This window comes from Triticum aestivum, chromosome 3B (genome assembly GCF_018294505.1).
Source record: "Triticum aestivum cultivar Chinese Spring chromosome 3B, IWGSC CS RefSeq v2.1, whole genome shotgun sequence".
NCBI classification, from domain to species: domain Eukaryota; kingdom Viridiplantae; phylum Streptophyta; class Magnoliopsida; order Poales; family Poaceae; genus Triticum; species Triticum aestivum.
This window is the reverse complement of record NC_057801.1, coordinates 645240988-645313076: the sequence shown is the minus strand read 5'-3', so window position 1 is coordinate 645313076 and position 72089 is coordinate 645240988. Positions and strand designations below refer to the sequence as shown.

The following is a 72089-nucleotide window of genomic DNA, read 5'->3' as shown; positions in this document are numbered from 1 at the left end:
TTGTCATCAATTACCAAAACCAAACATGGGGGCACCGCATGTTCATTCAATGACACATGTATCGGACTGGAAGCCCAGACGTATGTGCCAAGAGGGAACGTTCCTATGGCCCGATGAGGACGTCGGTTCCTCTGGGTGGGGGTGTATGTGATAGGTTGACTTAATAGGGATGATAGACTACTCATATCAATAAAGAATTCCAACTTTTTCGGGAGCCCATTCGGAAAGAACTCCAAAGTTAAGCATGCTCGGCTTGGAGTAATTTCAGGATGGGTGACCGACCAAGAAGTTGGTCCCGGGTGCGCACGTGTGAGGATAAAGTGCGCGGGAAAGACTAGTATTGTTTTGTGGGGCCAGTCTAGATCCTGCCAGGAGTAACGACCGCCGACGAGTGTGTCTGGGGCATTACAGGTGGTTTGGGTATTCTCGATCTAGACAAATTTGCCAGGGCTCTCAGGCTGCGTTGGCTGTGGTTTCAATGGACCAATCCACATAAAGCGTGGGTTGGTTTTGACACCCCTTGCGATGACAAAGACCAGGATCTTTTCTACACTATGGGTGACAAAGGGTTGACGAGTTTCTGGTTTGCTCCTTGTTACAAGGGCAAAAGCCGAAAGACATTGCATCGGGCATCTTTGCCATCTCCAAATGAACTAAATCAAGTGTCTCCAAGGCCTTAGCGAACAATGATTGGGTATGTCACATTGACATGCAAGAGGGTCTCACCGTTGACCTCATTCAACAATTTTTCAACTTATGGGTCAAGGTTCAGGAGGTGCAGTTAGTGGTCAAAACTAAGGATATCATTCGATGGAAATTTACTATGGATGGATGCTACTCTGCCGCCACAGCTTACAGAATGCAATTCGCAAGATTGATAAAGTCTGATATGCTAAGGATGGTTTGGAAAATATGGGCTCCACCGAAAATCAGATTCTTCTCATGGCTCATTCCGCTGGATCGAGTGTGGATGGCGGACAGATTATCTCAGAGAGGTTGGCCAAACTATGGTCTTTGTCAGTTGTGCAAAAGAGAATCGGAAATGGGGGCACATCTTATCTTCAAATGTCGCTACTCTGTCAGGATTTAGGGGTGATAATTGCATGGCTAGGGATGCAATCATAGGTTAGCGCCTGAGCCACACTTCCATCGGTGGCAACATGGTGGAATGAACGGGGTGGCCTTTTCGGCGTCAATAGAAAGGCCTACAATTCTTTGAAGATGTTAGTATGCTAGGCACTTTGGAATGAGAGGAATGTGAGAGTGTTTCGCAATAAGGCCTCTTTGCCCACATGTGTCGTTGCGTCGATTAAGACGGAGGCGAGACTATGGGTACTTGCAGAGGGAAAGTTATTGGGTGACATTTTACCGGGAGAGTGATCCCTTGTGTTTTTGTTTGACCTTTGTGGTCATGTAACAAACATACTTTGTTATTCTCTTCTTATTTAATGAGATTAAGCAAAACTTTTGGCTCCGTTTCAAAAAAAAGATTATGCAAGGTAGAAGCGCACGTGCACATGCACGCCACCAGACACACATACACGCCACGAGTGTGCCTCTACCACTTTGCATCCTTGAGTTTTGCTTCTTCTTTTTTTGCCTTTTTGTTGTTGATATGTTCTATTTTAAATACTTGATCACATCCTTTAATAAAAATGGATTTAATTGACTTAGAATGAATCATTAGGGGATACAAACACAATTAGCACATATCCCACCCCTTCATAACAAGGATGCACAATATCAACATCAACACACAGACAAAATCACATCGACAAATAACAAAGTCATACAAGCCTAAGCTATGCTTAGATTGATTAACTTCAAAGCGACCAAAATGATGATCAACAATCTACATTAACAACCGTATATGCATCAATCATCTCTTGACATCATAAGTATAACGAGAAATTTTCTTCAACAACAACGACTTCAGGTGGGAACGACGCTCAAGCATCGTGGTCGCCAAATCCACCCAACGAAGGCTTGATCTTGAGTTTTTACCCTGAAGATTAAGTCCCAGCAAATCGGAGCAATGCCTCAACAAGGTAATGACACATTGCCAGGTATAACCAATTAGGGCCAGACCTCGGGTCAGCCTGGAGCTCGAGATCGATACTTGAGAAGCACCGCCAAATCGAAGTCATCATGTGTTGTCACCACCACTTTCTTATCCCAATAGTTACATGCGCAATACGGTCTTAGACATGAAATGCCACACAAGTGACCATGCTTGCACAAGCAGGCAATCCAGCCACAACAAGATATAGTCGACACCAAAGGCTCGAATAATAAAGGTTGCCGTTGCACATGTGACGGAGATTGACGAGATAGAAAGGTCAATGACAACGCCAAAATCCCAATTGAGGGCTTCGGTAACCCCACACTGTCCTCATGCTCCGTGGTTATGTCTGTGGCGACAGAACATAATAGTCGTTGCCGCCAATTATGAAGATACAAGATCCCCCGTACCGTCACTGCAATTGCGTAGCAGAGCAGGACTAGACATCACCTGCGCGCACGAGCAGAGAACCGCCATATTAGGACATAACAGGCTGATGCTGCCGCCCATATACCTAGAGACATGATTGTGGCCACCGACATCTCGCCACCAGAGACCACTGACCTGGACAGAATATCCACCGCTGCTACTACACAACCATGCCCTCTACATTAAACCACCATTCATAGATTGCATCTCATCATTGAGGGCTACCAGACGAAAGCCCTCCCTACCGCCACCTTCATTGACCAGTGTCAGGGTTTAGGGCGACCACTAGTCTCAAGCAGCGGCAAGGGGAAGCGGGGATGGAGAGGCAGGAGATGGTGGCTTATGTTTCGGTACCTACGACTATCAAAAGGGAGGCACATATTCTATGTGGTGCAAGATTTTCTTGTACTTTGCATTATGTCTGCCACAATAAACATGTTCATTTAATGCCCCGCAGCCATCCAGACCTAGGATGCCCTACTCCTCCCGGTATCGCCCTCCATCGAGCTCATTTGGGATGTCCCCACGCTGCTGGACCTCCATGGTGATATTTGGTCGTCGGTTGTTCTCTCCTTGCTATGGAATATTTGGGATTCCAGAAACAATTTGTCTTTCGCAACGAACTCCACTCCGTAAGGACTAGCGCTAGAAATTTAGCTAGTGACTTCACTCTTTGAACTTTCAGATACGAAAACGTCTCTAAGAAGGATGCCTCCATATCATAGCGTCAATACCTCTCCTCACACTAGCACACAATTGCAAAGCTTGCCATTTGGTCGCCTTTGAATAATGCATTCGATAGGGATCATCTCCCCCTAGTGATTGGTCACAAAAATCAATTCCTTCGGTTAAAATAATTCACACATGTCTGAAAAAGCAAGACATATATTCAACAAAACTGAATCTTGTTACCATTAGTTAGCACTCTCCTCTTTACCTCTTGTGCTTGGTTGAGAGGCCACAAACTCCACCAAGGCCCAATCACAAGCACCCACTTTCTTTTTGCTCATCTTCTCAAGGCCTCCAACGGTGGAGGCGGAATAAACTCCGGCCACTTTTTGTAGCCGCCCGGAATTTGATACTCCCCCGGTCCTCCCCTATATAGGCATGCCTCCTTCCACCTCTCCCCTTCGCCACTTTCCTGCCTTCCTCCATTGCTCGCCGCCCTTAAGCCAGCTCAGGTAGCAACTAGAGCCGACATGATGGCGGAGGCGTGGGTGGACGTGCTGCCGCCGCCGGCGCCCTACTTCGCCGGGCAGCCGTGCTGGGCCGTACAGCAAGAGCGTCGTGGAGGCGGCGCCTGGACACTGGAGGAGAACAAGGTGTTCGAGGAGGCGCTCGCGGCGATCGACCTGGACGCGCCGGACCGGTGGGAGATGGTCGCGCTGATGCTGCCCAGGAAGACGGTCGCCGACGTGGTGAACCACTACCGGGCCCTCGAGAACGACGTCGGGTTCATCGAGGCCGGGCTGGTCCCGTTTCCTCACTACGACAGCTCGTCCCCTTCGTCCGGGTTCACTCTGGACTGGGACGGCGGCGCCGCCGGCGCCGGCGGGTTCAGGCGCGGCTACTGCCTCAAGCGCGGGCGCGCCGACCAGGAGCGGAAGAAGGGCGTCCCGTGGACGGAGGAGGAGCACCGGTAAGCCGCCATCTTCATGATCTTCTTCTTGTGCTTGGATTGTTGCTTGTTGTTGGTGGAAATCTGATCGTGTTCGTGCGCTGCGTGCAGGCTGTTCTTGAAGGGGCTGAAGAAGTACGGGAGAGGCGACTGGAGGAACATCTCGCGGAACTACGTGACGAGCCGCACGCCGACGCAGGTGGCCAGCCACGCCCAGAAGTACTTCATCCGGCTCACCTCCGGCGGCAAGGACAACAAGCGCCGCTCCAGCATCCACGACATCACCACCGTCAACGTGCCCGACGACGACGACCGCGGCAGCCCCTCGGGGTCCCCGCCGTCCGCGCTCACCACCGTCGACACGAAGCCCTCGCCGTCGTACGGCGGGCAACGGCACGCCTTCATGCCGCCGACGCTGCCAGCGGGGACGCTCGGCGGCGGCCACCCCTATGGCAACGTGAAGCTCGAGCACCAGAGCTCGTTCATGGACGGCGCGGGCCTCGACCTCGACGACTCGCTCCTCCTGCAGATTCAATGCGGCCAGCTGTGACGGAGCTTTCTCGCCGCGGCGAAGCCCGCACGGAGGACAAAACAGCGGCGGCCACCTATCACCATCATCGCGTCCACGGGCGCGGCCGCACCAGGGACGAGGCAGGCGGACGTGCTCTGCTTGCCTCGAGAGCAGTTTGGTTGCAGAGTCGCTGTGCTTGTGTCTCTCTCGACCGACACTCGGATGATGGAACGCAAGCGAAAACATCTGAGAGCGACACGGCGGTGTTGAGCGTACGTGCAGGTCTGCGTCCATGGAGAAGCTCAAGAACCCATCGATCGTGCCGTCCAGTGTACATAACCCCGCCACAAGTATACGGCCACTGTACCGAAAATCTGAAATAAGCAGTTCATGAAGCTTGTACTCGTTCGCCGTTGTCGCCGGCCGGCGGCTCCGATCAGGAGCTCGCACCGGTGTGAAATTTGGTTAGAGCGCTTCTTTCAGTTTATCGTTGCTAGTTATGCGTGTGAGAAGCTTTCGCGAGATCCGTCGCCATTGCTGCACCGCCTCCGCCTCCCCGTGAGAAGTTTCGATTTGGCTTCGCTCTCTCGCTCGCTCACCTCACCTGAAATCCTCCATGCCATGCCATGTGCTGCCGGCCTAGCCTGGCGACCGGGCTTCTCATTAATGCCGATCGATCTCGTTCCGTCCGTAGTCTCCGCCACAAATATTGAATTCTCATCTTCGCAGGCCCGGGCATAAACTAGTCCGCCTCGTGCTCCTTGCTCCTGCTGCCCGCCCATGCGCAGGTGCCGGGCTCCGTCCGCCCTGGCGATTCCCTCCGCGCCACCTCTGGCTGACTCCCAGTTGGCCAGTTGCTGGGAGAAAGAAAGAAAGGAGAGTATCAATTTGATTCGTCAATCAGGTCGACGAGAAGTGCCTTGCCTTGCCTGATAGTGGCTGGCACGCTGCACGCAGCATCAATATACTGTAGGAGTAATAGGGAGGGGGTGAGTTGGAGGTCCACCCAGCCCGGCCAGCGCGCGAGCAAGCCAAAAGAAAAGCATCACATGCCCCAACAGCAGCGAATCCCATGTCCTTCTCGCTGTCGTCTCCCTTTTCGTCCCCTTCCTTCCCAAAGCAAAAGGAAAGCAAAGCCTCGGCGCCGGCCACGGCCGGCCCTGTACGCTCGCACCATTCTTCATCAGTGGCGGTGGGCGCACGCTGTCGAGGGCACGGGCACGGGCACGGGCACGGCCGCAGCAGTGAGCCTCACTCATTCGTCCACTCATCACCCAGCTTGCGCGCACACACGCCTGGCCCTCACCGTCTCCGGACGTACGTGCAGCATGCAGGTGCCGGCCGGTCCCAGAGCTCCAGTGGCGCACAGTGATTGTCTGTCACACTCTGGAGGCGGTTGCAGCGGGCGCGCTTCGTAGCAGGGCAATGATTCCCAGCAGCTTACTGCCGCACCAGCACCTCCCGGCGCCGACGGAATGCATGGTAAACTGTCGTCGGCAACGGTGGCTGGATCGGGCGGTGCCCGCCCGTTGGCTCGTGGTGGTGGGTGACTCAGCTCTCGTGCGCGGGGAAGATTCAGCTCCGTGACTTGTGTCACGTCGCTCTTTTGGCGGAGCACCTGACGTCCCGACCTGACCACTCCGCTTTCCTCCCCGGCGAATCATTCGCCCTCGCCCATTGCCCGGCCAATTCCATCAGTGCCCCCAGATCGCATTAGCCGGCTATAATAATACGCCGGTGGCCGGCGAATGGGCCGCCTGGTCCGGCCACGACAAAGCCGAAAAAGCGGACCTGAAAACTAAGCAGGACTAACCAAAACCTCATCATCAGCGTCGCAAAGCTCCGCACCACGGCCAGCGAGCTAGCCGTCTCTGAACTGAATCCCACGGGGACGAGGTGGTTGGTGTCCCCTCTGCCGCTAACCATCCGGCTTTGTTTAGCGGCCGGCCGGCCGGCCTTTGCCGCTCTGCCGCCGCCATCATGGCCTGCCCCATGCGACGTCCCTCACACACGCACACCCAATACGACGTCCCTCCCAGTGGCGCGCGCACTGGCACTGGCTCCGGCCACGCGCCGAGGGGCCAAAAGCACCCCGGCGCAGCGCAACTTGCGACTTTGCGAGGCCGTGGGGCTACGCGCAAGATTCATGCAAATCCAACGCGACCACGCACGCAGGGCCGGTGAAGTGGGCGCCCCGTGTGCCGGCCGACCTAGCTCGGTGCATTTCCGTGCTCTCGCTTTCGCTCCCTGCTTTCCCATTTGTTTCCATCTCCCTCCCGAGTTCTTCTCGTCCCGGCGAAGTGGCAGCGGTAGCTAACCACGGGTTAGTTTCGTGCTCTGCTCCTCCAACGGCTTTTGCTCGTGCGGGGTGAAAGTGGCGGCACAGCGGACGGCGTCGCTTTCCGGTCTCTGTGTCCTCCATTTCCACTGGGCGCGGTGGTGACCGCGGAGGTCGACGGCATGGACGCCGCCGCGCTTTCGGGCGTGTCATGTCCGCGTTCCGCCTTTGCGCAAATATTCAGATTCTGCAGCTGCAAATGGGTGATATAATTGAGGAAGAGGTAGAGGTCGAGCGCGGAGATTCCAGATTCCGGTTCGCCTTTGCCGCCCAGGACCACGACGATGTGCATGCCGCAATACCGGCGAAACCTATCATAGTCCAGGAGAAAGAGAAAGCTGTGTGTTGTTAGTGGCCTGTCCATGCTAGAGTCTGCATTTCTGTTATTCTCAACAGCTCTTGCCATCAGCTTTTAACGTTGCCTTTTATACGAATATATGTCGGTAAGAGACGTATGAAGAAAGAAAATACTAGTATGTTTCATGGAAATTCTAATTCACTGTATTCATTCAACTTGACCAATAATAATGTTATTTACGCGATAATTACCAAAGTTAGAGGTAGCGGAAATTCTTTGATTTGTATCACGCACTGTAAATGATAGCTGTATTTTTCTTCAGTGAAGGACAGGGTGCGTGTACCTGTGATCCAACTCTGAAGTGCAAGGGTTAGATCATCCTGAGAAGATCCGACGAACTCCTGCACCTCCGCTGTACTTCACCGGCATGCTCCTCGTGGATTCATTGCCGATGCCTGGGCAGCTCAAGGATTGCATACTTCACATCGGCTACTGTAGTCTGTAGAGTAGCAGAACCATTGAACTGGGCAAGTAGACGGTGCCCGTCAGGAAACCTACTACAATAGTTGTTCAGGAAAAGGGCAATCAGAACACTGTCCATATGTCTCAACATAAAGTTATGGAATAATGGAAGTGCACTGCTCAAGAACAAAGCATAGCAGCCACCAGCTAGTACGTGTGCACAACGTCACAGCGAAATTATTCTACTCAATTATCGCCGTTTCTGAACATGTTCTGTTCATGAACAATGGGTAATCTGTCGTCATATTCAGCATCTCCGTGTACCAATGGCCCAATGCAACTGATCAACTTGCGGGAACAATGCGATAGATAAAGATGCCGAAAATTTGTCATGTCGAAAGAGTAATCAGTCATTCCCACAGCCAGATGTCAGAGTGACAACTCTGCCGCTAAGGACATTTTATATGCTCCAATAATTATCGGGCATTTATTTTCAACAAACCAGGCCTTTAGAAATTACTAAGGCCCTGTTCGTTTAATCCCCTCGCCACAGGGATTGGAGGGGATTGGAGAGGTTTGACAAGGATTTTGACTTGCAAGAGATTTAATCCCCTCCAATCCCTTTCAAACCACTCCAAACCCTGCCTAACCGAACAAGGCCTAAGAGATATGAAACAGAATCAGTCAAACATGCTCGAGGAGCATTAAAAAAGGGAGAACGATTACAAACCAATAGAAAAAGTACAAACCAAGGCACAAGCACTAATAACAGTTTGTGTCTTATAGCACAAACTGAGGCCGGGACAGAGTGTATTCCGAGCATATTTAGGAAAAGAGTGCCATAACACTTTAGTAAAAAAAAGAAAGAAATCAAACTCCCAGATTATGAAATTGGTTGCATTATAGAGAAGGGACCACTTATCACTCCCATCATAGATTTAACTTTATTCACTACACCTGGTTGCCCTTTCAGCTAGCAGAAATGCCAAAGGTTCAACGTTACATCAATTACAAGGATCTAACTTAAAGCAAGATTGGACCACACACCGATCTCTACTATGACACTGACATGTACTCCCTCGGTTCCTAAATATAAGTCTTTGTAGAGATTCCACTATAAACCGCATACGGATGTATATAGATGCATTTTAAGTTTAGATTCATTAATTTTGCTCCGTATGTAGTCCACCTAGTGGAATCTCTACAAAGACTTATATTTAGGAACGGAGGGAGTACAACTTTTTAGGAAGAAACATGCATTGTCCATAGTGTACCTGATATTTTGTAACCTAAATCCAAAAGAGCAAATGCCGTTTTGTATTTATCATCGGCGTTTAGCTTTCTTTTTGGCAAATTTGTTTGCTATGAGAAGAATGTTCAAGTAAGCGAACTATCTCTGAGGCCTACAGAGACTAGAGTGGTAGTGAGAAATGAAAAAGAAAAGGTCGATTTCATACAATTGGTGGCTCCATCTTCCTCTAAAGTTCGCAGTTCCATAACTTCTTTTGTCCCATTGGAATAGATAAGAGCAAAAAGATCGCACTAATAGCTCGCGTTTCTGAATAGCAGATTGACTGAACTCTCGTAGTAAAGCCTTTTTCAGCAGATCAAATATTTGAAGTGACAATCCAGGATTTCCATTCACTCTTTGTCTGCAACTATGCGTAGATAGGCTCAACTGTGGTCAAATATAAGACAGAGCTATGTGGTTCTGTTGAATCAATAGTGGCATGGATATACTCTGCATATCACATCGTTTTTGCATTTCATCAGCTATTATTGCAGGAACAACAGTTCACAGCTACGTGCATCTTTCCTTGTGATTCTCCTCAGCAATTTGCTCATAATAGCGCACTTTACTGAACCTGGAGCTACCATCATGCTAGGATATATATTACTCTACCATGAGGATCTCAAAGTTCGCCGCGTTAATGCTTGAGCAGTGGTATTCACTTGCATTTCGCAACCCATCTATGTTCCTTCCGAACAAAGCCTGATCTGTTGTAATTGCAAGAGGTTATTGGGTGAGACATTGCAGAACTTCGTGTTAGTTTATCTTGTGAGCGTTCTAGTTTTCTACCTGGTTCGGACTTAACGCTCTCAAATCCAAAGCTGTCTATGCCTGATTGCAGATAAACAGTCTCCCTCAAAACTGACAAGAGTAGTACCAAAAGCTCGGAATGAATGCTGTGGGAGTTACAGTATTGTTAACACTATAACTTTATGCAAGAAGTTTCACGTTTACCTTTTTTTCACAGCTCAATCAAAAGAAATATAATGGAACCAGTTTGCTTCATCTTCTGTTTATGCTCAATTTTGATCGCTTCTCGGCGTGTCTGAATTTCATATCCAACAGAACATAAAGGATTATACTTAGAATTTCAAGCATTTATCAGTAAGCATTCAGTTGAATCAGTGTCAAGCAGTAATCCATCATTTGAAACCTCAACTAGCATACAAAACAACTGCTTTGAAAGATATCCGCTGTACATGCTCCTTTACTTACATCTGGCAGAACCAGTAATAGTGGTACGTGAACAGGACAAGGACATATACCACGCTCTGCATTTTAAAGGAAGAAATATCGAGCTATTCTGGTTCGAAAGGAAACACACATGTGGATACTGGAACTTGAAAACATCTAAAAAATATCCCCTTTAGTTAGGCATATCCACCCCACTGGTGATTGTGATTACTGATTACCTTGCAGATTGTAGGTGGGTTTTAAACAAATATTTCTACTTAGTAACACATATTTAACATGCTTTTGCACTTGCAAACTATTAGCTATACAGTGATATCTGTAGGCATTCCTGAAACAAGCAAAACTAGAAGAGAAATCATGCTAAGTACCTTGTGGACAGACATGTCTAGTAGAGATGGATCACCAATGGGCATTGAAATAGTTCAGAACTTCAGATGCAAAGGTCACCCTTGAAATCTCTAGTACAGTCACAAAGTGCAGCACCCCGCGTGCCCACAAAGAATGCAAGGTCTTCCAACGAAACCTTTCAAATTATGCTCAATCAGTCGACTGCCCATCAGTGTGTGTACATTGCTCTGCAAGAACTGCCGAAGAGCGAGTAAGTAGAGAATTGATTCACATGAACATCTAATAAATTTGGAATGCTCATTCCTGACTTAACTGTTGACGACTTGACGCAATGTAGCACCAACAACCAGAGCATATCTTCAATTTTGCAATTCTCGCAGTCTGTCAGCACAAAACCCTGAAAATGAATTCTTCAAATGTTGATAATACACATTCACATGAATATAGCAATGGGCGTGAGACAAATGATCAGGTATTCAGGTCCATGAGATCATATAGATTCTGCATACTACTCCAACTCTATAAGAGCAAGCCGTGTTCCATCCTCATGTTGACCCCATCACGTGCACCAAACATCGCTGGCAAAGTGGCAAGAGAGCTTGGCGCAGTGTCATGCCATCATGCCATGCGCATTCTTGTAGCAAACTGCAGGCGCATTTTATCAAACAGGTTGCGGACAAAGATCTCATCACACAACCCACTGGAGCTCCAGACCGGATCAGGCAAACCCCGACAGTGGCTCCAGACTGTACTGGCCAATGCCTACCGTAGCAGCTAAACGCACAGTAGCAACATGCAGCATATTCACACAAACACCACGATCATGGGCCGTGCCGCGGAGGTCGATCTAGCCGTGGATGGCACGGGACCTGCGCGCGCTGCCTCCCGAGCAAGGGATTGCACACACCTGAGGTACGGGCGGATCACAGATTCACTTTCTCTCGCACACAGCGTTGCAATGGTTTACAAGTTCAGATAGGAATGGAGGAACACTGAAGACGGAGTAGGCAGCCGATCGTGCTCGTGCCGTTGCCATGATCCAGTGGGTGCCTTCCTTTTTTTTAGCAGATGTATCCTTTATTAAAAGCTAATGTTCATGGGCCCTTAGCCTCTTCATTGTGTTGTCGCTTCTCATAATCTCATGGACAAACTTGGGATCTTGAAAGGAGCTCCGCTGGTACTTGATCTCCCGCAAGATAGTAACGTAAGGACAGGGGGCTTCAGAGTCTATATTTACTACAACTTCAAGACAATCTAAAGCCACGCAAAGAGAATCAAGGTGTAAGTCGGTCTCAAGTGCTAATGCCTCATTGCATGCTTGAGCTTCGAGTGTTGCCGGATCAGTGAGCCCTTCAAAGACAACGGCGGAGGCACTCAAGTATTATTGGCCTTTCTTATCTGTACATATCACCGCTGCCGCACCTTGAGAATCAATTTTTAAGTTTTAAAAAATTCAGAAAATAAATACACAAGTACTCATTAGATGTATACTAGGCGCGTAAAAATTCACTATGGAATATGTTTTGATGTGAATAGTACAAAAAAACAAAATCAATGTGCTTTTATAGTGAATAGTACATGTGCTAGGAATACATGATTTTGTAGTTTTTGTGGCATGAAAAAGTATTTCACTATGAAACTTTGCAAAGAAATAGTATACATCCATAGGTACGTCTGTATTTGTTTCCAGAATTTTCTGAAACCTAAAGATATTGGTTTCTGAATTTGTCAAATTTCGGGCTCCCTCAAGTTCGAGCTTCCTTAGCAATTTCCATTACTTTTAGTCCTATTATCATGTTTAATTTACCGCTTTTCTGGATTAAACTTAACGTTAAATTACTCAGTTCCTCAACATCATCCAATTGAACTTCATGCAAAGAAATATATGCTTTTACTACACACACTCAAACGATCATACAATATTGTACTACCTCCATTTCTAAAAGTAAGACGTATTTTGTTTTGTTAGAGCATCTCCACTCGCGCCCCCAACAGCCCCCCCCCCCGGACGCCTTTTTTTCCGCCGGCGCCCAAAAAAATCCCCAGTCGCCCTCCCAGGACACCGAATTCCGTCGGTTCGGCCCATTTTTTGGCCTGGCGATCCCAGGCCGAATCCAGCGCACCGGGGGGCGCTTGGGGGCTCCGGCGGAAGGAAAAGTGCCGCGTGGGCCGCCACTGTCAGGCTAAAAACAACCTTTCCCCGCTCGGATTCGCCCCCACGCGCTGTCGGACGCCACTTGCCCTTTCACCGTCGTTCCGATCCCGGCGCCGCCCACCTGCCCGCAGCCGCTCGTCCGCCGCTAGAAAGGCATATTCCCCGCCGGAAAGAGAGGGTTTCGCCGCGGTAGCCTCCATCCCGCTCCCTGGGCGAGCTTTTCCGGCGATCCGACCACGTAGGTGGGGATACCGGCGGCTGCGCACCCACTGTCAGTGTCGAAACCGGCAGATCTCGGGTAGGGGGGCCCAAGCTGCACGTCTAAGGATCGATGGTAACAATGAACGAAGGGACACGATGTTTTACCCAGGTTCGGGCCCTCTTAAAGGAGGTAAAACCCTACATCCTGCTTGATTGTATTCGATGAGTATAGAGGTTACAAGAGTTGATCTACCTCGAGATCATAATGGCTAAACTGTAACTTGTCTAGCCTATGATTATGATGATAGCCTCTACGGCTAACCCCTCCGGTTTGTATACACACCGGGGGGGGCTAGGGTTTGTACAAAGTCGGTTCATAAGGGAAGGAAACAATACATCCAGACTCTAATCTTCCCATCCACGCACATAGGAATCCTATCCGAACACGGAGGACGGCCTTCAGCTTTATCACGGCCCATTCAGCCTGGCCCTCATCTTGGGCTGGACACCTGAGGACACCTGAAACCAGGACTCCCTTAGTAGCCCCCGAACTTGCCTTCAATGATGATGTAGTATGCGGATTCATGTCTTTGGCTTTGCAAGGCGGGTTCTTCACCATACTCCGGATCGATGATAGTCTGGTATCGGCTTCTGTGTCCAGTCTTTATGATTCCTTCTTGTCGTCGCCTCAATTTCCACGCGTTGAATGAATGCGAACGGTCCATAACTTTTTTACAGTTTAACCCTTTTCCAGGCATGGGTGGCGTCTATATAACGAGGTTAGATCCCCAAACACCACCTCACATCGCCCAAAGAGCACCGGAGCAAACCACGAAAAACTTCAAACCATGGCAAGCGCCCCTGGCTCCTCCTCGCGCCCCATGGCCCTCAAGAGGGGGATTGGCGAAGTTGTTCAGTATCCCACCTTCAGCTGAATCGACTTCAGACGCAAGGATATCCCCCCCCCCCCCCCGCACGAAACTAGTCTCCGTGCGGGCGGGATTAGCTTCTATGGGCGATGATGTGTTAGCAGAGAACTTCCCCAACCCCAGCCAAGAGGAGAGGGTGTGCTTCATTTCGTTCCTTCTGAGGGGCATAGGATTCCCAATCCAACCATTTCTCAGGGGTCTATTGGAATTCTATGGGATCCAGCTGCACAATCTCACGCCAGGTTCTATTCTGCACATCTCTGGTTTTGTCGCTCTCTTCGAATTGTTTTAGGCTGCGAGGCTCATTTCGAACTATGGAGAAAGTTCTTTTGCCTCGTCCCCCGCCATCAAGGCGGAGGGTCTATAATCGAAGTGGGTGGCGCCGAAGTATGGCGCATAGCCGGATCAGGCTACCCTGTCGGGACTCCAAAAAGGGGATCCAAAGAATGGTCTTCGGAATGGTTTCACATCGAGGATGTTCACCTTCCGGACCCAGTTCGGTGCGGACTTCCCGAATTCTCCAGCGCTCCTCTGAAGAAACTACTCAATTGGTGGCCCAAGTCCCCCAAGCAAGAGGACAATGCGGAGGTAATGATACTGATTAGCAAGGTCAGACTACTTGCCCATTCCGGACTCTCCATCGTTGAAGTCATGGCCATCGCGATAAAACGATGCATCCAACCTCTCCGATACAGAGTAGCCCCTTTATGGTGCTATAACAGGGAGCACGACGCGTCTCGTTATAGGCGAGAGGGTCCGAATAACCAAGCCGCTCTGACTGCCATGCTGGCTAACCTTTATATCGCCTGCTTGAATTGCCGGGAAGGCTTTTCAATGTACAATCCCATTGAATGGGTAAGTTGACCATTTATCAGTATTTATTTTTTCTTTATTGTTGGGATGCACTAATCAAACTACTTTGGTTGCCTTAAAGCGGACATGGAGGAAAGTAGTCGAAAACATCTATTGCCCCCCCCCTCAGGCAGAGGACCATGCTCGCAACGAAGACCCCGGATTCCACGAGGATCTAGATATATTTGAAGAATTTGATGATGGAGTCTATTATCAAGCAAGCCTTGACGGCTCGGAGGTAGCCATTATGGCCGACTACCCGGACCTCTACCCTTTCGTTAAGGTAACTGTTCGGAAATCATTGTAAAAGAGAGATACCTCCGCTTGCATCTCACCCACCGCACTGAACCGTGCTTTACAGGATCGGCGCTTAGCGAGCCATACCCAATCACGGGCGGCCAAAAAGAAGACAACGCCATCGCGGGGCAAGCGTGCGAAATGAAAGGAGACCGGGAGCGCCACTGAGCCCCCTCCGTCACCAAAGAGGTATACTCCTCACTTCATGCCTAGGCATAAGGCCGAATTGTCATTTTCCTCCCCCTTCTGTCATCTCAGGAGAGGTACACGGTGAACCATACCAAAGATACGACCAGCCGAGCTGCAGCCAATCCGGCCCTGAACTTGTCAACTAGGACGAGGGATCATACGGAGGCGGTGCCAACTCATCCAACTCATGAAGATGCAGATGATGTACCCATCACCAATTCCGAGATGGAGAGTGTGACGAATCATCAACACATAAAAGAGACCCTGCGCGCCCCGGCTTTCTCTGAGTAGGAATTTACCGCCTTTAGCACCGTGGATGCATATATCTGAGCTGCCCGGGATGGACTTACTAGAGTTACTCGCCTGTTATCAAAGGATATAAGGTGAAAATTTGTGCAAAATTAATAGATATATGCCAGTAGCCCCCGAGACTTAAAGCGGTAGAGACTAACCGATTTTATTGATGTATGACCATAGAAGGTTATATTGATGTGAACAGAACAACAATTATTCTCTGGCTTAAATGAATAATTGTATTGCAATAAACATGATCCAATCATATTCATGCTCAAGGCAAATACCAAGTAACATTTATTTAGGTTCAACACTAATCTCGAAGGTGGAGGGAGTATGTGATGGTGATCTTATCAACCTTGGAATCACTTCCAACCCACATCATCACCTCACCCTTAACTGGTCTCTCTTCATGTTGCAACTCCTGTTTCGAGTTTCTAATCTTAGCAACTGAACTGGTATCAAATACCCAGGGGCTACTATGAACACTATTAAAGTACACATCGATAACATGTATATCAAATGTATGATTGTTCACTTTGCCATCCTTCTTATCCGCCAAGTATTTGGGGCAGTTCCGCTTCCAGTGACCATTTCCTTTGCACTAGAAGCACTCAGTTGCAGTCTTGGGTCTAGCTTTGGGCTTCTTGGTGGGAGCGGCAACTTGTTTGTTGTTCTTCTTGAAGTTCCCTTTCTGTCCCTTGCCCTTTTCTTGAAACTAGTGGTTTTGTTAACCATCAACACTTGATGCTCTTTCTTGATTTCTACCTTCGTCGATTTCAACATCGCGAAGAGCTTGGGAATAGTTTTGTCATCCCTTGCACATTATAGTTCATAACAAAGTTCTAGTAACTTGGTTAGTGACTAGAGAACGCTTGTCAATCACTATCTTATCTGGAAGATTAACTCCCACTTGATTCAAGCGATTGTAGTACCCAGACATTCTGAGCACATACTCACTGGTTGAGCTAGTCTCCTCCATCTTGTAGGCAAAGTACTTGTCAGAGGTCTCATCCTCTCAACACGGGCATGAGCCCGAAATACCAATTTCAGCTCTCGGAACATCTCATATGCTCCATGTCGTTCAAAGCATTTTTTAGTCCCGGTTCTAATCCGTAAAGCATGGCGCACTAAACTATCAAGTAGTCATCATACCGAGCTTGTCAAATGTTCATAACGTCTACATCTTCTCCTGCAATACGTCTGTCACCTAGCGGTGCATCAAGAACATAATTCTTCTATGCAGCAATGAGGATAATCCTCAGATCATGACCCTAGTTTGCATCATTGCTACTATCATCTTTCAACTTATTTTTCTCTAGGAACATATCAAAAATAGGGGAGCTATATCGCGAGCTATTGATCTACAACATAGATTTGCAAATACTATCGGGACAAAGTTCATGATAAATTAAGTTCAATTAATCAAATTACTAATGAACTCCCTCTTAAATGAACATCCCTCAAGTTATCTAAGTGATACGTGATCCAAATCAACTAACCCATGTCCGATCATCATGTGAGATGGGGTAGTCATCAATGGTGAACATCTCTATGTTGATCATATCTACTATATGACTCACGTTCGACCTTTCAGCCACTAGTGTTCCGAGACCATGTCTATATATGCTAGGCTTGTAAAGTTTAACCCAAGTATTCTGCATCTGGAAAACTGTCTTACACCCGTTGTATGTGAACATAGAGTCTATAACATCTGATCATCACGTGGTGTCTCGAAATGATGAAATTTTGCAATGGTGCATACTCAGGGAGAACAAATTTATCTTGAAATTTAGTGAAGGGATCATCTTATAATGCTACCGCCGTTCTAAGAAAAATAAGATGCATAAAGGATAAACATCACATGCAATCAAAATATGTGACATGATATGGCCATCATCATCTTGTGCTTTTGATCTCCATCTCCAAAGCATCGTCATGATCTCCATCATCACCGGCTCGACACCTTGATCTCCATCGTTGCATCATGGTCGTCTCGCCAACTATTGCTTCTACAACTATTGCTAATGCATAGTGATAAAGTAAAGCAATTGCATGCCGCTTGCATTTCATACAATAATGAGACAACCATAAGGCTCCTACCGATTGCCGATAAATTACAAAACATGATCATCTCATACAATAACGTATATCATATCATGTCTTGACCATATCACATCACAACATTCCCTGCAAAAACAAGTTAGACGTCCTCTACTTTGTTGTTGCAAGTTTTGTGGCTGCTACGGGCTTCTAGCAAGAACTGTTCTTACCTACGGCAAAAACCACAACGGTGAATTATCAAGTTTGTTGTTTTAACCTTCTTCAAGGACCGGCCATAGTCAAATTCGATTCAACTAAAGTAGGAGAAACAGATACCCATCGGCCACCTTTATGCAAAACTAGTTGCATGACAGTCGGTGGAACCAGTCTCATATACGTGGACATGTAAGGTTGTTCCGGGCCGCTTCATCCACAATGCCGTCGAATCGAAATAAGACGTTGGTGGTAAGCAGTATGAACATCACCGCCCACAACTTCTTTGTGTTCTACTCGTGCATATCGTCTACGCATAGACCTGGCTCGAATGCCACTGTTCAGAAATATTGCATGGAAAACAAAACAAAAATCTACGCACACGCAAGATCTATCCATGGAGATGCATAGCTACGAGAGGGGAGAGCATCTTCATACCCTTTAAGATCACTAAGCGGAAGCGTTTATCAACGTGGTTGATGTAGTCGTACACCTTCACGATCCGCCCCGATCAAGTACCGAGCGTACAACACCTCTGCGTTCAGCACACGTTCAGCACACGTTCAGCTCGATGACGTCCTCGCCTTCCTGATCCAGCAAGACGGGCAAAGTAGTAGATGAGTTCCGGCAGCAAGACGGGCGTAGTAATAGATGAGTTTCGGCAGCCAGACGCCGGGGTCTCCGGCGTTTTGCCCCTTGGCCTTCGCAAAACCCCTTTTGCATCGACCTAAAGCCCCATGGCCCTTACCCCTTGGCCTAACCATATCATTGTGTATATCAATCTTTACCTCCGGACCCTTCGGAGCTCCTTGTCATGTCTGTGATCTCATCCGGTACTCCGAACAACATTGGGTCACCAACATACATAACTCATATAATATTATATCATCAATGAACGTTAAGCTAGCGGACCCTACGGGTTTGAGAATGACGTAGACATGACTGAGACGCTTCTAGGGTCAATAACCAATAGCGGGACCTAGATGCCCATATTGGTTCCTACATATTCCACGAAGATCTTTATCAGTCGATCCTTGATGACAACATACGTAGTTCCTTTTGTTTGTCGGTATGTTACTTGCCCGAGATTCGATCGTCGGTACCTCCATACATAGTTCAATCTCGTTACCGGAAAGTCTCTTTACTCGTTCCGTAATACATCATCTTGTAACTAACTCCTTAGTCACTTGGCTTGCAAGGCTTCTTATGATGTGTATTACCGAGAGGGCCTAGAGATACCTCTCCAATACTCGGAGTAACAAATCCTAATCTTGATCTATGCCAACTCAACAAACACCTTCGGAGATACCTGTAGAGCATCTTTATAATCACCAGGTTACATTGTGACGTTTGATATCACACAAGGTATTCCTCTGGTATCCGGGAGTTGCATAATCTCATAGTCGAAGGAACATGTATTTGACATGAAGAAGGCAATAGCAATAAACTGAACGATCATTATGCTAAGCTAATGGGTGGGTATTGTCCATCACATCATTATCCTAATGATGTGATCCCGTTATCATATGACAACACGTGTCTATAATATATTATGATAACATCTCCAGAAACATTTTCCACCTATATATAATATATCATAATACTCGATATTCACTGAAACCCTTCTAGTGACCCCGAAATGCTTCCAGGCCCTCTTAGAATTATTCTGAATATTAACAAAACAATTCCACCAATATATCTCATCACTCCTGTCCTACTAACTCTCAGCAGATCATGATTTCTTTAAGCTTGTGACCCTGTAGGTTCAATGTGACAGCCCGCTTTTGCCCTCTCTTTTTTCGGACTTCTTTTGCCTATGCTTTGGACTTGGAGTTTTGAATCAATTCGAATGTACTTGAACACTTGGGCATGTCCTTGATTTTCACCAAGTGACACATCCATCCCTAACCCATCTTTCTTTCTCTGCAAAATCCCAAAAATGACCCAACGAATATTTTTCATAAAGGAAAAATATTCATTTTCTTCTCTGAAATTCACTTCAAAGACATATGCTCCAAAGCAACCCTCATTTTTGTTGCTCCAAAAATCCTGAGAAAATTCCCAAATATTCTTTGAAACCTAGGGCACATCTTTGAGCAAAAATATTGCATAACTTTTGGGGATATTTTTTCTATAGAAATCACTTCTGTTCTGGACAGAATAGGCACTTTACATAGCAAGTATGTTTTTCCTTGATCCAACGAGGCTGATCTTTCTTGAGCTTCATTACCTTCCTAAGAGATTACTAAACCCCAAAGCCCAGCCCTAAACTCTTACTGGATCACTCATAGTTAACCTCACAAGTTACTGTCCAGAAACTTACCATGAAGTAAACCACGCACACACAGCTCCTGGGTTCAACTCAAAGTGTTGGAACCACTCAACCCACCAAGGACTACGCGACAGACATGAAGTTTAAGCTTAGTGCAGCCTGATGTCATAGTTCACACGGTGACCGCGTTCATCCAGGTGTGCCGGCATGCTGCCGACGCGCTTTGCGACGTGCCCGAGCTGCTATTGCGCTCGTGCTCGCTTCCCCGACCGCCGTGCCTTGCCAAACTTCGGCACGATCATCGTCCCGACTCCCTTAACTCCTCCCTAGCGCTCGCCGACTCCGGAGCTCGCGGCAGCGAGCACGGGCACGGCGCGGCCAAGCAAACAATGCTCCCGTGCCACTGTGCTCATCGCCATCCTCGCTCCTACGCTCGTCTCCGCCCTCCCACGGTACCCACGTGAGCTGCGTCGCCTTCTCCCCCTCTCGCTGACGCTGTTCATTGCCGGGCGCTGTGTCCAGAAGCTTTCCGGCGGAGCCTGATCCCCCCTCTCGTTCGCCTATAAATATAGCCCCCTCCCGACTCCTCGAGCATCACCACTCACTCCCTCGACCTCCTCAAACTCATAGATAAGCCGAAGCCCGGTCGGGCAGGCCTCTGGCCGTCGCCCCGACCCGAGCTCGTCGGTGATTCCCTGTAGCCCCTCCACCTCACTCCAGTGCCTCCCGAGCTCAACCCACTCCTCAGGTGGCTTGCTGGTGGTTCACTGGTGTCGTCCGACCCCGTGAGCCCCTGGTGCAGCCCCATGTCACCATCGTCTCCAACTCCGGCGACCTATGTTTCCTGCCGCCGCTGGAGAGGCCTGTTCCAACCCCGTCTGACCACCCCTAGCCAAACTACGGGTACGGGCAGGTGCGCCTCGACCCCCTCTCTCTTTCTATCCCTCTGGTTCTAGCCGTCGGACACTCCTCGCCGGAGAACGTGCCATCGACACATCGCCCGCCTCTGTTCCTCTCTCTCTCTCTCTTCCCCCGACCTGGCTAGTCGGGCCTGCTGTCAGCCTCTCAGCCCGCGCCCGAAGCAATATGAGTGGTGGTGCATTCCTGGAAGTGCGCCATTGATGTCACCCCCTGGTTTTCTTTTTATTCAAATTCAAATCAATTTGACCAAAAAAAATGACCTGCTGTAACTTTTAAACCACAATTCCAAATGAGTTGATTCTTTTTGCATTATGTTCTTACTGAAAAGATCTAGCAGCACACCAAAGATGAGAATTTTCTCTACTTTCTAGATTTTTCTGGTAATTTTCAGAAGTGTTCTTGATGTTTTCTTTTCGTCATTTTAACTGTTTTCAGGAGAAGCTTGTCTTGAAGAGATCCAGGAGGAGTGTGAAGCTCCTTTGAACTAAGGCAAGCCACACCAACATTTTCATGGTGTCTTTGCAATATCCATGATTTCCAACTTGAAAATAAGTTATTTCTTGCATATAATTATTTAATGAATAATGGTTGTGTTAGTTATTTTGTCATGAGTAAAATGCTTAGTTTACATACGTGAGTACTTAGACTAGTGTGACCTGGCATGAGTAATTTGACTATGTGATTTTGCTATGACTATGGTATGACTAGCATCGGTATTATTTTCGTATGTGAATGATGGATTTCATATGGTAAATGATAGACTAAAAATGATGAGTGCTAATAACTAGTGAGAAAGAATTAGTAAAGTCTAGTGATGATTTGTGCAAGAAGAACTTTTGATGAGGTTGCTTTGTTTATTCTAAGTGATATGCCATGCATGTCGTATGGTTGCATGATCATGGCATATAGTGACTCGAGCATTTTTATTTCAAGTTAAACCTAATGTTAATTGAACTTGAACTTAAGTTGATCAGGTCATGGTGCCACTGAATCGAGTTTTCCCAGTGCAACCACATTTGCCTTTATGGGAAGGCCTTTAGTCGGTCCGTTGTCATGCCTCTGGTCGGTGCCTCCAGCGAGGGAAGGTTATTGGCCTGTGGTACCCTGGCCCCGTAAGCAGACATAACCTTGTGTGCCCGTTGTTGTTGTTGTTGCGATGGTACCTTGTCCTTGTTTGCGACCGTTTGAGTTTTGCCACGATGGTGGCCGTTGATGCCTTTGGTAGGCACGGGGCCACCCATGACTTAGCCCAGTGGGGAGTTAGTCGAAGTGGCCGAGAGAGTGTCATGGCAATGGGGGAGTTCCGTCGGAATGTCGTTGGTCCACCCGAATGGGAGTGCGAGGCCATGGGTTCCATGGTGTGGGTATAGTGCGCTACCTCTGCAGAGTGTATTTAATCTATCGATAGCCACGTCCTCGGTTACGGACAGAATTCGTAAGTAGGTCACACCATGGACTAACTTTTATAAAGTAATATTGCACACTAAGTTATTTGCATGGCACTGGTTGAGTGCTGATGATGTCAGTGAGACTGACCGTTGTGGGAACCAAGTGTGGTTTCATTTGTGATCCGTGAATGATCACCGTTTGGTTACGAGGTAACCCATTGAACCAAGTGTGGTTTCGTTTGTGATCCGTGAATGTTCACCGTTTGGTTACAAGGTAACCAGTTGGTAAGAGAGTCCGAGGGACTCGGTGCACAAGTTTGGTTGCATGGCATGAGTAGCATGTTGTTATTTGCATTCAACTTGATTAAATGTCATGATATTGTTGGTCATTATGTTTATGCTTGTTGTGAGCTTGCAAGTACATTCAATGTACTGACCTGGCGTGTTCTGCCAGATTTCAGGAAAGTATAACCGGATCGGAGTGCTGCCGTGTCTAGATCATGTCCACATCGCTGTCCATGTGCTATGGAGTCCCGCTTCGTCGTTGTTTCACTGCCGCGTAGTTGTCGTGAATGAGGCCCCTTTATGTTCAGTAAATAATATGCATATTGTTCAGACGCACCGTGTGTTCCGCTTGGCCTCACTACTTGATGTAATACCGCACTATGTTTCCGCTAGCATGAATAAAGCGGTTGTTTTCTGTACCAAGATGTTGTGTGTTGCCAGAAGACTTGATATCTGGGTTGGCAATGCAAGGTAAACCGGTTGCTCTGAGCCAGGGTGCCACATTCAATAACTCACATAGATGAATGAAACCGTTCGTTCAATTACCGATAGTGGGACCGTGGACGTCCATATTGGTCCTTGTGAGTACACAAATGATATTTGAGTGAACCTTTGGTTATCATGTGATGTTCCCTTTGTTTCGCGATACTCCACAAAACCCGGGATGCATCGGTATCCTCCTGGTCATCACCATGCTCACTATACCAAAATCCTCGTTACTGATTTTGTTCTTCTTTCTCGTTGTTGTGTTCCGGCATCCCCGTGACTAAGTCACCTATTTCTGGCCAGACAATGATTGATGCCTTCACACCAAGAAGGCCCTAAGAATATATCTCCATCGTCGAAGGAGAAAATCCCACTCTCGAGCTATCCGGCCATTTGTCAAACTTTCTGATGAACTTGAAAGTTGTCGTTATGATCATTGTGTTACATGTGACATTTGAGCAACCCCGAAGCCCATCGTATGGTAAGAAATGACCGTTATACTATAATGGTCTAAGGAGCAAAATCACATGTTAACACTCCGTGTTATTTCAATTGAATACAGACGATATTAGTTCAATTCACAACAAAGAAGGTTGGGTCAATTCAATATGATTGTTCTTCCAACATGATAATCTCAAACTTGTTTTAGGACTATCGTATAACACTTTAAACGATATCCTAAGATCCGGAAAACGTGATCACCAACAACACTTGAGCTAGTCCTAGAGGCAGGATTGGGAACCTTTTATTTAACCGTTTATTATTCCACACGTGCATATGAGTTTTCCATTGAATCGCATTCCAGGATCATAGCAATTATAGCATAGAATATAATCTCTATAATTATGAATATGAAAATATAATAATACAAATATTATTGTCTCTAGGGAATATTTCCAACTCTAAGGCTACAAAAAAATTGAATCATAAGATCCTCTGCTATAAATAGTGCATCTTGACACGTCATGGCTTCCAAAGTTTTTGCATCATTTATGCCATGAATTACTAGTGAGGAGCTAACCATGTAGTTTCCTCCATCTTAGCATACAGCCGCCGCCGAACCCCTCACCTAATTTGTTATCATGGCCGCGTCCACATGTATTTTTATAAAGCCTGATGGAGGTGCCTTCAGCCTTTCCACTGCTCTACCCGGGGTTATAGTGGTTCTAGAGCTCCTCGCCTGGTCCATATTCAATTCATCAATAAACCTACATATGAACACATGTGTGGGCTATGGGCTCTGGAAAATTTCATCATGAATTGCCTTTCTCTGTGCCCACCATATGGCCCATAGTGTAACGAAAAATCTCACAAAAGAAGCATACGGTAATGTGTCTATCATTGAGAAAATCCATGGTCTGGCACTTGGTTCAGTTGTCTCGCATAGGTGTTCTGCTAGCTCTCCGTCAACCAAAGCCCACACACATCTAGCCATCAAACACTCTAGCAAAGAGTGTCGCCAAGAATCCTCCGCGCCACACAAACCACATGTGCTCGTAGTTGATATATTCCTATGAGCTCTAACATCTTTCGTGGGGAGAGAATGTTTCTCCAATTGCCATAAGAACATTCTTATTTTACCTGGGACCAGAGTTTTCCACAATAGTTTCCATGAATCCGAGTCACAATCCGTACTACAAGATCTCGAGTGGCCATCGAGCCATGCCCTGAAGGAAATATGCCCTAGAGGCAATAATAAAGTTATTGTTTTATTTCCTCATATCATGATAAATGTTTATTATTCATGCTAGAATTGTATTAACCGGAAACATGATACATGTGTGAATACATAGACAAACATATAGTCACTAGTATGCCTCTACTTGACTAGCTCATTAATCAAAGATGGTTATGTTTCCTAACCATAGACATGTGTTGTCATTTGCTTAATGGGATCACATCATTAGGATAATGATGTGATTGACATGACCCATTCTGTTAGCCTAGCACTTGATCGTTTAGTATATTGCTATTGCTTTCTTCATGACTTATACAAAGTTCCTGCAACTATGAGATTGTGCAACTCCCGTTTACCGGAAGAACACTTTGTGTGCTACCAAACATCACAACGTAACTGGGTGATTATAAAGGTGCTCTACAGGTGTTTCCGAAGGTACATGTTGGGTTGGCATAAATCGAGATTAGGTTTTGTCACTCCGATTGTCGGAGAGGTATCTCTGGGCCCTCTCGGTAATACTCATCACCTAAGCCTTGCAAGCATTATAACTAATGAGTTAGTTATAAGATGATGTGTTACAGAACGAGTAAAGAGACTTGCCGGTAACGAGATTGAACTAGGTATTGGATACCGACGATCAAATCTCGCGCAAGTAACATACCGATGACAAAGGGAACAACGTATGTTGTTATGCGGTTTGACCAATAAAGATCTTCATAGAATATGTAGGAACCAATATGGGCATCCAGGTCTCGCTATTGGTTATTGACCGAGAATGGTTATAGGTCATGTCTACATAGTTCTCGAACCCGTAGGGTCCGCACGCTTAACGTTACGATGACAGTTTTATTATGAGTTTATAAGTTTTGATGTACCGAAGTTTGTTCGGAGTCCCGGATGTGATCATGGACATGACGAGGAGTCTCGAAATGGTCGAGACATAAAGATTGATATATTGGAAGCCTATGTTTGGACATCGGAAAGGTTCCGGGTGAAATCGGGATTTTACCGGAACACCGGGGGGTTACCAGAACCCTCCCGGGGGTTAATGGGCCTTAGTGGGCCATGAGGGAGAAGAGGAGGGCCGGCCAGGGCAGGCCGCGCGCCCCCTCCCCCCTAGTCCGAATAGGACAAGGAAGGGGGGGCGGCGCCCCCCTTTCCTCTTTCCCCTCCCCCTTTCCTTCTCCACCAAGGCAAGAGGGGGGAGTCCTACTCCCGGTGGGAGTAGGACTCCTCCAGGCGCACCCCAAGGGGGCCGGCCGCACCTTCCCCTCCCTCCTTTATATATGGGGGCAAGGGGGCACCCCATAACACAGAAGTTGATCTACGGATCGTTCCTTAGCCGTGTGTGGTGCCCCCCTCCACCATATTCCACCTCGGTCATATCGTCGCGGAGTTTAGGCGAAGCCCTGCGCCGGTAGAGCATCATCATCGTCACCACACCGTCGTGCTGACGGAACTCATCCCCGAAGCTTTGCTGGATCGTAGCCCGGGGATCGTCATTGAGCTGAACGTGTGCTGAACTCGGAGGTGTCGTACGTTCGGTACTTGGATTGGTCGGATCGTGAAGACGTACAACTACATCAACCGTGTTGTCATAACGCTTCCGCTTACGGTCTACGAGGGTACGTGGACAACACTCTCCCCTCTCGTTGCTATGCCATCACCATGATCTTGCGTGTACGTAGGAATTTTTTTTGAAATTACTACGTTCCCCAACAGTGGCATCCGAGCCAGGTTTTATGCGTAGATGTCATATGCATGAGTAGAACACAAGTGAGTTGTGGGCGATACAAGTCATACTGCTTACCAGCATGTCATACTTTGGTTCGGCGGTATTGTGAGATGAAGCGGCCCGGACCGACTTTACGCGTACGCTTACGCGAGACTGGTTTCACCGTTACGAGCACTCGTGCTTAAAGGTGACTGGCGGGTGTCTGTCTCTCTAACTTTAGCTAAATCGAGTGTGGCTACGCCCGGTCCTTGCGAAGGTTAAAACAGCACTAACTTGACGAACTATCGTTGTGGTTTTTGATGCGTAGGTAAGAACGGTTCTTGCTAAGCCCATAGCAGCCACGTAAAATTTGCAACAACAAAGTAGAGGACGTCTAACTTGTTTTTGCAGGGCATGTTATGATGTGATATGGTCAAGACGTGATGCTATATTTTATTGTATGAGATGATCATGTTTTGTAACCGAAGTTATCGGCAACTGGCAGGAGCCATATGGTTGTCGCTTTATTGTATGAAATGCAAACGCCCTGTAATTGCTTTACTTTATCACTAAGCGGCAGCGATAGTCGTAGAAGCAATAGTTGGCGAGACGACAACGATGCTACGATGGAGATCAAGGTGTCGCGCCGGTGACGATGGTGATCATGACGGTGCTTCGGAGATGGAGATCAAAAGCACAAGATGATGATGGCCATATCATATCACTTATATTGATTGCATGTGATGTTTATCCTTTATGCATCTTATCTTGCTTTCATTAACGGTAGAATTTTAAGATGATCTCTCACTAAAATTATCAAGAAGTGTTCTCCCTGAGTATGCACCGTTGCCAAAGTTCGTCGTGCCCAGACACCACGTGATGATCGGGTGTGATAAGCTCTACGTCCATCTACAACGGGTGCAAGCCAGTTTTGCACACGCAGAATACTCAGGTTAAACTAGACGAGCCTAGCATATGCAGATATGGCCTCGGAACACGGAGACCGAAAGGTCGAGCGTGAATCATATAGTAGATATGATCAACATAGTGATATTCACCATTGAAAACTACTCCATCTCACGTGATGATCGGTTATGGTTTAGTTGATTTAGATCACGTGATCACTTAGATGACTAGAGAGATGTATGTCTAAGTGGGAGTTCTTAAGTAATATGATTAATTGAACTTAAATTTATCATGAACTTAGTACCTGATAGTATTTTGCTTATCTATGTTTGTTGTAGATAGATGGCTCGTGTTGTTGTTCCGTTGAATTTTAATGCGTTCCTTGAGAAAGCAAAGTTGAAAGATGATGGTAGCAATTACACGGACTGGGTCCATAACCTAAGGATTATCCTCATTGCTGCACAGAAAAGTTACGTCCTGGAAGCACCGCTGGGTGCCAGGCCTGCTGCTGATGCAACTGACGATGTTAAGAACGTCTGGCAGAGCAAAGCTGATGACTACTCTATAGTTCAGTGTGCCATGCTTTACGGCTTAGAACCGAGTCTTCAACGATGTTTTGAACGTCATGGAGCATATGAGATGTTCCAGGAGTTGAAGTTAATATTTCAAGCAAATGCCCGGATTGAGAGATATGAAGTCTCCAATAACTTCTACAGCTGCAAGATGGAGGAGAATAGTTCTGTCAGTGAGCATATACTCAAAATGTCTGGGTATAATAATCACTTGATTCAACTGGGAGTTAATCTTCTGGATGATAGCGTCATTGACATGATTCTCCAATCACTGCCACCAAGCTACAAGAGCTTTGTGATGAACTATAATATGCAAGGCATGAACAAGACTATTCCCGAGCTCTTCGCAATGCTAAAAGCTGCGGAGGTAGAAATCAAGAAGGAGCATCAAGTGTTGATGGTCAACAAGACCACTAGTTTCAAGAAAAAGGGCAAAGGGAAGAAGAAGGGAAACTTCAAGAAGAACAGCAAGCAAGTTGCTGCTCAAGAGAAGAAACCCAAGTCTGGACCTAAGCCTGAAACTGAGTGCTTCTACTGCAAGCAGACTGGTCACTGGAAGCGGAACTGCCCCAAGTATTTGGCGGATAAGAAGGATGGCAAAGTAAACAAAGGTATATGTGATATACATGTTACTGATGTGTACCTAACTAGAGCTCGTAGTAGCACCTGGGTATTTGATACTGGTTCTGTTGCTAATATTTGCAACTCGAAACAGGGACTACGGACTAAGCGAGCACTGGCCAAGGACAAGGTGACGATGCGCGTGGGAAACGGTTCCAAAGTCGATGTGATCGCGGTCGGCACGCTACCTCTACATCTACCTTCGGGATTAGTTTTAGACCTGAATAAATGTTATTTGGTGCCAGCGTTGAGCATGAACATTATATCTGGATCTTGTTTGATGCGACACGGTTATTCATTTAAATCAGAGAATAATGGTTGTTCTATTTATATGAGTAATATCTTTTATGGTCATGCACCCTTGAAGAGTGGTCTATTTTTATTAAATCTCGATAGTAGTGATACACATATTCATAGTGTTGAAACCAAAAGATGCAGAGTTGACAATGATAGTGCAACTTATTTGTGGCACTGCCGTTTGGGTCATATCGGTGTAAAGCGCATGAAGAAACTCCATACTGATGGACTTTTGGAATCACTTGATTATGAATCACTTGGTACTTGCGAACCGTGCCTTATGGGCAAGATGACTAAAACGCCGTTCTCCAGAACTATGGAGCGAGCAACTGATTTGTTGGAAATCATACATACTGATGTTTGTGGCCCAATGAATGTTGAGGCTCGCGGCGGGTATCGTTATTTTCTCACCTTCACAGATGATTTGAGCAGATATGGGTATATCTACTTGATGAAACACAAGTCTGAAACATTTGAAAAGTTCAAAGAATTTCAGAGTGAAGTGGAAAATCATCATAACAAGAAAATAAAGTTTCTACGATCTGATCGTGGAGGAGAGTATTTGAGTTATGAGTTTGGCCTACACTTGAAACAATGTGGAATAGTTTCGCAACTCACGCCACCTGGAACACCACAACAAAATGGTGTGTCCGAACGTCGTAATCGTACTTTACTTGATATGGTGCGATCTATGATGTCTCTTACTGATTTACCGCTATCGTTTTGGGGTTATGCTTTAGAGACGGCCGCATTCACGTTAAATAGGGCACCATCAAAATCCATTGAGACGACGCCTTATGAACTGTGGTTTGGCAAGAAACCAAAGTTGTCGTTTCTTAAAGTTTGGGGCTGCGATGCTTATGTGAAGAAACTTCAACCAGATAAGCTCGAACCTAAATCGGAGAAATGTGTCTTCATAGGATACCCAAAAGAGACTGTTGGGTACACCTTCTATCACAGATCCGAAGGCAAGACTTTCGTTGCTAAGAATGGATCCTTTCTAGAGAAGGAGTTTCTCTCGAAAGAAGTGAGTGGGAGGAAAGTAGAACTTGATGAGATAACTGTATCTACTCCCTTGTTGGAAAGTAGTTCATCACAAGAACCGGTTCCTGTGACAACTACACCAACTAGTGAGGAAGCTAATGATATTGATCATGAAACTTCAGATCAAGTTTCTACTGAACCTCGTAGGTCTACCAGAGTAAGATCCGCACCAGAGTGGTACGGTAATCCTATTCTGGAAGTCATGTTACTTGACCATGATGAACCTACGAACTATGAGGAAGCGATGATGAGCCCAGATTCCGCAAAATGGCTAGAGGCCGTGAAATCTGAGATGGGATCCATGTATGAAAACAAAGTATGGACTTTGGTTGACTTGCCTGATGATCGGCAAGCCATTGAGAATAAATGGATCTTTAAGAAGAAGACTGACGCTGATGGTAATGTAACTGTCTATAAAGCTCGACTTGTTGCGAAAGGTTTTCGACAAGTTCAACGGGTTGACTACGATGAGACTTTCTCACTCGTAGAGATGCTTAAGTCTGTCCGAATCATGTTAGCTATTGCTGCATTTCATGATTATGAAATTTGGCAAATGGATGCCAAGACTGCATTCTTGAATGGATTTCTAGAAGAAGAGTTGTATATGATGCAGCCGGAAGGTTTTGTTGATCCAAAAGGTGCTGACAAAGTGTGCAAGCTCCAGCGTTCCATTTATGGACTGGTGCAAGCATCTCGGAGTTGGAATAAACGCTTTGATAGTGTGATCAAAGCATATGGTTTTATACGGACTTTTGGAGAAGCCTGTATTTACAAGAAAGTGAGTGGGAGCTCTGTAACATTTCTAATTTTATATGTAGATGACATATGATTAATTGGAAATGATATATAATTTCTGGATAGCATAAAAGAATACTTGAATAAAAGTTTTTCAATGAAAGACCTCGGTGAAGCTGCTTACATATTGGGCATCAAGATCTATAGAGATAGATCAAGACGCTTAATAGGACTTTCACAAAGCACATACCTTGACAAAATTTTGAAAAAGTTCAAAATGGATCAGGCAAAGAAAGGATTCTTACCTGTGCTACAAGGTGTGAAGTTGAGTCAAACTCAATGCCCGACCACAGCAGAAGATAGAGAGAAAATGAAAAATGTTCCCTATGCTTCAGCCATAGGCTCTATCATGTATGCAATGCTGTGTACCAGACCTGACGTATGCTTAGCAATAAGCTTGGCAGGAAGGTACCAAAGTAATCCAGGAGTGGATCACTGGACAGCGGTCAAGAACATCCTGAAATACCTGAAAAGGACTAAGGATATGTTTCTCGTATATGGAGGTGACAAAGAGCTAGTCGTAAACGGTTACGTCGATGCAAGCTTTGACACTGATCCGGACGATTCTAAATCGCAAACCGGATACGTGTTTTTATTAAACGGTGGAGCTGTAAGTTGGTGCAGTTCTAAACAAAGCGTCGTAGCGGGATCTACATGTGAAGCGGAGTACATAGCTGCTTCGGAAGCAGCAAATGAAGGAGTCTGGATGAAGGAGTTCATTTCCGATCTAGGTGTCATACCTAGTGCATCGGGACCAATGAAGATCTTCTGTGACAATACTGGTGCAATTGCCTTGGCAAAGGAATCCAGATTTCACAAGAGGACCAAGCACATCAAGAGACGCTTCAATTCCATTCGGGACCAAGTCCAAGTGGGAGACATAGAGATTTGCAAGATACATACGGATCTGAATGTTGCAGACCCGTTGACTAAGCCTCTCTCACGAGCAAAACATGATCAACACCAAGACTCCATGGCTGTTAGAATCATTACTATGTAATCTAGATTATTGACTCTAGTGCAAGTGGGAGACTGAAGGAAATATGCCCTAGAGGCAATAATAAAGTTATTATTTTATTTCCTCATATCATGATAAATGTTTGTTATTCATGCTAGAATTGTATTAACCGGAAACATGATACATGTGTGAATACATAGACAAACATATAGTCACTAGTATGCCTCTACTTGACTAGCTCATTAATCAAAGATGGTTATGTTTCCTAACCATAGACATGTGTTGTCATTTGATTAATGGGATCACATCATTAGGATAATGATGTGATTGACATGACCCATTCCGTTAGCCTAGCACTTGATCGTTTAGTATATTGCTATTTCTTTCTTCATGACTTATACAAAGTTCCTGCAACTATGAGATTGTGCAACTCCCGTTTACCGGAAGAACACTTTGTGTGCTACCAAACGTCACAACGTAACTGGGTGGTTATAAAGGTGCTCTATAGGTGTTTCCGAAGGTACATGTTGGGTTGGCATAAATCGAGATTAGGTTTTGTCACTCCGATTGTCGGAGAGGTATCTCTGGGCCCTCTCGGTAATACTCATCACCTAAGCCTTGCAAGCATTATAACCAATGAGTTAGTTATAAGATGATGTGTTACAGAATGAGTAAAGAGACTTGCCGGTAACGAGATTGAACTAGGTATTGGATACCGACGATCAAATCTCGGGCAAGTAACATACCGATGACAAAGGGAACAACGTATGTTGTTATGCGGTTTGGCCGATAAAGATCTTCGTAGAATATGTAGGAACCAATATGGGCATCCAGGTCCCGCTATTGGTTATTGACCGAGAATGGTTCTAGGTCATGTCTACATAGTTCTCGAACCCGTAGGGTCCGCACGCTTAACGTTACGATGACAGTTTTATTATGAGTTTATAAGTTTTGATGTACCTAAGTTTGTTCGGAGTCCCGGATGTGATCACGGACATGACGAGGACTCTCGAAATGGTCGAGACATAAAGATTGATATATTGGAAGCCTATGTTTGGACATCGGAAAGGTTCCGGGTGAAATGGGGATTTTACCGGAACACCGGGGGGTTACCGGAACCCTCCCGAGGGTTAATGGGCCTTAGTGGGCCATGAGGGAGAAGAGGAGGGCAGGTCGCGCGCCCCCTCCCCCCCTAGTCCGAATAGGACAAGGAAGGGGGGGCGGCGCCCCCCTTTCCTCTTTCCCCTCCCCCTTTTCCTTCTCCACCAAGGCAAGAGGGGGGAGTCCTACTCCCGGTGGGAGTAGGACTCCTCCAGGCGCACCCCAAGGGGGCCGGCCGCACCTTCCCCTCCCTCCTTTATATACAGGGGCAAGGGGGCACCCCATAACACAGAAGTTGATCTACGGATCGTTCCTTAGCCGTGTGCGGTGCCCCCCTCCACCATATTCCACCTCGGTCATATCGTCGCGGAGTTTAGGCGAAGCCCTGCGCCGGTAGAGCATCATCATCGTCACCACGCCGTCGTGCTGACGGAACTCATCCCCGAAGCTTTGCTGGATCGGAGCCCGGGGATCGTCATCGAGCTGAACGTGTGCTGAACTCGGAGGTGCCGTACGTTCGGTACTTGGATCGGTCGGATCGTGAAGACGTACGACTACATCAACCGCGTTGTCATAACGCTTCCGCTTACGGTCTACGAGGGTACGTGGACAACACTCTCCCCTCTCGTTGCTATGCCATCACCATGATCTTGCGTGTACGTAGGAATTTTTTTGAAATTACTATGTTCCCCAACATGCCCCTCTCCTCATCTTGGTATTTATCATCATTCTATAAGCGAATCTTACAGTGAAAATCTCACTTTTTTCAAAATTCTAAGCCTAAATATCAGTGATGTCTCTTATGCAAAGAGGTATCCCAATGATGGCAGGGATATCAATTGGTAAGCATATTCCTCCACCCTCACATGATCCCATGTAGCAGATGTATGGTCAATAAGGTGTGAGACAAATTCAAGTGGGTTACCAACTCTGCGTCCAGAGGGTCTGATCATTACATCCCTCGGTATCTAGTTGTCCAGCCAAATGTTAGTCATATCGTCATTACCTATTCTTCTTATAAGACCTTGTTTCAATATGTCCTATCCTTCAACTATTGATCTCATTATTTGGCTTGGGTGATTTCCAAACTCGGCATTAAGAATTGAACCATTAGGGAAATAGACACTAAGCAGAATTCTCGCGCTTAGTGATTCAAGAGTTTGCAAGATCCTCCATGCCTGTTTAGCTGACAGTGCTAGGTTGAATAACTCAAAATCCTCCCATACTCTTTGGTTGTGTCATTGCTTCCCACGATACCTAGCTAGGTTGGCACTTCCCATCTTTACTTCCCCACCAGAATTTCCTTATCAAAGTGTTCAAATGTTCGCATAGTCCTCTAGGTAATTTGAATCAAGACATGGAAAAAACAAGAACTACTTGTGCAACTTCTTTAACCAAAACTTCTTTACCTGCAGAAGATATTGTTTTCTCGATCCACCCTTGTACTTTGCTCCACAACTAATATTTCACATACTTGAAGGTCCCATTTTTTAGGACCCCAGCTCAAATGGCATGCCCAAGTATTTTGCACTCAGAGATCCATTTGGTACCTGCAATAGAAGCTTCACCTCTTCCCTTACATTATCCAGACATCCTTTACTAAAGAGGATAGAAGATTTATCATGATTGACTCGTTGTCCTGAAGCCTAGCAATATGTGGTCAACAACTGCTCATTTATTATCCCAGCACTAGCCCTGAAAAATAGCAGTCTGTCATCTGCGAATAATAAACGGTTAGCTGGCGGCGCTAAAAGAGCTACCTGAACGCCATTCAGGTGGATGACTCGTCAATTAATTTTAAAAGGCATGAAAGGCCCTCTACTGCTATCAAGAAAAAGATAAGGGGATATTGTGTCTCCATGTCGAATCACATGAGTTGGTTTGGATTTCTGCAATCTTTTAGCAGTTAACAACACTGAAAAATTGACAGTTCTCACCATGCTCATCAGAATGTTAACCCACTCTCCGTGAATCCCAACGTCAGCATAATTGCTTGCAAATAGTCCCACTCGACTCTATCATATGCTTTCATCATATCCAACTTTAGGGCACAATATCTATTTTTCTTGCCTTTTTTCTTTTCATGAGATGAGGCCTCATTGGCTGATATTATGTTGTTAGTAATAAGTCTACCTGGGACAAAAGCTGACTGTTACTCTGAGATGATGTCAGGTAGCACCAATTTTAGCCTAATGGATATAACCTTGGAAGCAATATTATACAGTACATTGCACAAAGATATAGGCATGAGTTGTGACAATAAAGTGGGGTTTTTTTTACCTTTGGTATAAGAACCAAAATAGTATCATTGATGCTTTTTGCAGACTCGGTCCCCTCAATGATGTGAAGGACTGCCTGAGTGACATATGTGCCACAAGCCTCCCAGTGGCACTGGAAAAAATGTGCAAGGAACCCATCTGATCCCGACGCCTTTGTCGGGAACATCTGGCAGAGTGCCACTTGGACTTCCTCTTACGTATATGTTGCATTTAATAATTCATTCATGGTTAGATTAACTTTAGTTGGAACCACATTCAAAACTTTGTCCATGTCATGCACCCCTTCGGAAGAATAGAACTCACCTTAAAAATAAGTAGTCAACTCCTCCATATCACCTACACCTTTGTTGCTAATCTCTTTAGTGAACTACCTAGCTCCGTAAAAAAGGACCGGGAGCACTAGCGACCAGGAGGGACTCGCGACTCGATCTAGTGCCGCCGCCGGATCCTTCCTCTGTCGCCATCTCACCCGATCTTATCCCCGCTCTTGTGTGGCGCCACCGCACCGCACCGGGGCGTCCCTGCTTCCCTCCTCTGGTCCCCGCCACCATTCACCTCTCCGCCGCCGCCGGCGACGATGCCAGTGCAAAGCCCAAGTGGCTCGGCGGTAGCGGCCTTCTTCTCGCACGTCAACTGCTCAAGATTGTTGCAGCGGTTCCGATCTTGATCTCCTCAGTGGTGATGGTGGACAACGACGGCTGGAGTGTGGCGGCGGGTCTGTAGCCGTAGTAGTGGCGGCCATGTTGCAGCCGCTCAACCTTTGGTTCGGCTTCGTATCACGGTGGCGCTCCTGGTCTTGATATGCATCACACGGGCGCCCAAGGTGGCGACCATGGGCTTAGCGGTGGTGGTCATCTCCTCCATCGGAGGTGGTCGGATCTCAAGATCTGTCATCTAGTCCCGGCTACGAGTCGGGGAGACATAGTTACGAGTGAAAACCGAGACTACGGCGGGCGATGGCAGCGTTCTGCGTCTTTACCTTGATGAAGGCATCATTGTGTAACTACTGTCGACCCACTCGTGCTGCTTCGGGGAAACCCTAGGATCCAGTCTTCCAGATCAGACGATGGCGGCACTGTGGTGTCGTTTCTCTCTTGGGAGGATGGTTTATGGAGCAGCACTGGAAGACAAAGGCAGAAGATGGAGCGGTTTCGTGTTGCACGGAGCTTCGGTGAAGATGTCAAGTCATGCTTGGCCGATAGGTGCTACGTTGTGTCATGCTTGTTCGGTAGGTGCTACACATGACAGATCTTTCAGAGACTTCAAGTTGTGTCGACTGGTGGTACTTGGCTTGGCGTCATGGTGTTGCGGCGTATTGGTGGCGACCGCGACGGGCTCAGCAGTTTGCATGCAGGGAGGTGGTGACGTTGGGTGCCGCGATGGCGTCGACGGATGGTCAGACTGGCAAGGATGATGCATATCTCTTTCTTGAAGATGGGTCAACGGTTCGATGATGATGGCGGCTTCTAAAACATGTGTTGTGGTGTACGCTTTAGGTTTGCTGCACGAGTTGTAGGTTCCGATACGTTATGCGGATGGATCGGCGACGACACCGGTTTTAGATATGGGAAGTAAAAACACTCCACACAGGGACGAAGCTGTTTGGTAGGCATTGGGGTCAATTGACCCCAACGAAATCAGGAAATGCTTCATTAAATTAGTACTAAACACTATCTATTTATTGAAGATGACCCCACTGCCATAGACTTGGCCCCAGCAAACATTTTTTCTAGCTTCGTCCCTAACTCCACATTATCGAGTTTGTAGGTGTGAGTGGTGGCTCGGGGTGGCTCGATGTATATTTTTGTCAGATATTTGTTGAATAATTAATAAAGATAGTTGTATGCATCGATTAATGCAGAGCCCAGGGGTTTTAACCTCCTTTCTAAAAAAAAGTACATCCTTCGTTAAACAGCTATCTAGAAATTGGAAAGTTCCTAGCAGACCTAGCTGAAAGATGCTTTAAGTTTCATGCGATGCTATCCAAACAGTAAATGCACACAACTAAACAGATCAATTCCATCCCGAGCGAGCCCGATTGATCTGTGCGGGCAACCAAACACGCGCCTTGGCAATTTGCTTGCTTTAAACCACGAGCAGGTTTTTGGACTGTTACTTAGCAGGAGATACCCTATGTCGACCGCTTCTTCGCATAGCTCATTCGCTCAGCAAAAGCTGACAGAAACAAATCATTTTTCTTCACCTGGCAGCTAATAAGCGGCAGGCCTCAAATCTAGTACTACGCTTCTTGTTTGCTAGTCTAACAACCCCTCACCAACCAGGTGGATTTTATACTGCATTTTTGTCTGCGTATTACGCAACGTTGTCGCGTTCCTGGTGAGGCAGCACGAATTCCGGGGAGCTCGGCCACTTGTTCCATCATTCGGTAGCCGCCGGGACTACGTACTCAATCCACGTAGCAGAGCTCCGTTGAAATATATTGGCCGACTCTTTCAACGGTTTGAATTTTTAGATAAATTGGTTAAAGCATGAATTCTCAAACAGTTTGATAAATTGGTTAAAGCATGAATTCAATATGACATCGAAACCTAATGTTGAAATATACTCCCTCCGTTCCAAAATAGATACTCAACTTTGTACTAAAGTTAGTACTCCCTCCGTCTCAAAATTCTTGTCTTAAATTTGTCTACATACGGATGTATCTATTCACATTTTAGTGTTAGATACATCCGTATCTAGATAAATCTAAGACAAGAATTTTGGGATGGAGGGAGTACAAAATTGGATCATCTATTTGAAACGGAGGGAGTATTTACATGTCTTTCTTCATCAGTTCGAACTTTTGGACGAATGAATGAAAGAAACTCCGATTCTCCATTGCGAAAGGGAAACGATAGTATAGTGCAGTGGTTTTAGGTTCGAACTTTTGGACGAATGAATGAAAGAAACTCCGATTCTCCATTGCGAAAGGGAAACGATAGTATAGTGCAGTGGTTTTAGGTTCGAACTTTTGGACGAATGAATGAAAGAAACTCCGATTCTCCATTGCGAAAGGGAAACGATAGTATAGTGCAGTGGTTTTAGGTTCGAACTTTTGGACGAATGAATGAAAGAAACTCCGATTCTCCATTGCGAAAGGGAAACGATAGTATAGTGCAGTGGTTTTAGGTTCGAACTTTTGGACGAATGAATGAAAGAAACTCCGATTCTCCATTGCGAAAGGGAAACGATAGTATAGTGCAGTGGTTTTAGGCAGAAGCAAAACCAGCAACCGACCAAGATTTCAGATAAGTCTCAACTCTCAGGATCAAAGCACGGAGCAACTTTAGCATACAACTTCCCAGGATTACATACATAGTAGTACAAGCGACAACAGCAACTTATTGCACTACACCTCAGCTACAGCACTACAGTAGCACTAGCTTATTAGGGCACCAAAGCAGCTAGCTAATGATCTACATCCATACAAATTACTACCATATTCGGACACGATCGTTGCCCAAGGGACGAGGGGCAATAAGGTAAGAGTACCTACGTACACACAACTTGATGTAGTACACTGTATTTACAATCAATCATGCAGCTGGATGCAACGGGGTCACCCAGTCAGGGCAGTCCTGCCTCTGCCCAGCAAGGGAGTAGTAGGCAAGAACCTGGGCCTGCTTATCCACGCAGGGTTCTCCTTCAAGCGTCATGCGGAACAAGCCCTCGGGGCTGGGGGGCGTGAACTCGATGTTCCAGAATCGCCTCGCCATGAGCAGGAGCTCGAGGCCTGCTGGAGAGGCTTTGTAGCCTTGCACCCATATGTACCTGAGCGAGGGCATGTGGAGCACCGCGAGGGACAGGGCTTGCTCGCTGAAGCAGCAGCTCCGAAGCTCAAGCTTCCGCAGGTTGATGCATCCTATCGCAAAGCGGATCAACCCGTGGTCAGATTCACCGACGTTGCCCAGCAGCATGTACTGAATGTTGCCGCTGTACTGCCCGATGTAGTCGAGGCCTATGTCTGAGAGCCCTCCAGGTCTCAGGTAGAGAGCAAATCTCCGGAGCTTGGTGCAACTCCTTAACAGAGCACGAACACCGTTGTCGAGTGGCAGATCAGTTACCTGCTTTTGTCTGTCGAGCAGGACAAGCCGGAAGTCGTAGAGATTTTTGCAGAAGGTCCCAATGGATTCAAGAGCACCGTTGGTGATATCAGATACATAGGCAGCTATGTACTCCAGGTCTCGGCAACCAACAGCTACCGCTGTCAGGCCTAACTGAGAAACTCCTCCTTGCTCTTCTTGTAGACCTGGATCATCATCCCCTCGCTCAATTCGAAGTCTTCGTAGCTTCTTGCATGTATCGCCGACAACCTCCAGCCCTCTGTCTCCTATCACATTCCTCACCTGTTGACAGAATCTACTGTCAGTAAAAATGAGAGTACGACAAATTTCACACCCCCAAAATACATGAGTACGAGAAACATTACCTCAAGAACAAATAGGTTCGGGCATTTTGAGATAAGCTGGCAATGATCCTCAGTGCTGAGGAAAGTGTACTGCAAGTCCAGCTTCTTTAATGAAGCAGAAAAGGGGAAGATAACAGGCATCTCATTTTTCCCCATGAACGTAAGCCCCAAGAAGCATACTCTTGGTGGAAACTTGACTTTTTCATACTTTGTTAGCTCTCCTACCTCATTGAACGATCCTCCAGCAAAATCTTGCAATGCATTGGCTGCTTCGAAAAAACCAATCAGGTCTGAAAGGTCACACTCACTGATCTTTAAAGAAAGTAATGATTTGCAGTTCTTTGCTAGAAGCTCCAGATCAGCCGGCACCACTTTGAGCTCAGTCATGTAGAAGTTCAGTGTCACAAGAACAGAATTGTTGACAGCAAGTTCATGAAGCCATTCACCACCTTCGTCAGTAATCACGCATTCTTCAAGAAATAATGTTCTTAAGGATCTGCCAAGATAATTTAGAATAGCATGTTACTGCAGTGATAGCACGCAATCATGCAGTGACAGTAAAATCACTTTGAATTAATGTACCACAGTCGAATGTCTTGCTAAAGGAGCACAAAAATAGTTGTAAGCTAAGGAAGAATGGAAAGTGAGATGAAAAGTGGATTACTGGTGAACCAGGAAACCTATAAAGACACGTCTCAAACTTCATGAACATGCCCCGATGTCCCCATGTTCTGTCCCCTTTCATTAATAGTGGGGCAGCGGAACAGCCATTGAAGTCAAGTCAGTTTTTTTTTCAATTCATGGTTGCATACGAGGCATTTCCAGGCACAAAGGAGGACACTGTACATGCATTTTTACCTAAAGCACTACAGATCCTTTGTAGCATGCTAACCTTTAGTCTCCCAGCTCCATATGTGAACTAGACAAGCTCACACAAATCATACTTGCATTCTAAGGGAAAATAATTTCCCTCACACAACTTCGTAGTTGCAGAATTCAGACAAAGCAAAGTTAACACGGACACATGGAAAGGCTTCTGCCAAAAGAGTAAAAAGGAAGGACAAGATGATGCTCGAAAATCGATATGACGGTATGACATAGTGCCACACTAATCTGAACATGATAGAATTGACTGGTAACAGAAACCACCAACTTGCAACATTATTTTGGTTCAAAATACGTCCCATAGGGGCGGATGTAGTCTTGTTCAAGTCCAATCAAAGTAGTACGATAGCACTCCTGGGGAAGATAGATCACCTGACTGGTGCAACCTCAAATTATAGTTTGCTTAAGCCTGACTTGGTTGGGACTTGTGAGCTGTTGTGAGTCAATATTACAAACTAGAGACCGGATCGGTCATGTGCTGGACAGAAACGACAGGTAAACCATAGAACTACACCAAATCTCATATATCTCCCTTCGGCAGTCATTTGCTTATACTGCTCATATCAATTTGTCGTAGAAAACTAGTGCCATGATGTATCATGGCGCCCAAACAAAGTGTGTGGAAGCTAACTTGACACCTTCCCTCACATGACCGTATTTGTTACAGCTCATGATAGAGCAAACAAATATCTAATTATAGAAACTAGCACTTAACTCATCCTTATCCAGTATATACTCCATTTGGCGAAACCAACCAACACACAGACCAGATCAATCCTCATTCATCAATGAGCAGATCAACCGTCACAATTACTGGAACTCACCACCACAAATCAACAGGCAAGAGGGCAAAAAAAAAAAGAGGTGCACGGACGCAGGTGAGTAGAGCTGCTGGACTACCTGCAGGAGCGGGCGACGAGGCGGAGCGCGTCGGTGGAGAAGCCGGAGCACTTGTCGAGCTTGAGCTCCTGCAGCATGTGGCCGCGGGAGCGGATGAGCGTGGCGACGTCGTCGTCGGTGACGGTCATGCGTCGCAGGTGGAGCGCCTTGAGGCACTCGAGCGGCGCGGCGAGCCGTGCGACCCAGGGCGCGGCGTAGGCGCCCCAGTCGTCGGAGATGAGGCCGTACATGGCGGCGCGCGGCCTGCCCTTGAGGGCCAGCGACTCGAGGCGCGGGAAGCGGGCGAGGAGGCGCGAGGGGTCGGCGGCGTAGCAGAAGGCGACGGTGACGTGCTTGCGGGTGAGCGCGTCGATGCGGTGCCAGCGGCGGCAGACGAGCGAGGCGGCCTCCCGGTCGCGCGGGGCGTCGACGTAGCCCATGACGAGGTGCAGCGCCTCGTCGGGCACGCCGAAGCTGAGCGCGCGGCTGAGCCGCCGCGGCTCCGGCACCTCCCCGCCCATCGGGCCGGATCGGATCGGCTAGCGGCCGCCGCGCGGGAGATCTGGGCCGGGCCCGGCGGGGGGCGGGGGCATGGAGGTGGAGGTGGAGACGGAGATTCCTCCTCCCTCCCTCCCTTTCTGCTACGGGGGTGGGCTTTGCGGGAGGACGGGAGAAGTGAAGGGAAGGAAATTATTGGAGGGAGAAGGGAGGGATAGGAGCAGGGGCGGACGTGACATGGGGAGGCAGCAGCTTTTACCTGCGCGGCTCGTCCCGTCCCGTCTGGTGGTGCCGCGCCACGTACGCCCCGCCGGTGGACGAGAGCGATAAATGGCCTCGCCCACCGGGTACAGCCAGCACGGTACCAGTCTACGAGTACGGGCAGCTCCGCTCTGCTCCCTAGCACTGTACGTGCCGCGGCTCAACGCTCATCAGCGTGCCGCCGCCGACGATCACGTACGCCATTTTCACACGATTATTGATTATTGATTCGATTTCACTTGCGCCGGACTTGGGGAGCTGAAAAGACAGTGCTGGCCCAGCGGCTACTTAGTCATCATGTTTAGCGGCAAGTGGATTTATACAACTAGTGGATAAAACACCCTCGATCTTGTGCAAGATCGCGTTGCATAGGCTTGTGGTTGTGGGGTGCATTATTGCGTGCTTGCTCGTTTTGGCTGCCTGCCCATCGGCCTTTTTCTGTATGGGGGTATCTTATTCACTGGGCCACAAAATTGCTCGAAGTATCTACACGGAAATTGGATGTGGCCAGTGTATGCAGAGATTAGCTCCCCCAAAAGAAAAGCTGAGGTTAGCTGGGCATGCAGCCATGCACGTGCACAGATAAAGCAGCGACAATCATAAAAGATGGCAGATGTTAACATGGTGTGTGCCAAACTGCCAATACACCAGAATGTCATCTCTACTCCTAAAGAGGACTTAGGAGTTGGTAGTTTTTCTTCACCGGTTTATTATCGTCTCAATTTTCCGCCTTAACTCCCACCAACCACTGGCACTGAATTTTTCTCTCTTCCATTAAAAATCAAATCTCATTAAAGTGGGAAATTTTGTTCCGTGCTTGCTTTGGCAAGCGCTGATTCAATTCAATCACGTAAATAATAGGTAATTAAGAATTTAGAAATGGCATATATATGTAAGATGACCTTCCTAAAAGACATACAGACGTAAGATTATTCTCAATAACCTTCCAAAACAAAGTTAAATATTTCTCTACAACAAATCGCTAATCCTACGCCCATTTACTATTATTATTATCTCTACTAATTTTTTTGCGGGTATCATTATCTCTACTATTGATTGACAATCACAATTTTCTAATACGGAGTACAACAAAAATAACATATATTTTTTCTTGTGGGCGTACTCATCCGCGCGTCCCTGCGGAGGGACGTCGTGCATGGCACCATGGAGGATGCCGTGGTCGGGCCTAACACCAGCGCGATGCTCGAGAATGCCAGGGGGTGGAGCACAGAGTCGAGGACGTCAGTTGGCGGAAGGCGGTCCGTTGGACCGACAAACTGCCCTTTGCCTCTAGGGGAATCTTTTTCACTGGGCCACAAAATTGCTCAAAATATCTACATGAAAATTGGATGAAGCTAGTCTACGCAGAGCTAGGATTAACTCCTCTAAAAGAAAAGCTAAGGTTAGCTGGGCATGCACATATAAAGCATACACATTCATAAAAGTTGACCGATGTCAGCATGACATGTGCCAATACACTGCAACAGGGCTTCATTGCAAATCTTGTTCGCATGGTCCCCTTGCCCTTGTCTTTGTAATGTTTTTCTGATTGAAAAACATGGGTTGTTTCCTGAAAATTTTCTTGCAGCCAATAAAGTGAGCGAAGCTCAAGATCAGGGTGTGAAAAGTGGCTTGCGCTCAGCTCGTAAGGATCTCGGGCTAGTTTTGAGCTAAATAACATGATTTTTTTTAATAACCTAGGGCAATTTTTTCAAACAAGATAGGCCATAACACAACATAAGAGACCACTATCAAAATATTATTCATATCAAAATGATGCTAATTTTTTTAAGAAATCAATATAGTTTGACTTATTCTCTCTCGACTGAAGCCCAGTACTCCCTCCATTTCTTTTTAGTCTGTATATAAGGTTTGGTCAAAGTCAATCTTTGCATAGTTTGACTATCTTTATGTTAAAAAATATCAACATTCACAATATGAAATCAACATTTTTAGATGCACCATGAATTGTATTTTCATATTATATAGTTTAAGTATGTAGATGTTCATATTTTTTAATATAAATTTGGTCAAACTTTGTGTAGTTTGACTTTGACCAAAACTTATACGCGGAGTAAAAAGAAACGGAGGGAGTATTTAATAGCAACAGATCATGGATGAACTAGGAATACAAGAAAATGAAGGTTTGTCTCCTCTCAAACTTTGACAAAAAAGCACGATATTTGACACACGACTGATCATGTACGCTATTGGAGACTTCGAGCTAGCAAGGAAATGGACCTAGTTTTACCCCCCCTCCCCCTCCTCTCTCCCTCGGTGTCGTCCTGCCGAGGGCGACACAGGGGCGACTAGGGTTCCCGAAGCCGCCACCCATTTCCCCTCTCCCTCCCTTGCAGCCACCCGAGGTGGCGGCGGGGGCTTCGTCATTTTCCCCCACCCCGCACAAAGGACTCTGGAGGCCGGGGCGGCAACCCCGGGCGACAAGGTGGCAATTCCCGATAGGTGTTGGTTAGCTCCCTTAGCTGCTTGGACGACGAAGAGCCGGTGGGCAAAGGTTGCGGGGCAGCATGGTGCTCATCTCCCGATCCAGGTCTGAAGGCCAGGCCGTCCCCTCCTCTGCTCTCTCTCTTTCCCCATCGATTTCGTCTGTTCTGAGGTCTTCGGCCGTCGGATCCGATGCCGGTGGGGTGTGGGTGGTGTAGGTCGAGCCCGGGAGAAACCCTAGGTCAGGTGCTCCAGCACGACGGCGGCGGGGCGCACCTGTGCGTCGCCTTTCTTCTTGGAGACGTCGTTGAGGGCTCCCATCTCCACTCCCAGCCCAGCTTCCCGGGCGAGTGCTCAATTCGCGCCTCTTTGCCTAGGCGACGGTGGTGCTAGGTGCATCATGACCTCCATGGAGGCGCCGTCTGGGGAAGTTTGGTGCTCGATGTTGGGTAACGCAGTAATTTCAAAAAAAACTACGCACACGCAAGATCATGGTGATGCATAGCAACGAGAGGGAGAGTGTGTCCACGTACCCTCGTAGACAGAAAGCGAAAGCGTTAGAACAACGCGATTGATGTAGTCGTACGTCTTCACGGCCCGACCGATCAAGCATCGAAAGCACGGCACCTCCGAGTTCTTGCACATGTTCAGCTCGATGACGTCCCTCGAACTCCGATCCAGCCGAGTGTCGAGGGAGAGTTCCATCAGCACGACGGCATGGTGACGATGATGATGTTCTACCGACGCAGGGCTTCGCCTAAGCACCGCTCTGATATTATCGAGGTGGACTATGGTGGAGGGGGGCACCGCACACGGCTAAGAGATCCAAGGGGTCAATTGTTGTGTCTAGAGGTGCCCCCTGCCCCCGTATATAAAGGAGCAAGGGGAGAGGCGGCCGGCCTAGGAGGAGGGCGCGTCAAGGGGGGAGTCCTACTCCCACCGGAAGTAGGACTCCTCCTTCCCTTGTTGGAGTGGAAGAAGGGAAGGGAGAAGGAGAAGGAAGGAAGGGGGCGCCCCCCCTCCCTAGTCCAATTCGGACTAGTCCAAGGGGAGGGGTGCGGCCACCCTTTGGGGCCTTTCTCTGCGTTCCCGTATGGCCCATTAAGGCCCAATACGAATTCCCGTAACTCTCCGGTACTCCGAAAAATACCCGAATCACTCGGAACCTTCCCGATATCCAAATATAGTCATCCAATATATCGATCTTTACGTCTCGACCATTTCGAGACTCCTCGTCATGTATCCGATCTCATCCAGGACTTCGAACTCCTTCGGTACATCAAAAACACATAAATTCATAATATAACCGTCATCTAACTTTAAGCGTGCGGACCTTACGGGTTCGAGAACAATGTAGACATGACCGAGACACGTCTCCGGTCAATAACCAATAGCGGAACCTGGATGCTCATATTGGCTCCCACATATTCTACGAAGATCTTTATCGGTCAAACTGCATAACAACATACGTTGATCCCTTTGTCATCGGTATGTTACTTGCCCGAGATTCAATCGTCGGTATCTCAATACCTAGTTCAATCTCGTTACCGGCAAGTCTCTTTACTCGTTATGTAATACATCATCTCGCAACTAACTTATTAGTCACATTGCTTGCAAGGCTTATAGTGATGTGCATTACCAAGAGGGCCCAGAGTTACCTCTCCGACAATCGGAGTGACAAATCCTAACCTCGAAATACGTCAACTCAACAAGTACCTTCGGAGACACCTGTAGAGCACCTTTATAATCACCCAGTTACGTTGTGACGTTTGGTTGCATACAAAGTGTTCCTCCGGTAAACGGGAGTTACATAATCTCACAGTCATAGGAACATGTATAAGTCATGAAGAAAGCAATAGCAACATAGTAAACGATCAAGTGCTAAGCTAACGAAACAGGTCAAGTCAATCACATCATTCTCCTAGTGATGTGATCCCGTTAATCAAATGACAACTCTTTGTCCATGGCTAGGAAACATAACCATCTTTGATTAATGAGCTAGTCAAGTAGAGGCATACTAGCGACACTCAGTTTGTCTATATATTCACACATGTATCATGTTTCCAGTTAATACAATTCTAGCATGAATAATAAACATTTATCATGAAATAAGGAAATAAATAATAACTTTATTATTGCCTCTAGTGCATATTTCCATCAGTCTCCCACTTGCACTAGAGTCAATAATCTAGTTCACATCACCATGTGATTTAACACCAATATTCACATCTGTATGTGATTAATACCCATAGTTCACATCGTCATGTGATCAACACCCAAAGGGTTTACTAGAGTCAATAATCTAGTTCACATCGCTATGTGATTAACACCCAAAGAGTACTAAAGTATGATCATGTTTTGCTCGTGAGATAAGTTTAGTCAATGGGTCTATCAAATTCAGAGCCGTATGTATTTTGCAAATATTCTATGTCTATAATGCTCTGCATGGAGCTACTCTAGCTAATTGCTCCCACTTTCAATATGTATCCAGATTGAGACTTAGAGTCATCTGGATCGGTGTAAAAGCTTGCATCGATGTAACTCTTTACGATGAACTCTTTTATCACCTCCATAATCGAGAAAGTTCTCCTTAGTCCTCACTAAGGACATTCTTGACCGATGTCTAGTGATCTACTCTTAGATCAAAATTGTATTCATTTGCCAGACTCATAGTAAGGTGTACAATAGGTCTGGTACACAGCATAACATACTTTATAGAACCTATGACTGAGGCATAGAGAATGACTTTTCATTCTCTTTCTATTTTCTGCCATGGTCGGGTTTTGAGTCTTACTAAACTTCATACCTTTGCATCACAGGCAAGAACTCTTTCTTTGATTGTTCCATTTTGAACTACTTCAAAATCTTGTTAAGGTATGTACTAATTGAGAATCTTATCAAGCGTCTTGATCTATCTCAATAGATCTTGATGCTCAATATGTAAGTAGCTTTACTGAGGTCTTTCTTTAAAAACCTCTTTTTCAAGTATCCTTTTATGCTATCCAGAATTTCTATATCATTTCCAATCAACAATATGTCATCTACATATAGTATTAGAAATGCTATAGAGCTCCCACTCACCTTTTTGTAAATACAGGCTTCTCCAAAAGTCTGCATAAAACCATATGCTTTGATTACACTATCAAAACATTTATTCCAACTCCGAGAGGCTTGCACCAATCCAAAAATGGATCGCTGGAGCTTGCACACTTTGTTAGCACTTTTAGGATTGACAAAACCTTCTGGTTGCATCATATACAACTTTTCTTTAATAAACTATTACGGAATACAGTTTTTAATATCCATTTGCCAGATTTCATAAAATGTGGCAATTGCTAACATGATTCGGACAGACTTAAGCATCTATACGAGTGAGAAAATCTCATCGTATTCAACACCTTGAACTTTGTCAAAAACCTTTTTCAACAAGTCTAGCTTTGTAGATAGTAACACTACTATCAGTGTCCGTCTTCCTCTTTGAAGATCCATTTATTTTATATGGCTTGCCGATCATCGAGCAAGACGACCAAAGTCCACACTTTGTTCTCATACATGGATCCCATCTCATATTTCATGGCCTTCAAGCCATTTCGCAGAATCTGGGCTCATCATCGCTTCCTCATAGTTCGTAGGTTCATCATGGTCTAGTAACATGACTTCCAGAACAGGATTACCATACCACTCTGGTGCGGATCTTACTCTGGAAGACCTACGAGGTTCGGTAGTAACTTGATCTGAAGTTTCATGATCATCATCATTAACTTCCTCACTAATTGGTGTAGGAATCACTGGAACTGTCTTCTATGATGAACTACTTTCCAATAAGGGAGAAGGTACAATTACCTCATCAAGTTCTACTTTCCTCCCACTCACTTCTTTTGAGAGAAACTCCTTCTCTAGAAAGGATCCATCTTAGCAACGAATAACTTGCCTTCGGATCTGTGATAGAAGGTGTACCCAATAGTTACCTTTGGATATTCTATGAAGACACACTTCTCCGATTTGGGTTCGAGCTTATCAGGTTGAAACTTTTTCACATAAGCATCGTAGCCCCAAACTTTAAGAAACGACAACTTTGGTTTCTTGCCAAACAACAGTTCATAAGGCGTCATCTCAACGGATTTTGATGGTACCCTGCTTAAAGTGAATGCAGCTGTCTTTTAATGCATAACCCCAAAACGATAGTGGTAAATCGATAAGAGACATCATAGATCGCACCATATCCAATAAAGTGCGGTTACGACGTTCGGACACACCATAACGCTGTGGTGTTCCAGGTGGCGTGAGCTGTGAAACTATTCCACATTGTTTTAAATGAAGGCCAAACTCGTAACTCAAATATCTTCCTCCACGATCAGATCGTAGAAACTTTATTTTCTTGTTACGATGATTCTTCACTTCACTCTAAAATTCTTTGAACTTTTCAAATGTTTCAGACTTGTGTTTCATTAAGTAGACATACTCATATCTGCTCAAATCATCTGTGAAGGTCAGAAAATAACGATACCCGCCATGAGCATCAACACTCATTGGATCGCATACATCGGTATGTATTATTTGCAATAAGTCACTAGCTCGTTCCATTGTTCCGAAGAACGGAGTTTTAGTCATATTGCCCATAAAGCACGGTTCGCAAGCATCAAATGATTCATAATCAAGTGATTCCAAAGTCCATCTTTATGGAGTTTCTTCATGCGCTTTACACTGATATGACCCAAACGGCAGTGCCACAAATATGTTGCACTATCATTATCAACTTTGCATCTTTTGGCATCAATATTATGAATATGAGTATTACCACGATCGAGATCCAACAAACTATTTTCATTAGGTGTATTACCATCGAAGGTTTTATTCATATAAACAGAACAACAATTATTCTCTGACTATAAATGAACAACCGTATTGCAATAAACATGATCAAATCATATTCATGCTCAACGCAAATGCCAAATAACAATTATTTAGGTTTCAACAGTAATCCCATAAGTATAGGGAGTGTGCGATCATGATCATATCAATCTTGGAACCACTTCCAACACACATCGTCACTACAACCTCAACTAGTCTCTGCTTATTCTGTAACTCCTGTTTCGAGTTACTAATATTAGCACCCGAACAAGTATCAAATACTCAGGGGCTACTATAAACACTAGTAAGGTACACATCAATAACATGTATATCAAATATACCCTAGTTCACTTTGCCATCCTTCTTATCCACTAAATATTCAGGGTATTTCCGCTTCTAGTGATCATTTCCTTTGCAATAGAAGCACTTAGTTTCAGGCTTTGATCCAACTTTGGGCTTCTTCACGGGAGTGACAACTTGCTTGCCATTCTGCTTGAAGTTCCCTTTCTTTTCCTTTGCCCTTTTCTTGAAACTAGTGATCTTGTTTAATCATCAACACTTGATGCGTTTTCTTGATTTCTACCTTCGTTGATTTCAGCATCACGAAGAGCTCGGGAATCGTTTTCGTCATCCCTTGCATACTATAGATCATCACGAAGTTCTAGTAACTTAGTGATGGTGACTAGAGAACTCTGTCAATCACTATCTTGTCTCGAAGATTAACTCCCACTTGGTTCAAGTGATTGTAGTACTCAGACAATCTAAGCACTTGCTCACTAGTTGAGCAATTCTCCTCCATCTTTTAGGCGAAGTATTTGTCAGAGGTCTCATACCTCTTGACACGGGCATGAGTCTAAAATATCAATTTCATCTCATGGAACATCTCATATGTTCCGTGACGTTTCAAAAACGTTTTTGTAGTCCCGGTTCTAAGCCATAAAGCATAGTGCACAAAACTATCAAGTAGTCATCATATTGAGCTAGCCAAACATTCATAACGTCTGCATCTACTCCTGCAATAGGTCTGTCACCTAGCGGTGCATCAAGGACATAATTCTTCTGTGCAGCAATGAGGATTAACCTCAGATCTTGGACCAAGTCCGCATCATTGCTACTAACATCTTTCAACTTAGTTTTCTCTAGGAACACATATAAAAACACAGGGAAGCAACAACGCGAGCTATTGATCTACAACATAATTTGCAAAATACTACCAGGACTAAGTTCATGATAAATTAAAGTTCAATTAATCATATTACTTAATAACTCCCACTTAGATAGACATCCCTCTCACCATCTAAGTGATCACGTGATCCAAATCAACTAAACCATGTCCGATCATCACGTGAGATGGAGTAGTTTTCAATGGTGAACATCACTATGTTGATCATATCTACTATATGATTCACGCTCGACCTTTCGGTCTCAGTGTTCTGAGGCCATATCTGTATATGCTAGGCTCGTCAAGTTTAACCTGAGTATTCCGCGTGTGCAAATGTTTTGCACCCGTTGTATTTGAACGTAGAGCCTATCACACCCGATCATCACGTGGTGTCTCAGCACGGAGAACTTTCGCAACGGTGCATACTCAGGGAGAACATTTATACCTTGAAATTTAGTGAGAGATCATCTTATAATGCTACTGTCAATCAAAGCAAAATAAGATGCATAAAGGATAAACATCACATGCAATCAATATAAGTGATATGATATGGCCATCATCATCTTGTGCTTGTGATCACCATCTCCGAAGCACCGTCATGATCACCATCGTCACCGGCATGACACCTTGATCTTCATCCTAGCATCATTGTCGTTTCGCAACCTATTGCTTCTACGACTATCGCAACCGCTTACTGATAAAGTAAAGCAATTACAGGGCGATTACATTGCATACAATAAAGCGACCACCATATGGCTCCTGCCAGTTGCCGATAACTTTGTTACAAAACATGATCATCTCATACAATAAAATTTCGCATCATGTCTTGACCATATCACATCTCAACATGCCCTGTAAAAACAAGTTAGACGTCCTCTACTTTGTTGTTACAAGTTTTACATGGCTGCTACGGGCTGAGCAAGAACCGTTCTTACCTACGCATCAAAACCACAACGATAGTTTGTCAAGTTGGTGTTGTTATAACCTTCTCAAGGACCGGGCGTAGCCACACTCGGTTTAACTAAAGTTGGAGAAACTGACACCCGCCAGCCACCTATGTGCAAAGCACGTCGGTAGAACCAGTCTCGCATAAGCGTACGAGTAATGTCGGTCCGGGCCGCTTCATCCAACAATACCACCGAACCAAAGTATGACATGCTGGTAAGCAGTATGACTTGTATCGCCCACAACTCACTTGTGTTCTACTTGTGCATATAACATCTACGCATAAAACCAGGCTCGGATGCCACTATTGGGTAACCCGGTAATTTCAAAAAAATTCCTACGCACACGCAAGATCATGGTGATGCATAGCAACGAGAGGGGATAGTGTGTCCATGTACCCTCGTAGACCGAAAGCGGAAGCGTTAGCAAAACACGGTTGATGTAGTTGTACATCTTCACGGCCTGACCGAGCAAGCACCGAAAGCACGACACCTCCGAGTTCTTGCACACGCTCAGCTCGATGACGTCCCTCGAACTCCGATCTAGCCGAGTGTCGAGGGAGAGTTCCGTCAGCACGACGACATGGTGACGATGATGATGTTCTGCCGATGCAGGGCTTCACCTAAGCACCGCTATGATGTTATCGAGGTGGACTATGGTGGAGGGGGCACCGCACACGGCTAAGAGATCCAAGGGATCAATTGTTGTGTCTAGAGGTGCCCCCTGCCCCCGTATATAAAGGAGCAAGGGGAGAGGCGGCCGGCCTAGGAGGAGGGCGCGCCAAGGGGGGAGTCCTACTCCCACCGGGAGTAGGACTCCTCCTTCCCTTGTTGGAGTGGAAGAAGGTAAGGGAAGGGAGAAGGACAAGGAAGGAAGGCCCCCCCCTCCCTAGTCCAATTCGGACTAGTCCATGGGGAGGGGTGCGGCCACCCTTTGGGGCCTTTCTCTTCGTTCCCGTATGGCCCATTAAGGCCCAGTACAAATTCTCGTAACTCTCCGGTACTCCGAAAAATACCCAAATCACTCGGAACCTTTCCGATGTCTGAATATAGTCGTCCAATATATCGATCTTTACGTCTTGACCATTTTGAGACTCCTCGTCATGTCCCAGATCTCATCCGGGACTCCGAACTCCTTCGGTACATCAAAAACAGATAAACTCATAATATAAATGTCATCTAATTTTAAGCGTGCGGACCCTACGGGTTCGAGAACAATGTAGACATGACTGAGACACGTCTCCGGTCAATAACCAATAGCTGAGCCTGGATGCTCATATTGGCTCCCACATATTCTATGAAGATCTTTATCGGTCAAACCGCATAACAACATACATTGTTCCCTTTGTCATCGGTATGTTACTTCCCTGAGATTCGATCGTCGGTATCTCAATATCTAGTTCAATCTCGTTACCGGCAAGTCTCTTTACACGTTATGTAATACATCATCTCGCAACTAACTCATTAGTCATATTGCTTGCAAGGCTTATAGTGATGTGCATTACCGAGAGGGCCCAGGGTTACCTCTCCGACAATCGGAGTGACAAATCCTAATCTCGAAATACGTCAACTCAACAAGTACCTTTGGAGACACCTGTAGAGCACCTTTATAATCACCTAGTTACGTTGTGACGTTTGGTTGCACACAAAGTGTTCCTCGATTAAACGGGAGTTACATAATCTCATAGTCATAGGAACATGTATAAGTCATGAAGAAAGCAATAGCAACATACTAAACGATCAAGTGCTAAGCTAACGGAATGTGTCAAGTCAATCACATCATTCTCCTAGTGATGTGATCCCATTAATCAAATGACAACTCTTTGTCCATGGCTAGGAAACATAACCATCTTTGATTAAATAGCTAGTCAAGTAGAGGCATAATAGTGACACTCAGTTTGTCTATGTATTCACACATGTATCATGTTTCCGGTTAATACAATTCTAGCATGAATAATAAACATTTATCATGAAATAAGGAAATAAATAATAACGTTATTATTGCCTCTAGAGCATATTTCCTTCACTCGGGTGATTGTAGCTGCTGGAGGAGGGAGCTTGGTGGCTTTCAAGTCTTTATGGCATATTTCTGTGGAGGTTTTCAGGTTCGGCGTATTGGAGCTCTTCAGTGCCGGTGTTTGTGGTTGTGCTCCGGCGGGTCGGTGCCCTTGAGCCTGAGAGGAAGGGGAACCGGGTTCCCCTTCCAGGTGGATGCATCACTAGAGTAATAGGTTTCTTTTTCATATCAATTAAATTAGGGTACGCGCTAATCATTTTTAGATCTTCTTTATCTTTACTAGATGAAGTACTTTTATTTTTAGGAACATAAATAAGCTTGGGATTCTTGGTTCTAGGAGTCTTTTCAGTAGTTTAAATGGAAGAAAAAGCTGAACCTAAGTTAGTAATGATCTCTTTCAATTTATCAATTCTAGCGGGACTTTGCTCCATTCTCTTGGTGATTGGTTCTTTATCCTTTAATAATTTTAATGTAGTTCTTAACAAGGAGCCAAATTTAGTGATGTGGTTGTGCACCTTCTTACCAAGATTTTCCATGAGTTTAATAGTCCGCATTTTATTCTCTATAATTTCTAACCTCTGCATAACATGTTCCAAAGTCAATGTCGTTTCATTAATAGTAATGGGTAGTGATCCCACTCAATTTCCCATAGCATTGAAAGCATCCAAAGGGTGACTACTTAGAAAATTTCCTCTGGTAATAGTGTAAGCACAAATATATACGAAGTACATGAAAAATGTGAAGTAAAACAGGAGTGGATTACTTATGGTTAGATCTATTTTGAGCATCGCAAATACTACACCAAGCATATTTTAGACTTTCTCCTCCCCTTTGTTTAAAATTGAGTAGTTCATTTTCAGGGGTACATGCAATAAGTGGGGAACCAGCCATAGCAATGAGGAGATAAATCACATAAGATATTTTTTTAACGGGGCAAATAAAGGTTAATAAAAGAAAGTAAGAAGTAGAACAAGTAAATGATAATGTGTATGAAGGGACCTTGAGTTGTTTGATGAAGTCTCTCCAGTAACGGCGCTAGACATTCTTTCTGCTACTTGTGAATTGCGTTGGATTTTTCCCCGAAGAGGAAGGGAGAAGCAATATAGTAGCGGATAGTATTTCCCTTAGTAGAGAACCAGGGTTATCGAACCAATAGAAGATCTATGAAAATGACCTTTAGCGGCACCTATGCACACAAGAGCAAATACTTGCACCCAACGCGGGCAAAAGGGTTGTCAATCTCCTTGTACTTGTTAATTGCAAGGATCAAATCAGATAGTAGGGGATATATAAATTGCAAAGTAAAATAAAACTAAATAAATTACAACAAGGTTTTTAGGGTTTAGTAATATCATTTAAATACACCTGAGGCCATAGTTTTCACTCGAGGCATCTCTCTCAAGAACATAGCATATGGTGGCTATACAAATTACAATTGGGTAATTGATCGAAAAGCACATAGTTATAATGTTATTCATGGCATGATTAGTACTTAGGCATTAAGTCTGTGACAAGTACCGTTAAACTTACTGACGCTTACTGCTATTACTCCACTTCAAGAGCGCTTCTATGCTTGCCTCTCTAGGTATTAAGTTCATGACAAACAGAGTAATGTATGAAGTATGGTGACATAATGTAGACAGAATAAAACAAACACTACTGCAGGATGCTGCTAACATGACACTATGATCAAAGACCCTTTGACGAAACTATGTGTGATGCATTAATCGCAAACGGTGATGTAAAAAAACGTCAAAAAAGATGCAAAACATTTGCGATGGCGGAGCAATCAAACATGGTTCAAATTTTAGTTGCGTGTGTGATGCGGGGCATACGGTTCAATTCAATGAACTGTTTGCGACGAGGCAGAAGAACGGAAACGGGCAGCCAGACGCAGGCGTGTGCGATATACGACATACAGTTCAATCGATTAACTGTATGTGATGAGGCGGAACAACATAAACAGGCAACCAGATGAAGATGTGTGCAATATACGGCATACAATTCACTCAGATGAACTGTTTGTGATTAGGCAACACAACACAAACGGTCATCCAGATCAAGGTGTGTGCAATATACGGCAAACAGGTTCCTAATCAGAAATGTGTGCGAAGACCCATAATAACATAGACAATTTCTGCTAATAAGTCGTGTGTGTTGTGGGCAAATGTTTGCTAGCATACGATTGTCAGTGATTGATGAATTCATCACCGACGGGTTTCCTAGTATGGTCCGTGTGCGTTGTCATTGCATACAGAATAACAATATATATACTTATAAGGACTTGATTCCATAACCAAATTGAACATCTAATTACATAGGTGGCTAGTAGACACATGACCTTTGCACACACCAAAGTATGTTCAAAAATGCCTAGAAAACTCAAACAATGCATAAAAAGCAAAACAGACGCTGAATAATTTCATATTTTTTAGGACGACACTCCTATAGTTGCATGTTGCCTCTGAAAATAAATCAAGGCGAGAAGAAACAACATATGTCGTTTCGCACATACATAGGTGGCAAGTTCCCTCTCGGAACCATGAGGCTTCTTAAAAAAAGCTCCATTTGTAAGAATTTTATACCAAAACTTGTCCCAAATTGGACTATTTTTTACACAGCATGTTGGTGTCATGTCATAACACCATGCGATGTTTCATGATTTTGAGGCGAGTTTTGGATTTACAGTAATTTTAAAACCAGGTTTCTCAATGTTTACTATCGAGTCGACACCGCCCTGGATAGGCTTTTTTCTCGTGGGCAGAATCAAAATCTGCCACTACCATGCAACTTCTACTATTAAGAATTACATCCCATTTGGTTTGCTAGCTGAAAATAAGTTTGGTGGGTGCGGGCGGGCGGGCGATAAGAACTTGTGGGTTCTGTAATGAACAAAGATCAAAACCCAGTATGAAAGAAAATATGGGTCAAACCTTAGTTGAAAAGGGCAACAATGTCTAACTCCAGCTTACAGAAGGTACAAAAGCACAAGGATTAATTGTTCATCAGGTTTACACATAACCCGGATTGAATAGGGCAATAACATCTAACTCAACTAAAGTTTTTGGCAGACACAATCAAATTGATTGGTCTGATCCATAAAATCAAGATCCCGGTACAAAACATCTACTGGTCCATGATGATAACAAGTTGTTGTAAATATAAGCCGAGCACGATCAGAAGCCCATAGGTCCACCTGAAACTTCTTTTTATGTTGTTCAACATACAGTTCTATGAGAAATTTCTTGTTGAAAAACATAATCCTTAGGGACAATAGTGCCCTCGCATTCCTCATGAAGAATGTGACAAAGCCAGTGTTTAGCTGGTTGGATGCATATCCTTCCACTGTTATTGTCTTCAAACAAATGTCATGAGATCTGAGAAAACCCTTGTGCTTCCTCTGCCATCGATTGGTTATACCTTTTTCATGAAGTCCTAGTACCTAAATAGACATGAAGATTGAAAACCGTTAATTTCTAAAATAGAGTATGTCAAAGGAGCGACATCTGAATGGTTAATTCTAGTACATTATATATGGGCTTTCAATGTGTGTGAAATCATCACATTTATATGCAAATTATCCAGACACGGAAAGCATCACAGCAAGCCAATACCCAATAGTGGTGTTCATATCAAGACACCCTATATAAATATATAAGGTCTTGACAGAATTCAGCACCCCTGATACACCATCTATGGACAAGCTCTTCATTCAGCATAGAACATAATATTAGCACCAAAAGTGTACTCCAAGATGATATTTAACTTATGCGCACAAATGAAAAATGCAAATTACTAAAGTGTACATGGATAACATACAATACCTGAACAAGTGTGGAGCCAACCACCAACTTGGCATCTTTAAACGGATCAGGAAATACACCCAAGGTCTCCAATTTAGGCGCAGAGACCACGGTTATTTGCGATGGTTTATAACAACAATCAAGGAGCAACCTTTGAAGTGAAGGGGCATCTTCATGATGAGCTCTTGTCCTTCAAAATGAATTCCAATGCTGACAAGGTGAGGAGAACTTATTTTGAGACAAGGGATATGAATTCCTAGTCCAAAAACAAGCACCAAACGCTCCAATGCAGGGCAGCTAGAGTGGATGATGCTGTGAAGTGAGGCCACCGGCAGATCAACCAACATAAGCGCAAGTTTTTTCCAGCAGTGGGAGTCGAAGCATTTGTACTAGATTGTCTGCTAGATGGCACCGAGTCAAGATGGCGGTGTGGAGAGAGGAGGAAAACCATGAGATGGGCATCAGTGGTGAGGGCACAGATGCAGCTCTTGGTGTTAACCTATTGTTGTGGTCATGGTAGAACTCAAGCTGCTAGAGTTTATTGAATTGACGGGATGTCAGCCAGGCAGCCACCATGCAGGGTATATCCAGCAGGCAGCAGGTAGCATGCTAGGATGTAGATGCGTTTAACGGAGCCCTGGTGGGAGGAGATGATGGCTCCGGGGAGTTCAGAATCATCATTGATAGATAGCTGACGACAGTCGAGATTAAGAGGCGCGGCGAGCCACGGAGTGCGCCCCCGAGATGCGAGGACTTGTTTGCGACAGCCATAATTGGTGGGGATAAGGGATATGTCTCCCCAAGGATGTCGTCCGGGAGATCGTTGATGCGGTCCGCTGGAGATTCTACTGGTTCCTCAGGTCCAGGGGGCATGTCCGCTTCTGGCCACGCATCCGGGTCCAAGATCTACATCCGGCGGCGGCGCTGGACGGAGCCTCATCTGTGTGCATACCAATCTAAAAGAAAAAAATGGCATAAACATACATGTAGGACATTCAAAATCAATTCTCAAGACCTGGAAGAAAAAAAGGCACAAACATATATGTAGGAAATTCAAAATCAATTCTCAAGATCTGGCCAGGAATTATTAGCACGTAAGCTAACCCTAGTCGGATTGTTAACAAAAATCATTTGTACATAACAAACAATTAATCACTAACTCTATACGGATAACAATTAATTAATCAATACACTAGGTGCATCTAACGGATCTTAATTGCTCTGATATCATTGACTAAGAGAACATACCCATAGGATTTGTATTCCAGAAATACTATAGGGGGGAGTAACTAGAGAAAACACATGATATATTTGCCGCACAAATAGGTATATGGATGACTAACCAGTTTTCCATCGCAGTCGCAGTCGTTGCTGTTGACCTCGGGCTCCGGCTGGGGGGGGGGGCATGATGGCGCCGATGAAGTCAAGGTCGTGTTGCTTCCTGTGCAAGACCTCATCGGCGATGACGACAACCATTGTACCCAGCTTCACGCGTTGCGCGGGTGCTTCACTAGCCCCGGCGTCGCCACTCCCTCAGATGGTGTGCTTCGGCGACATCCTCATACACTCCAGAGTCCAAACGTTGGTGACCACTATGGACCGGGGGTGCGGCCGCCTATTATGTCCAGTGGCTTGGGTGCGCAATTAATACAGACCAGTGAGAGCAAGGCAGGATGCGGTCCAAAGCTGTCTCGCCTCCCGGTGAGCCTACGCGGCGAACTTCTACCATTCCTACCATCATTTCACACATCTACTCGCATGCCTCCCATCAATATGCACACCTGCACGCACGCCTCTCCGTATGCATGTGTGGTGGACTGCTCGCATGCGTCCCGTCAACTCACGCCTGCTCACATGACACACAGGGCGTGTGGCAGCACGTATATTTTTTGGTTTATTGATGATTCATTCTGCTGCTTTACTGCTTAACTGAAGCATGACACGGTCTAACGCACATGGTCCGAATAAATAATCTATATGAGATATTGGTTGCCAGTTTTTAATAATCTCCTGTTTGTAAGAAGATTATATCAAAACATGTCTCATTGATGAAAAAAATACAATATCACAGTCTACTGGTGTCCATATATGACACCATGATGAGTTTCATGAATTTCAACTAAGTTTTGAATTTACTGAATTTTAAAAATATATATTCTCAATATTTTGAAATCTCTTGCACAAGGAAACATGCACCTAGGGACACATATGATTTTGCAACCCATTTTGGTGCACATGTAGCTCAAATTTGATTTTTGCACATTAAATCCCTAGGAAATCAATCAATGTATAAAAATGGTCGAATGATGTATGTTTTTTTAAAATAACACGACACTCTGTCTTTTGTCACATGTTCACTGCAGAAAAGTTTGACATGCCTCAGAGTGGCTGCGGTGGTGCGGGATGTGTGTGTCTGTGTGTGGGGGGTGGGGGGAGGGGTCCGGTAGTACACTACGAGTCATGAACCTTCGTGTGGGATTATTGATCATTTTGTGAGTCATATATGCCACATCAAAGTCGTGAATTGGTTATTTAAAGCATTACACAACCCTTTCATACATAATGTTCGGGCCACATGCATGCATTGGTGATCCTCTCAGACACTCTCCCTTGTGCGGTTATCAGCGACGTGCCCATTCGTTAGCCCGCAAAGGTTTTCAGTTTCCACCGACAACGAGAGGCATTTGACCAAAAGATGGATTCATCTTGGCATGTGTATGGTGTGGATCATGGTGGGATTCCATATCAAAGTTTGAGCACATGCGTACACACTCCCACCGGCTTGAAGTGAGGGGGCTACACGCATCGTGGTGTAGTGCGTTTCTGTAGGATCGAAAGTATGTCTAGAGGGGGGTGATTAGACTACTTGACCAAATAAAAACTTTGTCTTTTCCCAATTTTAATTCTTGGCAGATTTTAGCAACTTAGCACAAGTCAAGCAATCAATCTACACATGCAATTCTAGAGTATAGAAGCGGAATTTAACACAATTGCATATGAATGTAAAGGGGGGGGGGAGTTTGAGGAGGCAAACGCAATTGGAGACATGGAGATTTTTGAGCCGTGGTTCCGATAGGTGGTGCTATCGTACATCCACGTTGATGGAGACTTCAACCCACGAAGGGTAACGGCTGCGTGAGTCCATAGAGGGCTCCACCCATGAAGGGTCCACGAAGAATCAACCTTGTCTATCCCACCATGGCCGTCGCCCACGAACGACTTGCCTCACTAGGGGTAGATCTTCACGAAGTAGGCGATCTCCTTGCCCATACAAACTCCTTGGTTCAACTCCACAATCTTGTCGGAGGCTCCCAAGTGACACCTAGCCAATCTAGGAGACACCACTCTCCAAGAAGTAACAAATGGTGTGTTGATGATGAACTCCTTGCTCTTGTGCTTCAAATGATAGTCTCCCCAACACTCAACTCTCTCTCACTGGATTTGGATTTGGTGGAAAGAAGATTTGAGTGGAAAGCAACTTGGGGAAGGATATAGATCAAGATTCATATGGTAGGATTGGAATATCTTGACCTCAACACAAGTGTAGGTGGTTCTCTCTCGGAAAATGTAAGTTGGAAGTATAGGCATGTTTTGATGGCTCTCTCCACGAATGAAGAGGGGGTGGAGGGGTATATATAGCCTCCACACAAAATCTAACTGTTACACACAACTTACCAATCTCGGTGGGACCGAATTGAGAAACTCGGTCGGACCGATTTAGCAAATCAAGTGACCATTAGGATTTTTGGTGGGACCGACATGCAACTCGGTAGGACCGATATGGTTAGGGTTAGGGCATAACGTAATCTCGGTGAGACCGATTACACAAACTCGGTGAGACCGATTTTGGTAATAAGCTAACCAGAGAGTTGGTCAGGCAAACTCGGTGGGACCGATTCGCTCATCTCGGTGGGACAGAAACGTTACAAAAAGGAACAGAGAGTTTGCATTGCAATCTCGGTGGGACCGATCGCTCATCTCGGTGAGACCGAAACGTTACGAAGGGAAACAGAGAGATTACAGTCCCATCTCGGTGAGACCGAGATCCCTATCGATGAGACCGATTTGCCTAGGGTTTGTGGCAGTGGCTATGACATCTGAACTCGGTGGCGCCGGATAGAAAGAATCGGTGGGGCCGAGTTTGACTTTTGGTTTAGGTCATATGTGGATGTGAGAAAGTAGTTAAGGGATTTGGAGCATATCACTAAGCATTTTGAGCAAGAACCTCATTAAGCAACACCTCATCCCTCCTTGATAGTATTGGCTTTTCCTATAGACTCAATGTGATCTTGGATCAGTAAAATGGAAAATGTAGAGTCTTGAGCTTTGAGCTTGAGCCAATCCTTTTGTCCTTAGTATTTTGAGGGGTCCACTTTTCTCATCCATGCCATGCGAATCATTGAGCTTTCCTGAAATATTTATCTTGGAATAGCATTAGCTCAATGAGCTATATGTTGTTAGGAATTACCAAAACTACCCAGGGATAGTTGCACTTTCAATCTCCCCCTTTTTGGTAATTGATGACAACATATAGATCAAAGCTTCGACAAATGATAATAAGATTGAAAAACATTATCGCTTTGAGAAGTATGTGAAAAGTAAGAGCTCCCCCTAAATTTGTGCATAGTTTAAGATTTGCTTTGGACTACAAATGCACAATGAGTTAGGATCATGGGTTACTCTTCCATGTCACATACATCTTGGTGGAGCGCTCAAAATGATAATGATTAAATACATGCACTCATCACCAAGCAAAGTGAATGATCATATGAAAATGTAAGAGATGATATCATCCAACAAACAATAATGTAGCATAGCATATGATCAAACACATGATGATCCAAATATCTCACAAATGGCATAGAGTATCTCAAACAAGCAAATAAAGTTCAACCACCAAAAACAAGAGAGAACAAAAGCAACACTCTCTCTCGAAGCCTATGATCTATACATTTTCTCCCCCTTTGGCAACAAGTTATCAAAAAGTTCATAAAAAATGCATAGTGCTAATCGACTCTCAGGCTTGGTCTTGATGAGGTGGTGTAGAGATGACTCCAAGGACGAAAGCATCAGTTGATGTAGATGGAGCTGGTGGAGTGGCTACTGGAGCTGGTGGCACTGAAGCTGTTGCTGGTGTAGATGATGTAGCTCTGGTGTCTGTCACAGGCACTGCAGCAGATCTCTGTCCTCTGGGCACTCTAGCAAATGCATCTGTGGTAGACTTACCTTTCTTCTCCTCCACTTCCTCCTGAAGTTGCTCAACAACTGACTGAATCTCAGTGACCTTCACATCAAGATCATAGAATTTCTGCTCTATGATTCTCTCCAAGCTCTCCTGGTTTTGAGTCAGGGTGGCCAAGCCCTTCTCAATCCTCAGAGTGGAGGCAATCAAGTAGCCAAGCTGATCTTGCTTGCTCTTCAGGAAATACTGAGATGCCTCATCAATAGATGGCATCTTTGCAGCCTTCTCTGTCCTTGCCTTCTCCTTCTTCTCTTGTGCTTGCATAGATGATGGTTCATCCTCATCCATCACAATAGTGTTGTCCTCAAAGTCAGGGTAGATGGGAAGGTGTTCCTTGTCCAAGAGATATGTGCCAGTGCCCATCTTGGAGTTTATAAGCTCCTGAATCTGTGGGGCATACCCACAACTCCTCTTCTGATCAGCAGCAGTCGTTTTGATTGTTTCCACAATCAGGCTCATGACTTTGAACTTCTGAGGCACATAAAATATATGAAGCAGGTTGATTGCATGGCCTCTGATCATCTTGTGATCACCTGACTTGGGTAACAGAGTATGCCTTAGGATCCAGTTGATAGTGGGCAGTCCAGACAACAACAAATGTACTGATCCAAGCTTGTGAGTCTCAAGTGCAGCATCTGGGATCTCTCTGTACATGTGAGCCATGGAGTTGTGATCTTTCTTCTTCTTGGCATAGACATCCAAGTCATCCTCATTTTCCTTTGGAGCATTGATCAATTCAGACCATTCTTCAACTGTTGATTGGTACCATGTACCCTCAGACATCCAGACTATCCTTCCATCTGGGTAGAAATGAGCTATGGTCTAGAACTGCATAATGAGCTCATCATTCCACTTTGTGAGCTTCATAAACTCCTGGATAATGCTCTTCATTTTTCCTGGTGTACTCCCAGTCCACCCATCTCATATCACGGACTATGGTCTTCTTGTCAAGTAGCACTGTATCATAGAAATCCTGATGTTCCTTAGTATGGAACCTGTAGTCCACAACAGTTATTCTCCTGACAGCATAGGGGTCAGTCAGTCTCCATTGTCTAAGTCTTGCATCCTTCCTGAGCTTCATGTCCTCAGCTACTGGATGATTATCATTATGATCTGGGATCTTAGGCTTCAACTTTCTCAAGACTAGTGAGTCTTCTTCTTCTTCTTCAGCAGCTTCAGGCACTGGGGCCTTGTTCCTCTCTGCAGCTGTAATACTCCTGGTGTTCCTCTTGGGTGCAAACTTGGGCTTTGGAGCAGATTTGGGAGCATCTTTGGGCTTAGATGGAGCCGCCCCTAATCTTATAGCATCTCCCATTAGCTTTTGAGCTTTAGGTGCTGATGTAGCAACCTCTTCCTCTTCTTCCATCATAGAGGGTTTTCTAACAACTCTGGCCACTGTCTTCTTGACCCTTTCTTTCCTTTTCTTCTCAGCCACAACTGCTTCTTTGGGGAGTGGATGCTCTGACCTTTAGCATAGGAACTCTCTTGGCTGGAGCTTTCCTGTTCATTCCTGGCTTTGTTGAAGCAGCAGTTCCAAACTCTTTCTTTATCACTTTCTTCTTTGAGGTGGCTTCATCATCAACTGCCACATAGTCCTCATCTTCAGAATCTGAGGTCTTCTTCTTTCTGGCCCTGGTGGCTGCCTTTGGCAAGTTGCTGGGTGTGCTCCCTCTACCCCCATCATAGCTGCTTGAGGGACTAGTGCCCAAACTCATGTGAACTTGCTCTTCAGCTCTGTTCTGACTGTCACTCTGATCTGACATGTTGCAAACTCTGACAGCAGACCCTGTGAATAGATATAGATGAGGTAGAGACGATGAGCATCACAAAGCACATAGATTTTTGCAGAACAAATGAGTCAAAAACTTAGTTTCAGTTTTCCACAGAAAGCATTTCGGATCTACCGATTTGTAAACTCGGTGATACTGAAGCAGCTTTTGGAACCTAAACTAGTGAACTCGGTCAGACCGAGTCACAGTTCGGTGGCACCAAGACTGCTAGGGTTTCACAAAGTCCTGAACTCGGTAACACCGATTTGCAATTCTCGGTCAGACCGAGAATCACATGTGCACTAGCCTGAGCCAAATCGGTGGAACCGATTTCTACAACTCGGTCGGTCCGAGATGAGTTCGGCGGAAACCTAACCCTAAATTTTCAATCCAAAACTAATCTACAGAGTGATTTCGCTGGATAGGATGATCTCAATCGTGGCAAGATACATGGCAACACAATGTGCTAGGAATCGGAGTGAGAATAGCACAGAGATCAAGTCCATACCCTAATGCGGCGGTGGACTTGCTACGGCGGCAACGGCGGTGACGAATCCCGTTGACAGCGGCGGAGACCATTGGCGGGAGGCAGCTGGCAACAAGGAGGACGATCCGAAGACCCGAGGAGGCAGAGCAGGCTGTGCGTGGGTGAAGAGGTTCGGAAAAATCTCCAAATTTTGGTCCAAGGATATATATAGCCTGACCGTGTCGGTGTGACCGAGTGGAACAACTCGGTGGCACCGAGATGCATAACTGCAAGCAGTTACCGCAACTCGGTGTGACCAAAAAGTTCAAATCGGTTGCACCGAGATTGAAAACCTAGATCAACTTAGTGATCTCGGTATGACCGAAATGGATGAATCGGTCAGACCGAAATGCACAAAGAGGTTTTGGAAGGTTTAAGTCTATGACAAATCGGGGACTCCGAGTGCTCCTCACACAGAGTGGTTCGAATATAACTTGATCAAACTTTGTGATATAGCATGAATAGAGTTTGAGACAAGAATATCATAGATAGCTAGAGAAGGTTCTTAGGCATTCTTGTCCATCCACTTGGCAAAATAAAAGAAGCCAAAAAGGCAAAACAACAAGTGGATGTCCTCGAATGAGTAAAATATGCAAACGACATGCTCACACGATAAAATGGCAGATAAAATATGTGTCAAAGCATGCACAACCAATTCTAGCATCTATCAAGCAATTGGCGATGACTAGGTCATCTATATATGAGTATATTGACTTAGGAGTCAAATGAGAACATTTGATCATAGGTCATACTCATCGTTTAAGCTCAAGTGGGGTTGCCACTTTTACATAATGCATTGTTGTGTTCACACCATTTGAGTTGCTTTAGCTCAATTCTTAGAGTAAAGCTCCCCCTAGATGTGAGATCCCCCCCTAAGAGGGATGAACTAACCTTGGGTTTTGTCGATGATGACTTCATGTAGGTGTTGAAGATGTTGATGCTCTATGTTGATGTAGATCATTTGGAGCAATCCTTTGGAGTGAGTTGCACTTTCAGTACCTACACGGGTTAGTCCCACAAGGAACAAACAAGGATATCCATAGACATAGAGTGATGCACACACACAAGATGATGTCTATGAAAGCATTGGGTTACCTTGTCCCTTGTCTTAGCAACAGGAGGGTTTGTGACTCCATGAACTAGTGCAAGATGTGGAAGTTGATTTCACTTGTTCTTGCAAAAATGATAAGAGTGAAGTATGTTGGTGGAGTCACCCTCAAGAACTCTCTAGTTCTTCTTCTTCGGGATCCACACCATCTTGATGGGAATCCTTGGAGTTGTAGTCGTACTTGATGAAGTAGAACTTGATGTAGTCTTGGGAACCTACTTGACCAAGGCCTTAGGAGCTTCTTCAAATGCATCAATCTCCTCTTGAAGCTTGTCCTTGCCTTTCTGCTTGTGGTCTTGTGGTGGAAGATCATCTTGAGCTTGTGTCCCTTTGAAAGAAGTAGGATCATACTTCTCTTGTTAAGGAACAAACTTCGTCTTGGGGTATTGATCTTCTTCCCACTCAACTCCATTGGCATTGAACTTTTGTTCAAAACCAATACCTTGATGTGAGAAAGAATAGAAGCGCTCTTGAAGCATATTCTATTTGTCATGCTTTGACACATATTTCATTTAGGTCATAGGTGGATGTGAGAAAGTAGTTGAGGGCTTTGGAGCATATCGCTAAGCATTTTGAGCAAGAACCTCATTAAGCAACACCTCATCCCTCCTTGATAGTATTGGCTTTTCCTATAGACTCAATGTGATCTTGGATCACTAAAATGGAAAATGTAGAGTCTTGAGCTTTGAGCTTGAGCCAATCCTTTTGTCCTTAGTATTTTGAGGGGTCCACTTTTCTCATTCATGCCATGACAATCATTGAGCTTTCCTGAAATATTTATCTTGGAATAGCATTAGATCAATGAGCTATATGTTGTTAGGAATTAATAAAACCACCCAGGGATAGTTGCACTTTCAGTTTCCGGTTTGCGAAGCATGTGCCACATCAAAGTTGTGCATTGGGTATTCAAACATCACATAACACATGGGTGCATGCACATGGTGGTTTTGTCCTATGACATAACTCGTGTGTGCCTCTCTCTATGGGCCCACGAGGTCGTCGTCGACCAGTTGAACGTACATCAAGAGAGAGGTTAATTTGACCAATAAGGATGGTTCTTCTTTGGTTTGTGTTACGTATATGCACAGTATAGGAGTATGTACATGTCAAAGAGGGGGCAACATGAATACTCTCTCTATATGCGTGTCATAGCTTTGCTCCATGTGGGGACTTTTAGGTTCCCGAGGCAGGTGCCACATCAAAGTTGTACATTATATTGGTATTCAAACATACGCAATACCATGAAGGCGGTGGTTGCCCTATATATAGGAACTCACTCGCGTGTGGCACTTCCATCCGTGGGCATGCGAGGTTGTCCTCCATCACTTTGACCCAATGAGAGAGAGGTTAATTTGATCATCAAGGAATTATTCTTTTTTGGTTTGTGCTATACAGTAGAAGTACATATATACCACGCGTCAAATGTGGGCGTACATATAGCACATACCACGCGTCATGAACCTCACACTCTCTGTGGGGACTTTTTGGTTTCCTATATATGTGGTGCCACATCAAAGTTGTGCATTGCGTATTCAAACATCACACAAACAACTCTTTGGGCCACATGCAGGCGGTGGTACGTAGTCCTATATGAAGGAAATATGCCCTAGAGACAATAATAAAGTTATTATTTATTTCCTTATTTCATGATAAATGTTTATTATTCATGCTAGAATTGTATTAACCGGAAACATGATACATGTGTGAATACATAGACAAACTGAGTGTCACTAGTATGCCTCTACTTGACTAGCTCATTAATCAAAGATGGTTATGTTTCCTAGCCATGGACAAAGAGTTGTCATTTGATTAACAGGATCACATCACTAGGAGAATGATATGATTGACTTGACCCATTCCGTTAGCTTAGCACTTGATCATTTAGTATGTTGCTATTGCTTTCTTCATGACTTATACATGTTCCTATGCCTATGAGATTATGTAACTCCCATTTACCGGAGGAACACTTTGTGTGCAACCAAACGTCACAACGTAACTGGGTGATTATAAAGGTGCTCTACAGGTGTCTCCGAAGGTACTTGTTGAGTTGACGTATTTCGAGATTAGGATTTGTCACTCCGATTGTCAAAGAGGTAATTCTGGGCCCTCTTGGTAATGCACATCACTATAAGCCTTGCAAGCAATGTGATTAATGAGTTAGTTGCGATATGATGTATTACATAACGAGTAAAGATACTTTCCGGTAACTTGATTGAACTAGGTATTGAGATACCGACGATCGAATCTCAGGAAAGTAACATACCGATGACAAAGGGAACAATGTATGTTGTTATGCGGTTTGACCAATAAAGATCTTCGTAGAATATGTGGGAGCCAATATGAGCATCCAGGTTCCGCTATTGGTTATTGACCGGAGACGTGTCTCAGTCATGTCTACATTGTTCTCGAACCCGTAGGGTCCACACGCTTAAAGTTAGATGACTGTTATATTATGAGTTTATGTGTTTTTGATGTACCGAAGGAGTTCGGAGTCCCGGATGCGATCGGGGACATGATGAGGAGTCTCAAAATGGTCGAGACGTAAAGATCGATATATTGGACGAGTATATTCGGACATCGGAAAGGTTCCGAGTGATTCGGATATTTTTCGGAATACCGGAGTGTAACGGGAATTCGTATTGGGACTTAATGGGCCATACGGGAAAGGAGAGAAAGGCCCCAAAGGGTGGCCGCACCCCTCCCCATGGACTAGTCCGAATTGGACTAGGGAGGGGGGCGCCCCCTTCCTTCCTTCTCCTTCTCCCTTCCCTTCTTCCACTCCAACAAGGGAAGAAGGAGTCCTACTCCCGGTGGGAGTAGGACTCCCCCCTTGGCGCGCCCTCCTCCTAGGCCGGCCGCCTCTCCCCTTGCTCATTTATATACGGGGGCAGGGGGCACCTCTAGACACAACAATTGATCCCTTGGGTCTCTTAGCCGTGTGCGGTGCCCCCTCCACCATAGTCCACCTCGATAATATCGTAGCGGTGCTTAGGCAAAGCCCTGCATCGGTAGAACATCATCATCGTCACCATGCCGTCATGCTGACGGAACTCTCCCTCGACACTCGGCTGGATCGGAGTTCGAGGGACGTCATCGAGCTGAACGTGTGCAAGAACTCGGAGGTGCCGTGCTTTCGGTGCTTCATCGGTCGGGCTGTGAAGACGTACGACTACATCAACCATGTTGTGCTAACGCTTTCGCTTTCGGTCTACGAGGGTACGTGGACGCACTCTCCCCTCTCATTGCTATGCATCACCATTATCTTGCGTGTGCGTAAGAATTTTTTTGAAATTACTGCATTACCCAATAGTGGCATCCGAGCCTTGTTTTATGCGTAGATGTTATATGCACGAGTAGAACACAAGTGAGTTGTGGGCGGTACAAGTCATACTGCTTACCAGCATGTCATAATTTGGTTCGACGGTATTGTTGGATGAAGCGGCTCGGACCGACATTACGCGTACGCTTACACGAGACTGGTTCTACCGCCGTGCTTTGCACATAGGTGGCTGGCGGGTGTCAGTTTCTCCAACTTTAGTTGAACCGAGTGTGGCTACGCCCGGTCCTTGAGAAGGTTAAAACAGCACCAACTTGACAAACTATTGTTGTGGTTTTGATGCGTAGGTAAGAACGGTTCTTGCTCAGCCCGTAGCAGCCATGTAAAACTTGCAACAACAAAGTAGAGGACGTCTAACTTGTTTTTGCAGGGCATGTTGTGATGTGATATGGTCAAGACATGATGCGAAATTTTATTGTATGAGATGATCATGTTTTGTAACAAAGTTATCGGCAACTGGCAGGAGCCATATGGTTGTCGCTTTATTGTATGCAATGCAATCACCCTGTAATTGCTTTACTTTATCACTAAGCGGTAACGATAGTCGTAGAAGCAATAGGTGGTGAAACGACAATGATGCTATGATGAAGATCAAGGTGTCGCGCCGGTGACGATGGTGATCATGACGGTGCTTCGGAGATGGTGATCACAAGCACAAGATGATGATGGCCATATCATATAACTTATATTGATTGCATGTGATGTTTATCCTTTATGCATCTTATTTTGCTTTGATTGACGGTAGCATTATAAGATGATCTCTCACTAAATTTCAAGGTATAAGTGTTCTCCCTGAGTATGCACCGTTGCGAAAGTTCTTCGTGCTGAGACACCACGTGATGATCGGGTGTGATAGGCTCTACGTTCAAATACAACATGTGCAAAACAGTTGCACACGCGGAATACTCAGGTTAAACTTGACGAGCCTAGCATATACAGATATGGCCTCGGAACACTGAGACCGAAAGGTCGAGCGTGAATCATATAGTAGATATGATCAACATAGTGATGTTCACCATTGAAAACTACTCCATCTCACGTGATGATCGGACATGGTTTAGTTGATTTGGATCACATGATCACTTAGATGATTAGAGGGATGTCTATCTAAGTGGGAGTTCTTAAGTAATATGATTAATTGAACTTTAATTTATCATGAACTTAGTCTTGGTAGTATTTTGCAAATTATGTTGTAGATATATAGCTCGCGTTGTTGCTTCCCTGTGTTTTTATATGTGTTCCTAAAGAAAACTAAGTTGAAAGATGTTAGTAGCAATGATGCGGACTTGGTCCGTGATCTGAGGTTTATCCTCATTGTTGCACAGAAGAATTATGTTCTTGATGCACCGCTAGGTGAGATACCTATTGCAGGAGCAGATGTAGACGTTATGAACATTTGGCTAGCTCAATATGATGACTACTTGATAGTTTTGTGCATCATGCATTATGTCTTAGAACTGGGACTACAAAAACGTTTTTGAAACGTCACGGAACATATGAGATGTTCCATGAGACGAAATTGATATTTCAGACTCATGCCCGTGTCAAGAGGTATGAGACCTCTGACAAATACTTCGCCTAAAAGATGGAGGAGAATTGCTCAACTAGTGAGCAAGTGCTTAGATTGTCTGAGTACTACAATCACTTGAATCAAGTGGGAGTTAATCTTCGAGATAAGATAGTGATTAATAGAGTTCTCTAGTCACCATCACTAAGTTACTAGAACTTCGTGATGATCTATAGTATGCAAGGGATGACAAAAACGATTCCCGAGCTCTTCGTGATGCTGAAATCAACGAAGGTAGAAATCAAGAAAAAGCATCAAGTGTTGATGATTAAACAAGATCACTAGTTTCAAGAAAAGGGCAAAGGAAAAGAAAGGGAACTTCAAGCAAAATGGCAAGCAAGTTGTCACTCCCGTGAAGAAGCCCAAAGCTGGACCAAAGCCTGAAACTAAGTTCTTCTATTGCAAAGGAAATGATCACTAGAAGGGGAAATACCCTGAATATTTGGTGGATAAGAAGGATGGCAAAGTGAACAAGGGCATATTTGATATACATGTTATTGATGTGTACCTTACTAGTGTTTATAGTAGCCCGTGAGTATTTGATACTTGTTCGGTTGCTAATATTAGTAACTCGAAACATGAGTTTCAGAATAAGCAGAGACTAGTTGAGGGTGTAGTGACGATGTGTGTTGGAAGTGGTTCCAAGATTGATATGATCATCATAGCACACTCCCTATACTTTTGGGATTAGTGTTGAAACCTAAATAAATGTTATTTGGCGTTTGCGTTGAGCATGGATATGATTTGATCATGTTTATTGCAATACGGTTGTTCATTTAAAGTCAGAGAATAATTGTTGTTCTGTTTATATGAATAAAACCTTCGATGGTAATACACCTAATGAAAATAGTTTGTTGGATCTCGATCGTGGTAATACACATATTCATAATATTGATGCCAAAAGATGCAAAGTTGATAATGATAGTGCAACATATTTGTGGCACTGCCGTTTGGGTCATATCGGTGTAAAGCGCATGAAGAAACTCCATAAAGATGGACTTTTGGAATCACTTGATTATGAATCATTTGATGCTTGCAAACCATGCCTTATGGGCAAGATGACTAAAACTCCGTTCTTCGGAACAATGGAACGAGCTAGTGACTTATTGGAAATAATACATACCGATGTATGCGGTCCAATGAGTGTTGATGCTCATGGCGGGTATCGTTATTTTCTGACCTTCACAGATGATTTGAGCAGACATGAGTATGTCTACTTAATGAAACACAAGTCTGAAACATTTGAAAAGTTTAAATAATTTCAGAGTGAAGTGGAGAATCATCGTAACAAGAAAATAAAGTTTCTATGATCTGATCATGGAGGAAGATATTTGAGTTATGAGTTT

General features: G+C 45.2%; 2 protein-coding genes across 2 annotated transcripts; one reads left to right on the top strand and one right to left on the bottom strand.

Annotated features, from left to right (window-relative positions):
• The first annotated feature begins 3418 nt into the window (after positions 1–3418).
• LOC123071447 (transcription factor DIVARICATA) lies at positions 3419–5105 on the top strand. Its single transcript, XM_044495009.1, has 2 exons — positions 3419–4130; positions 4221–5105. Exons 1-2 carry the CDS (start codon positions 3691–3693, stop codon positions 4657–4659), a joined length of 879 nt encoding a protein of 292 aa, XP_044350944.1. The 5' UTR covers positions 3419–3690; the 3' UTR covers positions 4660–5105.
• A 33198-nt stretch (positions 5106–38303) lies between these two features.
• LOC100682512 (coronatine-insensitive protein homolog 1a) lies at positions 38304–41940 on the bottom strand. Its single transcript, XM_044495008.1, has 3 exons — positions 41235–41940; positions 39471–39945; positions 38304–39387 (listed from the first exon to the last, which is right to left on the bottom strand). The coding sequence occupies exons 1-3, from the start codon at positions 41732–41734 to the stop codon at positions 38578–38580; spliced, it is 1785 nt and encodes a 594-aa protein (XP_044350943.1). The 5' UTR covers positions 41735–41940; the 3' UTR covers positions 38304–38577.
• Positions 41941–72089: the final 30149 nt, after the last annotated feature.

Excerpts from the sequence above, each read along its gene's own strand:
- LOC123071447 (XM_044495009.1), top strand. The coding sequence starts at position 3,691 with ATGATGGCGGAGGCGTGGGTGGACGTGCTGCCGCCGCCGGCGCCCTAC. Across the intron at positions 4,131-4,220 it reads TGGACGGAGGAGGAGCACCG|GCTGTTCTTGAAGGGGCTGA; the intron begins GTAAGCCGCCAT and ends CGCTGCGTGCAG.
- LOC100682512 (XM_044495008.1), bottom strand. The coding sequence starts at position 41,734 with ATGGGCGGGGAGGTGCCGGAGCCGCGGCGGCTCAGCCGCGCGCTCAGC. Across the intron at positions 39,946-41,234 it reads CTCGTCGCCCGCTCCTGCAG|ATCCTTAAGAACATTATTTC; the intron begins GTAGTCCAGCAG and ends TTATCTTGGCAG. Across the intron at positions 39,388-39,470 it reads CGAACCTATTTGTTCTTGAG|GTGAGGAATGTGATAGGAGA; the intron begins GTAATGTTTCTC and ends TTCTGTCAACAG.